This window comes from Pyrgilauda ruficollis, unplaced genomic scaffold (assembly GCF_017590135.1).
Source record: "Pyrgilauda ruficollis isolate IOZ18807 unplaced genomic scaffold, ASM1759013v1 scaffold77, whole genome shotgun sequence".
Taxonomy (NCBI): Eukaryota; Metazoa; Chordata; class Aves; order Passeriformes; family Passeridae; genus Pyrgilauda; species Pyrgilauda ruficollis.
This window is the reverse complement of record NW_024529599.1, coordinates 1,925,411-1,993,064: the sequence shown is the minus strand read 5'-3', so window position 1 is coordinate 1,993,064 and position 67,654 is coordinate 1,925,411. Positions and strand designations below refer to the sequence as shown.

The window sequence follows — 67,654 nt, the reverse complement described above, 5'->3', positions numbered from 1 at the left end:
GTCTGTCATGTTGGTGGGAGCCTGACACCTTTGAGATGACAAACTGCAAGTCAAAGTGACCTGAGGCTTGAGGCCAGTGGGACACACAAATCAAAGTCTGCAGTTTCCTGTCTTGCTGGTGCTTGGAGGAAGCAGCCCATGGAGAAGAGCAGGTCTCTGGACACCCTTGAACTCAGGGTTTTCTTTTTAGGTCTACAAGAAGTTCTTAAATCAACAGCCTTGGGATCTCCTCAGCCCTCCTGAGCCTCCTGCCCTCATCACTCAGTGTAAGCACTAAGTGGCTGCACAGAGATACACAATGTTCCCTTAACTCCTGAGCCTCCTGCCCTCATCACTCAGTGTAAGCACTAAGTGGCTGCACAAACAGAGATACACAATGTTGCCTTATCTTGGTGCCTCCTGGCACTCTGAGGACATGACACACCACGGTAACTGAGCCTTCATGAGCCAGGCATTAAGTACAGGACAAGAGTTTCTCTGATGTGCACTCTGGGCACCTGCAGATCCCCTGCCAAGGTGAGTCCCTGTCTGGAGGAGCATGGCACACTTCCCTCACCTCTGACAGCACTTTCGAGGCCTGTGAAGTCAGCAGGGTCCAGGACAGCTCTGGTACCAGGCAGGTTTATCATCTCCCGCAGCTCCTGGGAATTGTGGGCAGGAAAATGTTACCTCCAGCAGAAAGAGGACAGCCCCAAAGCCCTAGGAGCCAGGAAATGGGTGCAGGAAGGAGGATGGCTGGGATCCATACTCACCCCCAAACCACCGCTCCCCACCAGGGACAGGCAGTTTGGGGCTCAGCTCTGGGAAACAGCAGCACCTGCAGCCTCACCTTGATGGTGAAAGCAACTTGGAGAGGTCCCCTCCTCCCAACCAGCCAGACACGCTTCACCTTGCTGCAGGCAAGAGCTGCCAGGGAGCTGTCAGTGATGTCTGTCTTCTGCAAAACAGAGACAGCAGAGTGGGATGAGGGCAGATCTGGAGGGAGCTGGGGGGAAGGCACAGCCTCTGAAGGTGAAAAATCAGCAGAAAAGCTGGCTGTGCATGCAGAGAGCCCGGGAAACAAGTCATCTCCCTTTGCACAGAGCTATTTGCACAGCTGGTCCCTCATCACTGAATGTTCTTTCCGAGGCCATAACGCACCAGAGGTAACGAGCCAGCACCCCGTGACTGCCTCGGGGGATCCACCCAGCAGGTTCACCTTGGGGCTAACACAGCAAAGCCTTCAGCGAGCTCCATTCTGAGCTGCCTGCAGATGCTGCTGGGGAACTTCCCAGCTCAGGATGTACAGGCTCTGGATGAAACCTGCTGCAAACCACAGCTGAAATCACCACTGTCTGCCCCAGACAGCTCCAGCACAAGCACAAGCACGGCCAGGCCTCACCCTGGCACTGGCACCTCACAGAAACCCTGTGCTCTGTTTCAATCTGCTTATCTAGACTGCAAGATCTTTTCCAGAGAAAACACGATGGGAGAGACACAAGGTAACCAAGACAAACCATTCCAGACCAATATTGCTATCAGGGAACCACCTGCCCACCCTGGCACTCATACCAGTGCCATGTCTTTTGCAGCACTGCTCCCAGCTGGCTTAAGTCACTGGTTGGCACTGTCTCCAAGTTTGGGGGCTTTTAAAATTTAATTTAGATATTAATACAGGAAGTTGCTGCACAGCTGTAACAAACCTTGTGGCATTTCTCCCAGAGGGAAAGCCTTGCTGCCAACATCTGGGGCAGCAGCTGTATGGAGCAGCTGGTGCACACCAGCTCCCAGCTGTCTGTAGGGATGAGGTCCACCACTCTGCCCAGTGCCACCAGCTGAAACCAGGCTGCTGCCCTCAGCTCCAGCAGAAAAAGATACACACCAACAGAAGTTGCTGGTTTGGTGGCAGAAGAGAGAAAGTGACCCCTCTTTTGCTTCTGACAGGGATGATGCTCAATTGCCAACTTTCTGGATTCCAGCAGAGCAATCCAGAGCCCTCTGCAGCATCACCCATGTCATGGCCACAGCCCTGGATCACTCCCTACAGACTGTGAATCCATGGGTGCACCTGAGAGGCAGCAGCCTTCCCCGGGGAAAGGTCCCAAAGACAGAGGAATGTGAGGTTTTATCTGAGATGGGTGGGAGCCAGCAGCCACCCAGCAGGGAGGGAATTTGGGGCCTGGGCTGCCCTCATGGGGCAGAGCACCCATCACTCACCCTGAGGAGCTGCAGTGGGGACAGCAGGATGCGGGCAATGTCCAGTGCCACATTGCCATGACCCAGAATCAGCGCTGTCTCACAGCTCAGGTCAGGCTTCAGCTGTGGGGAGAGACCCAGCTGTGACTGAATCCATATGGCCTCCACTATGCCCAGCCCTTTAGACCCGCTCCTACCACCCAAATTCCTTTCCACCCTGCTTTGCCCCAAAAAGAGGTGATGCAGATTGGGAAACTCCACAGCAGCCTCCTCCCCGAGCAGACACAGCAACACAGCTGCTCCAGGCACCCCAGGTGATCCCTCTTCCCACCTTCCCTGCTCTCCTGGGAGCAGAAGCTGTTTTGGCCAAAAAGCCTCCTCAGGAAGCAGAGCATCACCCCTACATGTTCCCATCTAGGCCTGCCAAAATGTGCTGCCAACGTGCAGAGCCAGATAATCCACTCTCACTGATCTGCAAATTGTTCACATTTCCACCATCTAAGAAGGATTTAACATGGCTCCTGCTAATCTTTTCCAATTGCAGGCCTTTCAGGACTTAATCTGGAGCTGAATGCCTGCATTGGGATGGAAAGAAGGATGGGAGGAAGGGCAGGGAAGCATAGGGCCATACTCACATCCTGGTTCTCAGGCAGCCCGTTGTACCAGCCCACGAAGGCTCGGGCTGAGTAAACACCAGGGAGGTTCTCCCCTGGGATCCCCAGGACCCGGTTGTCTTCAGCACCATAACTCTGAGGAGGTAGCAGACACAGTCAGAGATGCCACTACGTGGAGGGTTTGACACCAAAACACAAATCTCCCCTTCCAGATGCTGCCAGGGTCACTGCATGGCTGTGATATCCCCTCCCAAGGGCTGAGATACTTGGTGGAAGGGCTAAACACAGCCCAAGCACAGGGGCTTCATCCACCTCATCATCCTGGGCTCCACAGCCAAATCTGACGTCCTTGGTCCAAGGCAGAGCGTGACAAGCTGAGGACTGAGCAGCAAGGACAAATCCATGGCAGGCTAAAATAAGCATTGGCCAGCACAGGGAGAGGTTTCACAGACCTGCACTTGATGCCAAACTCCAGCACATGCCCCTTGCAAGGGGCTTTGGACAAGCCTGGGAGCATCTGAGCTGTCCCAAGGCTGGGAAGAGTTTCCCATGGTAACAAAGCACCCAGAAGCACCTCACCCAAACACTCTTCCCAAGATCCCAGTGGAGAATAACCCTGCAGCCCTTTCCCAGGACCCCTGGGACACTGAGGTTTGGGTACCCACCAGCACCACGGCGTGGTAGGCCTGCTGCAGCTCCGGCAGGGTCACGTCCCGTCCCACGGTGACGTTCCCGTAGAAGGCGCAGCGCTCCGAGCGCGCCGTCTGCGTGAAGGTGTTGGTCACGTTCTGCAGGGATCACAGAGCTGGAGTTACACCCACAGCCAGGGCCAAGGCCTGCTGTTGACAGGAGATCCCTGTGCCTGTCCCCTGCAGCCTTGAGAGGCTTCACTGCCTCATCCCAATCAAGTTATTCTGAGACTCTTATCTACCAACAGCCAGAGATAACTCACAGGGAGATAAGCACAGCTGTGACTTGGCACTCTCTCCACCACCCTCTGTGAAAGGAAAATCCATATTTTTCACCCACCTGGGGAGGACAGGACCTTCCCCGTACATTCAGCCCCTCAGAATAACCCCCACTGCAGGGGAAAACTCCTTCCCAAAAGTGAGGTTTGCAGCCCACCTGGTCCCCTCTGCTGGCATCTCATCTCAACCCTTCCTGAAAGGCCCTTCCTCGAGAGAGGATGCAGGGCAGGATGGCATCCAGGCCTTTTTCTTCTGAGTGATCAGGGCTACACAGCAAAACCACCACTCCCAGCTCTGCAGCCACAGATGGACTCAGACTGGGGACAGGACAGACAGCACCATAACAGCTGCAGTATGTCCATTCCTCCTCTCTCACACAAAAGGATCCAGGCATTTTGGTCTTTGGATCTCCAGGGATTAGAGGAAACCATTGCAAGATATTGCTGTGTCTGGATCTCCTGTGTCCTACCCTTCCAACCACCTCCACTCCAGCTCAGATATTGCAGATACTCCTGGGTACCACTCACTGCCAGGCAAAGGAAAATGGCTGGGAAATCCTTGGTTTAACTTCTCCCTGCCCAGGAGAGCACCTACAGCCCAACTCCACGGCCCCCATGCGGAGATCTGTGTGTTCCCAGAACAGGTACTGACTGAGGGGCAAACAGCAGCAGCAATGAGCAGCCCAGGGACACAGAAACCCATGTGTGCTCCTTGGCCTTGCTCTAGGCCAGGCTGACCAGCACCGGGAGCAGCACTTCCCATCACAAGCCCCTGGTTCTGGCCCTCTGGACCTCTCTGGCCTGACAGCTCCGTGCCACAGAGAGCCTGGGACACCAGGAAGGACAGCGACCAGCTCAGCTGCACCCACCACTGTCACCACGCTCAACCACACAGGCAAGGGCAGGGAGCCAGCACCAACCTTCACCTCAGGGTGGTCTGGGGCCACTCCAAAACGGACGAGCCCGAAGGGAACGGGCAGCTTCTCGTAGATGTCCACCAGGGCCCCGCCGTGGTGCTGCGGGAGAAGGAATTCACAGCCGGGGTGAGGACAGAGGGGTCACGGGAGCCCAGCAACACTCGTCTGCAGCTGGGGCAAACACAGGGCACGAGGATGGGCTGCAGCAAGCCAGAAACTGCCTCTTCCAGACTTTTCCGTGAGCAGGATGATGCTGCAGCTGTTACTGCCAGCTCAGACCACAAGATGTAGCACAGAGTGACCCCAACCACCACGAGTCCATCTTGGGGGCTCCATCTCCCTACCCAGACCTCAGCTCCTTTTCCACACCAGCCTGGTGGGTATTCAGTACCTGGGGGGCTGATCAGAGAGCCCCCACGCCAGCTGGGAAGCAGCCAGTACAGCACCCTGCGTGCTGGGGGACCTGCCAGACACCTCCCAGTCCCCAGCAGATGCCCGTGCCCTGAGATGGCCTGGGCTGAGTCACCTCAGGGCCAGAGCCTCAGACAGAATCTTGGCTGCAAGGCTTTTGTTATCTTGTATTTTGAGTCGGCCTCTTCCCAAGATTAAGCAGCCCTGAAATTCGTCCCTGAGGCTTAGTAACAGCTATTTTCCAACACATTCCAGAGACAGAACAGCATGGTTTAATGATGGGGTTAAGCTGCTGTATCTCTGGAGGGTGCCAATAGCCCAGTTCTGTAGTCAGCTCTCATTCCCCAACAGACCTGACTGCCCAGAGCACTGAAATTTGCAGACACAAGGTAAAGCATCACCCATGTGCCTTAATTCTACTGGGGGAGGAGGGAGGTGACACAAACACGTTAAACACACAGTTAATGTCATTCCTGCTGGGTGACAACAGCTTTGAGTGAGGCAGATTCCTGCTGATTATCTGAGTCTAGAAAAATCACTCGGGATGAACTCACAGCAACCAACCTAAGTCCTGAATGGACGACCCAGGGGCAGGGCAGGGATGAAAGAAGCGCTACCGACCCCAGGCAAAGGGGCCCAGAAGGACCTGGTGGGGCCTGGGCAGCCCCAGGCAGCCCCCCAACAACACCGACCCGAATGGAGCAGGGCCGGGAGCCCAGTAAGCCACCCCAGAACCTGCTGCGAGCCGGGCAGGGCAGAGATGCCTCCCTCGGAGGGCAGGTCCCAGCGCGGTACCTTGAGGATGTGCTGAGCCGTGTAGAAGCCGGCGGGGCCGCTGCCCACCACGCAGAGCCGAGGCGCCGGGGCAGCCGAGGACAGCCACCGCCGCAGACCTGCAGGGGACAACGACAGGCAGGGCGTGAGGCCACACGAGCCGCCACACGAGCCGGCACCCGCCCGGGGCGGCACGGCCCCTCCCCGGAGCCCGGCACCCACCGAGCGCGGCTCGGGGCCCCGCGCCGGCCATGGCCGAGCGGAGCGGAGCGGGTCCGGCCTTTGGTACCGCACCCGGGAGGCGGGCACGCCGCGAGCTCAGGACAGCGGCCTTGGCGCTTAGGGCCGGGCCGGGGCCGGCGGGTGGCAACTGCTCCACAGCCCCAGAGCCGAGACCCCCGAAGCCGCGCACCGGGGTCCTGAGGGCTCCGCGCCTCTCACAGCCCCGGGGGTGGAGCACGGGCCTGCGGGGCGCGGTGCCCGCAGCCCCTCGGGCCCGCAGCCCCGGCTCTCACGGCTCTCCCGCTTATCCCTATCCCTATCCCGCTCCCGCTCCCGCTCCCGCTCCCCCCGGACACGCGTCTCCCCGGGCCGCGTTCCGCTGCCGCCGCCGGGCCCCGCCCCTCCTCCTCGCCGACCAATCGTGAGGCGTCACAGCGCATTGTTTAGCATAACCCCTCCTCCCACCGCGGTCGGGCCCCGCCCCTTCTCCTCACCGACCAATCGTGAGGCGTCACTGCCCCTTGTTTAGCATAATCCCGCCTCTCGCCACCACCTGGCTCCACCCCCGCACCGGCAGCCAATGGCAGCTCGCCGTTTCCACCGCGGCTGACCGGAAACGCGGTGTTACCATAGAGAGGCGGGGAAGGAAGAGCCGTCTGGCGGCCGTTCGCACCGCCGCTCTCTATGGTGAGACGTCCGCGGCGCGCTCCCGCAGCATCATCATCAATGCTGCTAATTGCTTGCGGCCCTGCATCGCCCAAAAAGCGACCAGCTGCCGAGGTCTGCCGGGGAAAGCGAACCTCAGACTGATTGTAACCGTGTGCTGCACAGCGACCCAGCTCTTGCCAGGAGAAAACCCCAGCGTCCTTCGCTAAAGAGTAAAATATCAGCTCCAGAGAGAGTGGATAAATGATGCTGACAGACATCCTGCCCCAGCGTCCCCATGGTCTCTGCTGTATTTCCTCCGTCATCCCCGTCACTCAGCACATGTTAAATGCTCTCAGCTCCCATGCAGGAGCAGCACATCCCTTCTTGGTCCAGCCCTGCACAACACACCAGACAGAAAAATCATCTCAGCGAGCCCAGCAGACATTTGGAAGTTGGCCAGAAGCCAGAGCACGCAGGCAAGTGCTTGATGGGGCTTTTTAAATGCAATTAAGACCATGAGGAGTTTACAGCCAGGAGCTGCTGGTAATATGGATCATAAAATTCACACACTTTTTCTCCTGGTCTTGGAGATGAGCTGATGGCTCTCTGCAAAGGCACGCTGGAAATGGAGCTGGCTCTGTGCCTCCTTCTGCACCCGCTCTGCCGGGGGCTGTGGCGAGCACCGGGAATTCCAGCGGCTCCAAACCCTCATCCTCAGGTCAGCAGCACTCACTGAGCCCTGCCCAGGGAGCCAAGGCTGAAGGTTCCCCACAGAGATCATCCACAAAAGCAGTCGGTTTAAATTTGGAGGGTTCCAAGCACATGAGTCAGAATCCTCCTTTTTTTTTTTTTTTTTTCCAGAATTCTCCCTTTCCCCCATTAACTTCTGTATCCAGCAGTTCTGGCAGGGAATAATCCATCCATTTCCCAAATCACAGGCTGTCTCCTGCTGGCTGAGGGACCTGCAAACACTCGCCTTCAGCTGGCATTGCTTTAAACAACATCCATAAAATCCAGCTGGGAAAAGAGCTGTTGCTCTGACCGGTGCCTGGGAACATTTTGGGGCTTGATCTCTTTGCAGCAGGAGAGGGCAAAAGAGCATTTTGTGCCCACAAACAGGAACATGTGAGGTTAAGATCACCCCACCTGAACCAAAAGCACCTCTAATGCCCCCTTGTCCCCTTGCTGGAGCTGGGAATGCCAGGAATTTGTCACCTTTATCTTATCTCTGATGCTCAGTTGAGAGATTAATTGGGGAAGGGGTGAGGTGCTCTGGGGAGGGTCTCAGCCCCCCCAGAGCATTCAGGCCCTTTGCTCTGGCCATACCCCTCCAGCTGCTGTCCCACCTACAGACCCAGCCCAAGCCCTGCTCAGAGGATGGGAATTTGCCCTCTGGGTGTGTCACAATGTCCTGGATCCATGACCCACAGGGGCCTGGAGAGGGTGGCAATGCCAGCAGAGCAGTGCATCAGCAGCCCCTGGAGCCCAGCCCAGGGTAAATCAATAATTCAACATTTCTGATGCCAAAGGGGTCAGGCTGGGTAGATCCAGGAGCACTGCTCCTGCTCCTGAGTCTGGATCTCTGCACAGGGATGCCATGGAGCCTGGCACGTGCCAGCTCCGGCCCCACAGCACAGGGAGCTTCTCCTCAGGAGCAGGGCACAGCATCCTTGAGCCTCCTAAATCCACAGTGTGGCACTGCAGGGGTCCAGCCCTGAGGGGAGGACAACTCAGAGAGCAAAACCCCAGGCTGAGGGCAAAGCCACACTGCTGCCAGCCTGGCCACCTGCCTCCTCTGCTGCCTCTCCCCAGCGTGGCCCTGGCGTGGGCTTTGCCATCGGTCTCGCAGGTCTGGGGCAGCAGAGCACCGGGCTGAACACACACAGCCTCCCACAGGCGCCTTGAAGAGGCCAGGTGAGCATCCCAGCCCTGGCAGCAGCACAGGCAGAGCTCACCCTCCCCAAACAAGGAAAGCTCCCACGCCCGGGACACCTGCTGCTCTGGCAGATGATTCCCTGATGAATTCCTGCCACAGCAATGCCCAGGGGCCACCTCTGGCACCCCAACACAGACACCCCCATGGGTGCCCCCACTCCTGCCCTGGGCACCACAGGATTCCAGTAAAACTTCCTCCAGCAAAAAACCCCAGTGATAAAGGAAATCCACCCCAAAGTGTTAAGGCCGAGCTTATCTTTGAAACAAATCTTTGTTCCTAGAAGGGACTGATTTAGCCCAAAGCACAAGCAGCAGTGACACAGCCCCCTTCCCACATCCACCCCTTCCCTGAGACCCCGAACAAACAGCTGCAGCTCCATCCTGCAGATCCTGGTGCTTCTCAGTTCTGCGTGTCCCGGACGTGGTGTCACATCCCCCATGGACGGGGTGGTTTCCTCTCCCCAAGTGTCAAAGCAGAGTGGATAAAAGTAAGCCCTGGCTGGGAATAACTGTGGGGAACCCCGATTTTTGTGTCCCTGGTGTTGCTCTCCCCCTGCCATGGCTCTGTGCACCATTTTCTAGCCAAAAGCAAGAGTTCAGGGAGGGATGTTTCTACACCATGACTTCATGGAGGTGCTGGTTCCTGCTAAAACCATCCCTCTGAATGTCCCTGCGGGAAACAGCCCCCCAGGTGCTGCAGCCCCCGTGGTCCTCACTGGATGCCCACCAGCTCCGTTATGGGGGGAGCATGGACCATCAGCTCCTCGTATCTCTGGAGGAACAGCCAGAGCCTGGAGCTGTAGGTGTCCTCGTTGTAGGGCAGCTTCTTCTGCTTCAGGTACTGGGAGACGATGGGCTTGATCTGCAAAGGCAAAGGTAAGGTCACTGCTGTGCAGGGTGCCCTGGTGTTTGTACAAATGTGCCCAGAAAACACACCCAAAGCTGGGCTGGAGCACGCAGCACCAGCTGCAGTATCTTTGCTGTGAACATTAAGAGGAAGGTGGTTTCCAGTTGCAGCATCGCAGGGAGTTCACCCTGGCAAAACGCCTTTGGAGGGCTCCAAATTAGGAGAGATGCCCTAATGAGGCTTCTAATGAGCGCCAGCCACGAATGCTCGTCATTCACACCCATCATTATTGGCCCACACAACTCGTTGATGGGACTGGGAGCTGCCACAGGCTTAATGACCTCCTTCCCTGTGACAGCTCTTTGGGGAGGTCGGTGCTGCCAGCCCCGTGGGCTCAAGAAAAGGAACTGAAGACAAGGGCCCAGCACTTGCTGTGGCCATCCTGGGCTGGAGGGCAGGGTATGCACCTGCCCTGGATCCCCTCCAGCCGGGGCACTGCTCAGAGCCCACGTTCTGAACACACCCCGCACCTCAGAGCGGCAAGCAGGGGCATGACCAGAGTGACAGCAGGTTTGCCTGGATGGTGTCTGAACCAAAAACCGGACTGCGCAATGCTGGGGATACTTTCCCAATGGAATAGCTGGGAGGATCCTGGACTGCTGGAAGGCTGGAATTGGGACCAGGAGAAGGAGAAGGGAGCAGAAACCCAGGAGAAACAGGAATGGGCTGGCAGGAGATGGGCTAGGGACTGTTGCAAAGCAGTGGGTGGTTTCCAACACGAGAGGAGCAGCACAGACAGGTCTGTCCGCGGGGGCGGGGGGCGCGGGAAGATTTCCCGTCCCTGTGTCACCTCCCGGTCACCCCGAGGAGTCGGCTCACCTTCAGGCACATGTTGTCAGAGAGGCTGGGGAAGAGGTGATGCTCCACGTGGCAGCTGATGAGCGAGTGGCCGAAGGACCAGTCGAGGAGGGGGTTGCGGGGCAGGTTGAGGACACCCAGGCTCATGAGGTGGATCCGCTTGGGTTTGCGGTCGGCCGCGAACATGGGGAGGCCAATGTGCTGCAGGAGAGGAGGGAGGGCACCCTGTGGCACCTGTCACCCCCACAGTCTCTTCCCAGCGGAGCCAATGGCAGCTCTGCCCGTGTGTGGGCACGAGGAGCCACATTTTGGGGTCTCTCTGTCAGCCCAAGAGCTGGGTTTGTCCCTAAAGTCATCCCAGCTTGTGTTTGTCCGTGGAGCCACCAAGGCTCTGTTCCCCCAAAACATCCACACTTGGAGCCACCAGCCTCTCCCCACCCTACAGCCTGGAACACCACCTGAAACACATCAGCCCTGCCAGTCCTGCCAGCCACTGCAGGAGACACCATCCTCACAGCCTTTGCACTCACCTGCCCTGACATTTTCCAAGGGCCACCACTTTCCACCCAGCACCACCAGCCTGATCCTCCTGGTGACAACATCAGCACAACTGCACCCACACGCCTTAAGGTGACACAAGCTCCAGCTAGAACCATCAGGGCACTGGGTGGTGGCTTGCCTGTCTCCAGCACTGTTGGGATACCTTGAAGCTTCAGGTCTCTACCTGGAATATGTTGACATGGATGTAGGGATGGGCCAGGAGGGAGCGGGTGACCAGCATGCAGAGCAGGGCAGACCACGGCGACTGGAAGCCCGAGACATGGAGCAGGAGCCAGTAATGGCAGTAAAACCCCAGAAACATGCAGCACAGGGTCCGGAGAGCTGCCTTCCACTCCACGTTCCTCAATAAATCTGCACAAGGAAGAGGAGGCAGCGCATGGGCGAGGTGTTGATGTTTCCATACCACCACTGCTGCTCCAGCAGTCAGTGTGCCAATAGCTCCACAGCCCAGCCCAGCCCATAAACTCACTTTCCCCATCCTCCAGGTTGCCCCAACCCTATAAAACTGCTGGGGTGTGGGTCTGAGAGACTCTCCAGAGCAGCAGATCCAGCTGTGCAACATCATTCAGGGGATTTGGACGCACCTTGGTTTCTTACAATTTGCCAAGTCATTGCTCGTGCATTTCGCGCTGCTCAGAGCTGGGTCAGTCAGCCTGGAGAGCTTTTCTTCCCCAGCCTCTTACTGCTTTCTGGGCTCTTCTCTCTGATCGTTTTCTGGCACCATTATTTCCCTGGAGCCACCACCTTTCCTGCCCAAGCTCTTTGTGTCTGGGCCCTGCAGTGCCCCAAACCTCCACCCCATACATGGCCACCAAACACCTCATGTGCATCTGATCAACCTGAGACCCATGTGTGAGACTGAACCCCATCATGGCCACAGATCTGAGTTAAAGGAGAACAGATTTGGGTGCTGCAGGCTTATGAGATGGCTTTTGCCAGAGATTTCAATATCCAGTACAAGAAAAGGTGAAGTATTTTCTCAGCATCAGCAGAAAGCAGATGCAGAAGATGTGGTCCCCAGGGCAAGTGCAGCATCTCCTGCCCGTCCTGCAGTGTCCCACCAGGGGCTGGTGTAGTTAATGTGATGCCTCCAACCAAAGCAGAACCCTTGGGTGGGGTGAGACCTGGGCAGTCACAAGCTTCCCACACCCAACACCCGGTCCCACGGCGCCCGGGACACGTACCAAGTGCCACCAGAGGGGTTAGGATGGGCACTGCGAGAGGAGCCATGAACATGTAGACGTAGCGGTTCAGGAAGGGAAGCTTCCACGTGCTGGAGTCCCCCAGTCCAATGATGTTGGTGTAGCCGTGGTGGATCTTCACGTGGTTGTACGTGGCCTGCTCAACTGTGAAAGCTGAGCAGAGCTGGGAGGGAAGAGAGTTGTGGTGCCAGGGTTGGGCACTGCCTGGCTTGGGCTTGTGTGGGAGGAACCTGAGGAGATGCTCTGGAACCACAATGAAGCACCATGGGGAGATGCTCTGCACCCCACAGATCCCAAACCAGTCTGGTAATGGACTTTTAACAGTTAAGCACTAGAAACCCTTCCCACCATTCCAAACATTGCCCACCACCACAAGGAGCTGATGGGGTGTTTTTGGGGGCTGCCCCACTCACCTCAATGAAGAAGATAGCCCACACTTTGCTCCAGGGCTTGGACTCAGTCAAGGCATTGTGGCTGGCCAGGTGGCTGCCCTTGACAGTCAGGGTGTGATGCACCACGCCAAGGGTGAGGACACCCGCCAGGAAAGGGATGGCCTGGGATGACCGCAGGCACAGGAACCCTGTGGAGAAACCAGCCGGGCAGGAGCTCGGCCATGCACACGTCCTGCAGCCCTCTGAGCCAGGCTGGAGGTGTTGCTACACCCAAACACGCCAGCCACTGCCCTAAACCTGTTCTTCAGTCGTAGTTACAGGTGTTTAAACCACACAAGTCAGAATTTGCCTCCTCATCGTCCTCATGACTGGACCAGCCACACTCACCCCTTGTGCTGAAGGTTTGGCCACTTCCAGTCTCGATGGCAATGAGTGCTGCAGGAGCCTGATCCCACCCCACAGTTCTGGGATGTGGGGTTCCACTGGTGCCACTACTCCGCCAGGATTTCAGCATCCCCAGGAGTTGAACAGCAAGAGAAGGTCCCAGCTTTCCAGCCATCCCACCAGAGACCCACGCTCAACTGTTTTCCCTTGCACCCACCACAGCCAGGGCCACTGCCACCAAACCACCGTGTCCCCTGGTGGGACACATCACCCATTGCCCTGCCCTGTGCACATCTGCCTGGGCACCATCCCCTCAGCCCAGGCTGTACCCCAGATGCCACTGGCCCCTCAGCCCAGGCTGCACCCCGGGTGTCATTGTCACCTGCTGTTAGGGGTCAGAGTGCATCAAGTCACGGGGTGAAGGAGTTACTGTGGCTTTGTTACAGCCTCAGTAGGTGCCAGCAGGCTCCCAGCATAAAGCAGCATGAGGAGCCAGTGGGACCCCAGGGAACCCTCCCGGCCATGGTTTGGGGGGGCTGAGCCAGGTTACCTGCTGGCAGCAGGAGGAAGCTGCAGGCAAGGATGCTGATGTCCACGCCGTGCCGTTCCCACCAGCTGCTGCTCTTCACCACCTTCTGCACCAGCTCCGAAAGCTCGGTCATCAGGGCTTCCTCGGGCTGCCATGCTCGCTCTGGGGCTCCCCCGGGGGTCACATCCCCGTCACCCAGTGCCGGCCCCGGCTCACAGCCCTCTGCCATCGCGTCTGTCCTGCTGGCAGCGGGTGCTGCCGTGCCCCGGAGCGAGGGGTCCCCCATCCCCCTGGGCCGGGGGACACCGCTGACCTCACCGTTGACCTGCCGTCCCCTCGGCCTCGTCCCATCCTCCATGGGCATCTCCCTGCCGAGCAGAGGCCACGCAGGGTGTCACCCGCAGGGCACCAACCCCAGCACCCCGAGCCACCGCGCACGGGCTCGCCGGCTCCTGCTGCCGCCGAAGGACACGGGAAGGGCAGGGATGGGAAAAAACAAACAACCCAAGGAGAACGCAGCCAGCAGAGACGGCCAGAGAGCCACCCAGCCATCCACCCCACCGCAGGGACACCGCAGCCCCCTACTCACGGCAGCCCCGGCGCGGGGGCTCTCCCGGCGCTGGCCGTTCCCGGGCAGCCCGCGCGGCTCCGGCTCCGCGGGAGCGGCGATCGGGAGGAGGAGGAGCAGGGCAGGACCGGGAGGAGGGCGAATGCAGATGAGCCGTGGCGATAATCCGCCTTCGTGGCCCATTTAGGGGAGCAGCCGCGGCAGCGGGGGCCGTGGGGAAGCGGCGGCGGCAGAGGAGGGAAGGAGTGGAAAAAAGATGGAGAGAGGCTATGGAAATGCTGGGGGCGAAGGAGCCAAGTGCCAGGAACAGCCCTGAGAAACCCAAGCAGAGAGATGAGGACAGGGATAGGGTTTCGCTTTTGCCAGGGAGAGGGAGAAAACGCCGCCTGTCCCACGTGGGAGCCGTTTTGGGGAGAAAATCGGCCTTTTCCACAGCGAGGAGGGGCTGCAGGAAGGAGGAGCCCCTGCCCGAGCTGCTGCTGCCACACCTCCGCTCTGCCGGGCTCCCACCAGCGACCAGGCCACCCCAAATCTGTCCCACGCAGCTCGGCACCCAGCTCTGACCCCCGCAGGGTCTCTCTTCTCTTCTGACCTGATTCTGCATGAATTTCCCCCATTTTCCATCACTGCCTCCTGACTCATCACCCCAGACACTGGCATCCAAAAGCTTTGGGGGTGCCCCTACACAGACCAGGGCCTCCAAAGCCCTAATTCTTTATGGAGGAAAACTAAAATCACATTGTTCCTCGCTGTAGCCCTGGATTTCTTCTTGCTTTGTTATTTCTCCTTGCCAAACCTCAAATCAGCTCAACTGATCCACCAAAACCTTAATGAACATTGACATCCATCAAATCCATATGGATTCGCAACAAATAAGGCTGGTTTGCTACACCCATCACTAGGATATCACAGCCCCAAACTGGGATGGGCTCAGCACCTCCAGTAACATCACATCATCACTGTGATTTGCAGGGAAGCAAACCTCACACCCAAGTTACACCAAGCCTCAGGGAATTGTCATCATCCTCTGAAAAAAAATTAAAATTAATAACAATTTTAAAAAATCCAAGCTGCTGCAAAAGGGGCAGAGCCGAGAGTGCATCAGAGACCTGCTGAGCTTTCATTTCCACTGTAAGAGCCTGCATTAGGAAAGACCATTTCTAGAGCCAGGGGCACTGAGGAATCCCGGTGGTGTGTGAAGCCCAGCCAGTGATTCACTCTGATGGGCGGAATGGCTTTTGCCACCTGCCCACAGCTGGGAGAGCACCCATGGGTGCTGCCAGGCCAGGGGAGGCAGGTGTCAGGCCCAAATGTGCATCGGGTGGGGCTGCTCCTGAGACACACGTACCCGCATTGTCACACCTCGGGTGTCACCACAAGGGACAGTGGCAGGAGGGTGACAGCCCTGCTCCCAGGGCGCCGTTTGGCAGAGGCAAGAGTGAGTTGTGCTGGAACTGCCATTGCACAATGGGGCAGAGCTGGTTATGTGGGGGCAGCTGAGGAGGAGGAGGGGTGGGGGTCAGCCACACATCCAAGAACAACATGATCCATGAGGATCCCACTGCAGCTGGCACAGGGAGAAGCAGGCGCATGGCGTCGTTCTGTTCCGTGCTGCCACTAGGACCAGAGACCACCTGGGAGAGGAGAACAAATCGAGGGTTGAAAACTACATGGGAGAGGCTGAAATTTGATTTCTGAGGAAAAGTGCTGAACCCAAAAGAGGTACAGGCAAGGCGAGTGTCACAATGCTGACAACAGACCAGAAAGTGTAAGAACTGCAGAGCCATAAGGACAGTCAGCAGATTCAGGATTGTAGCCCTAAATCTGCTGCCTTACAGAGCTCCATTTCCAAAAGAAACTTTTAAACATCTGATTTCCTACCACACACAGGCCAAGTCACACAATTCCCCTGACCCAGCTGAGAACATAGGGATCAAAGCAAACACTGACCTGGCCCTTGCACTGTGGACACAAACACCTCCAATTTAGCAGGGAAAACATGTGTAAGACTCAGAAATCCTTCAGCACACAGCAGGGCAGCTGAAGCGGATCAGCATAATCCCTGAAGCAGCGAGCTGGGGCCAGCAGCTGCTGACCCTGTGGCTGTCCCTTGCCCTGGGCACCACGAGGGTCCCACAGGCAGCCCCCACTGGCTCCCCAGGCATCTGCAATCCCGAGGGAGCCACGGGAATCAGACCCTGCCACTGTCCTCATCTGACCCACTCTGCCCCTAGGACTGAGCCCAGCCCCTAGAAAGGCCAAATCTGGCTCTCAGCAAGCTCCTCTCGTGTCCCTGATCCCCAAAGAGGAGAAAACAGCCATTTTAGCCTGGGACAAGGACACACATGTCAAGCCATCAGGACCCAGCAGCTGCAAGTGCTTCCTTGCCGAGCCCTCCCAGGGTCCCCCCCAGCCCGGGGGACAGGATCCGCTGCAGTGCTGGAAGTGCAGCTTCCAGCCCAAATCCAGGAGTATGGAAAGGTGCAGTATTTGCATCCCAGGTCGTGGAGAGGAGGTAGAGCTCCCTCAGCAGCCCTTCCCTCCCTACAGCCCACCTTGCACTCCCTCCTCCTCCTCCCCGGGGGAGGAAGGCTCAGGCTGGAGGCGCTGGCAGTGGGACAGCACCAGATGCCCTGGCTGCCTCAGCCAGACACTCCCCAAACCACCACTTCCCCTTTCCTTCCCCTGACATCGACCCATGGGTCTGCAGAGATTCACTTTTATAATACCCGGGTTTGGGCGGCACTTCCTCCCACCTCTTTCAGACCAAACGCTTTTGGGTAATTAACTTAATCAGGGATTAATTACCACCATCCCCTGCCCAGCAGGGAGACCTTAAGCACCGCCTCTTTTTGTCTTTTGGGGACTGGCAGAACTGTGGGGTCCTCACGAAGGAGAAATTCTCCGGATTCGTGCCTCGCTCCAGCCCTGTCCCCGAGCGAGGAGCTCCATCTGCAGGCAGAGCTGTGCCTCCATCACCCCGAAAGCATCTCCTGCCCCCCAAATTCGGGCCCCGGCACGCGGGTGTTTGGCAATGCCGAGTCCCACAGCTGCTGCCCAGGTACGAGTTCCGATCCCCGCTCACCCATCCACCCCAAGGCCAGCTGGGGCACCCCAAACCTTCCCTGCTGTGGGATGAGGAAAGGGAGCAGGACGGGCTGGGGAGCACGGGGCAGGCACCAGAGGGAGTCACAGCTCTGTGCAGCGTCTGTCCTTTGTTCAAAGTGCAGGAGGCTGAGCTGGTGGGTTCCTAAGGGACACTTAGCCCTGAGCTCGTGAGCTTCCAAAACGTGAGACCCAGCCTGATTTGTGTGCCAGGGAAACAAGCTCTCAGTGGACGCCAGAGCTGGCACAGCCGCCAAGACCTTGCCCGTGGGATGCAAATTCTCCTTCCAGGGACCAAAACCTTGGATGCTGGGGGGACAAAGCCACTGAGCCCCATCCCATGGGTTGCTAAGTCCTCTCCTAGGGATCGAGACCTTGTGTGCAGCCGCAGCCTCTCTGCGAGCTCCAGAGGTGCCAGGCTGGGACGGAGCTGGCGGGGGTGAGATGCCAGATCTGCCCAGGGCTGCTTTTCAGCCCACATCCTGCCAGCCCTATGAGACTTGGCAAGGTCATGCTTTTAACCTTAAATCAATACCCTTCCCGGGATATCTCACTGTTTGCACGGCACAAATGGCCACTTTAAGCCCCAGAAAACTTCCCGCTGGTGCTCAGCAGCTCCGGGAAGAGGCTGGATCCCAGCGCTGGCTAATCTGGCCGATCTGTTTGCATGGCAAGGGCCAGACGATGGCGAGACGGGGCGGGCAGAGCCCTGGGGCATGCACTGGCTGCGGGGGAGGCGTTGTGAACAATGTCTGGTCTTATCCAGGCTCTTTTGGTCTTATCCAGGCTCTGTGTTGGTCCAGTGCTGCCCTGCACTGCCCCGGCACCTCCGCATGGACGTGGCTGAATGGCAAAACCCCACAAAGGACATTGTCCAAACAGAAAGGAGTTGGAGGCTCTACACCCTCCATGTCATTCTCACCATCCTTTTCATTGCTGCTATATTTTTCTCTTCCATTTGACCCTAAGATGGGTGCTGGAGGGATTGTAGGTGAGGAATTGCTCAGCCAAACCTCAGTGATGTTCACCTGGGGTGACAACACCTGGGATTTACCTGCCAGCAGCAGCCAGGTATGGAGACATCAACCTAACTCCTCGCTCTGGCAAGCTTTAGGGGCTACATGGCAGTGTAGAGCCTGAACCCTCCTGGCTCTGGGGTTGGGACAGTGGTCCTCCAGGTCCTGGCTAGGCCAGAGTGCTGCTGTTTTACAGGGACAGACCATGAATAACCCTGCACTTGCAGGGTGGGGACAGACCCTTGGGACCGCCTGACAGAGTGGGAGATTCTTCCCAGCATGGAGTTAAACACAGGCCTGGTATCAGCTGTGCCATGGGCCCAAACACAAACACCTCCCCTCTTCCTTTCCTAGTAGCCACCTGCAAATACAAGAACCCCAAAGCTCAGGGATAAGCACCCTGAGATAAGGAGTAATTTCTTTACTTCCCAAGGCTGCATGAGACTCACAGCAGTGGCTGGTGAAGGGGGGTTTATTCAAAGCACATGGAAACCAAAGCCAACACAAAGTCCTGCCCCGAGCCCTTGGATATCTCAGCCCAGGGCTCCAAGCCACAGCAGCAAAACCCACCTTTCCCCATGAGCACCCCCAGAGCCCCTGGGGACTCGCTGCATAGTCACCACCAGCATATCCTGATACCAGTGGAGGAGCTGGAGCTGGGTCTGTGACTGGGAGACAAGCAGCCTAATGTATTAGTTTAGTAATTAACTCCTGTAAATTGTGCATAACAGAGCAATTAACTACTTTAGCCAGGCTTGGGAAGGGGGGAGCAGGAAAACCTGCGTGCTGTGGGAGTGAGGGCATGGAACAGATTCCCTAAGCCAGGCCTGAAAAACCTGGTGTTAGTCCTGGTTTATTTCCAGTGACCCCTTGGGGCCTCGCTGCACGTTCACCACCAGCATATCCTGATACCATACCTAGGCTGTGTTTTCAGTTTTATTCACTGCTTCATTCACTGTAGTTTTATTCACAACTGCTTTATTCACTGTATCAGCAGTGAATAAAGCAGTTGTCATCCACCCCTGCTTCAGCCCAGCTTAAAATCCAAAGCCCGGCTGGAGGTGTCAACTAATCACAGACTTCCTCCACTTAGCAGCTCAGGGCCACGGTAATCACTGGTTTGGATGCCTCTGCTCTTGCCCCGACCGAAACTGCTTGCCCCCACCCCTGTGTCCCTGGCGTCACCGCCTGGCCAGGTGTTACCCAACGCAGGAGCGCGGTGGAGGTGCCATGGGCTCCCTCCTTCTCCCCTGCCATAATGCTGAGCCTGCCACCAACAGTGCCACCAAGGGATGGTTGAGTCTTCTCTTCTGCCAGCCTGGCAGGTCTTCTGTAATGCTGAAGTTCCGTGGCGTCCTGTCCTGGCAAGGATCAGCCCTGAGGAGGGAACCAGCCACGGCTCCAGTTCCAGTCAGCAGCCAGCGATTGGAATGATGTTCCCGGACACAACTCTACACTTCCAGTCCTCAAAAATTAAATATGTTTCTCCTTGTAAACATGGCACTACCCAACCCCAGCCTTCCGAGTTCCCAGGTGTCCTTCTGGTCCCCAGCTGGAGCCACTGGGGCTGGCACACACCCGTCCCCGCAGGCAGGCACCGGCCCGGCAGCTCCCTATCAGACGCCCACACAACATTTTTACCACTCGGTGCAGGCAGTGTAACTCCAGGCTCCATCCTCTGCCCTCTCGAGGAAAGAGGGACATTTCCAGCCTCCTCAGTGTGCGGGAGGAGGATGTGGACCCCAGGATGGCATTAGCCGGCACTCGCCACCTTGGGCCGATCTGTGACTGAGCAAGGATGGTTTGCCAGGGTGGCTGAGTGTTACTACCCACAGCTGCTTTCGGGGGACAGTTCTCCCTGCCAGCTTCCACTGCTGGCTTCACGTGCCAGAAGGGAAAGGACCGGGAAGGGACTGCAGAGCTCAAGGCCGAGTGCCTCTTCCTTTCTCACCCAGGAGTTTTTGAACAGGCTCTGCTGGGGCTGTTGCATTTGCCCAGTTTAAGAAACCAGAGCTAAGGTGGGTACCGACCAGTAGCTATGTCTTTACTTTGTTCCTGCTCTTTGTGGCATCAGGATACCTTGAATTCATGGAAACCAGGAATCCTGCAAGACAGAAAGCTCCCTGCTCATCAAGAAGCCCAAGTACGGCTTTAACTGGCAAGAGGAGAGATTGCACGATGCAGCCCCTGCAGCTGAGACGGGCGCTGCCCTCCTCTGGGCATGTGCCCATGCTTTTCCCTGGCATGGCAGGTTGGTGCCACCCTGGGTGCAAACAGCAATTAGGTGCCATGCTCCCCGGGCAGGTGCCCGATCCCACGCTGCTCCGGCCGCAGGGAAGGCGAGGGCAGCCAGGGCCATGATGTAAGCGCCGTGCCCGGGAGGCAGCGCTGGAAGGGAGCGAGCCGCCCGCCCGGCCTGGGAATCCAGTGTGCTGCGTCACCCGTGCGCGCTGGAAAGTTGGTCGGGAGCCAAAGGGCTGCCCAAACCCAGCTGGACTCCAAGAATGCATCCCCACCTCGCCGGTCTCGCGTGGCTGTAACCTATTTTCCCACTTTTGGCTGCTGCAGAGAGATGATAGTTGAGCTGAGGGGATGAGGAGAGGGTCTGTCTCAGCTGCATCTTGCTGCCTGGCCTGGGGACCCATCCAACCAGCACCCAGCGTGTCCACTTGTCCATTACATCCTTCCCAGTCGGCACAGGCAGCCCACCAGAGCCCTGCTGAATTAGGCACTCACCAAGGGTAGTTTTTGTTTCTTCTCCCAAGCGAGTGCCCAATGCTCCCTGCCATCCAGAGGGATAACTCACATGCTGCCTGGCAGCTATTTCATCAGCACAGCCAGACCCATACAACCAGTTAGCTTGGAAAAACACGATTCTTCTAATGATACCTTTGGAGAAGTGGTGCTCTGGATCCCAGTCGACCAAGGGAATATCTAGAGGAGCCCTGAGGAGGTTGTGGGTCAGCTCTGGCTGGCACATGGCTTCAAACTCAGCCCTGCCAGCAGCACTGGGTGAAGAAGCTGCCTTCCATCCCCAGCGCCTTAAAAACGGCATTTTTCAGCCCACTAAGAAAACACAAGCACCAGGAAAGCTGTTAATCCTCCAACTGGTTTTCCCATGAAAGAAAAGTCTCCCTGGCCCCATTCCTCCTGCTTTTCCCCTCCCACTGTAAGCCATTGCAGGTAAATCCAATGTGCTGCTCCTTAATCCCAGCCTGGGGAAGCAGGAGCCACCCTGACCCAAGCAACCTCACCTCACTGGTGCATTTCATTATTGACTTCAGCCAGGTCCTGCTGGGATCAGGGTCAGCAGCAGCCAGAGCTCACTGGCAGGAGGGCAAAGTGGGGCACAGCAAAAGAGGGAGGTGGCCCACAAAAAAAAAAAAAAAAAAAAAAAAAAAAAAGGAATAGAAACCAGGTTAGGGCTAAACTGTGGGTGTAGAGGCTGTTGTAGCAGGTAGAGCTGCTGCTCTGCCAGCCCAGGGGACCAGAGGGCCTCTGAGCCATCCTCAGCATCCTCACCAGATTTCCAGGGTTTTCCATCCTCTGGTTCTGGGAGTTGCTGTGCTGGAGGACTCAGGGAGAGCAGGACTACAGGGATGAGGCTGGGCGCAAAATGAACAAGAGCTCAGACCTAAAGCCATTGCTTCATCCTGCAAGGGCTCTTCTGGTCCATCAGATGGCCACGTGGCTCCAGAGGGTCCTTGCTGCCCCAGAAGTGTCAGACCTAGGAAGTGACACATCAGGAATGGAGACTCAGAGATCAGTTCTGCAGAAAAAGTAGGGTTTGTTTTTACCTTTCTTCCCTACTGGGAAGAGAACAATCAACAATGAGCCAAGCTTGGCACAAGGCAAGATAAGGCTGGCCTCCTGCAGCGCCTGCGGTGGCACCGTGAGCGTCACGGGGCCCTTGGCACAGCCCAGAGGGCTCCTCTGAAACACACACAGGGCTCACAAGGTGCCACCAGCACCACCCTGGCACCTGCCAGCCCAGGAGGCCCAAGGGCAGCTGGATCCACTGGAAAACACAGAAGGCATCTTGTAGCCACATCCCTGGCTGGGTCATGGCCAGCTGGAGGCAGGCAGGGAGCTGATAGCAGAATTTACCAAGAGAAGCCAGAGGCAGTTCTGGGAATAACCCTGCTGCCCAGCCTGAGCCTGCTTCCAAGAAGGATGTTTTTTGCTAGCATGTGGCAAAGGTCATATCCTCAGAAAACTGGGAAATTCACTGTAAGAAAGGTGACTAAGACTCATGTTTTGTTGGAAAAAGAGGTGGAACCAGGCTCCTTGAAGTTCATGGGAAATCTCAGGTTCAGCCTGAACATGGATTGATGGCTTTTCCCAATCCCACTGGATAACTTGTCACCTAGGAATGCACTCCATCTGCTCCAGAGTGGGAGAAAACCTGCTGTCAGCCATAGAAAAAATATCCCTATAAGCTCTGCTTTCCCAAGCAGCAGGTCTCCCTTTCCCACAGTAAAAAGTCCTCCGGGCAACAAAATTACCTTTCCAAAAGACAAGTCCACAGTGATGTTGTGAGTGGGTTCCTGTGCCCATTCCCTGTCCCATGGGAGTGCAGGGCAGATTGCCCTCAGTCCCTTGGGAAGGCTCTGCTGGTGGCAGGGCTGGTGGGGATCAAGCGTGGGGAGGACATCTGAGGAGAGAGAGTCAGGGCTGCCAGCTCCCACGCCTGCTTTACATACATAGTATTTTTGGGAAAGAACAGTGTAAAAAGGTAATTCTTTTAGCCTTCAGTCCCATTTTAGCCTTATGCTGCTGTCAGGGCTGGCACAGTCCTTGGCATCACCTGTCCCTGGGGTGGTGAGAAAGCGAGCTTGTGGTACCCTTCAGAGAAGAAGACACCCATGCCATGTCACCTCCTCCAGCCCCTGGTGTCTGTGGGACGCCTGGGGAGGGCTGGGGACCTGCTCAATAGCCCCTGGCATGGAAAGCCATCCAGGAGGCATTGTCTGATCTTCCCTTGGGAAAGGCGCTTTGAGCACGTGGCAATCTCTGCCCGGCAGAGCGGAGCAGCCCCGGGCCAGGTGAGTAACACCTTCAGCGCCTGCCTCGAATACCGGGGGCTGATCTCTCACCTGGTGCCAGCAGGGAGGAGCCACGCTGCTCCTCTGGCACCAGGGAGCCTATCTTGGCACCTCCAAAATGCCTCCTGGGGAGGGTCAGGGAGCCCTCACTGCCACCCCGGGTTTTCGTGAGGGATGCCCAGCACAGGGCAGGGCTGTCCCTATTCCCACAGGTGTTATCCTGGAGGCAGAGCAAGGCTCTGGTCACAGACACGCCGATGCTGCTCCCAGCAGCCTGCCTGCCCTGCATTGTATAATCTCTTACGTCAGGCAGAGCTGGGCCAGCTCCTGTCCCAGCGCATCCTGGCCTGGCACTGCAGCCAGTCCTGGGACACAAAGCTCTGGGCTCCCACTCCCTGGGGATCCCTGCATCTTCTGAGTACCCTGGGGGCCTCCATCCTGCAGCCCTCCCTCAGGGATGCTGGCAGGGGCTGGCAGATCTCCACTGTGACCCAAGGATGCTCATCCTCCACCTCAGGACCTTTTGGGGCACATGAGGCAGCACTTGTCATTGTTTGTGAAAGCAACCGGTGGGGGGGGGGGGGGGGGGAGAGAAAAAAAAAGCTTGTTTTTATGCTTTTCCCAGGTGAGAGGAGAGGAGAAGGGGCAGGATGTGGTCAGAGCTGATCCCTGACCAGCAGTGGAGATGAGTCCAGCACATCCCATCACAGTCTGACAGGTGCCCATAAAGCCTCCACCTCCTCAGCCATCTATGGCTTGCTTTCCAAACCCGACTGTCCGGGTTTCGGGGTGCTGGAGGGATGCCAAAGCACCAGGACAGTGGGGTGAAGGCACTCCCGGGCACTAAAGCAGCCAGGACACCATGCCAAGAACAGCACCTGCTGCTCACCTCCCCTCCCCAGCCCCCGAAACGCGAGAAAAGCCCCTCGGGGGATGCTGTCTGTGCGTGTCAGCGAGTGCCCTCGGGGGCTGTGCAGCACCCGTGAAACCACAGCCGGGTCCCCTCCCTGGGCACGGGTGGCCGAGCCCCTGCACCGCCATCGAGCCCCCAGTGTCGCCCCTCGGGCATCCCTTGAGAGCGTCCCAGCGCCGCAGGCTTTGGTTTGGAGCCGGGCGCTGTTATGTAAAGGAGCAGGAGAGTGGCGGCGATCAGCTGGGCTTTGTAGGTCAGAAAATGGAAGTGCGGGGCAGTTCGGGACTGGGCTGGGTCAGCCCGTGAGTCAGTGGCAAAGGAGGGACCGGCTCGGCGGAGGCTTTATTAGCAGAGCAGGGGTGGAGCGAGGCTCGCAGCAGCCGAGCAGCCGCGCCGAGCGCCGGCACCGACGGAGCGGGGGCTGGTCCTCGCTCCCTGCCGCCCGATGCGGCCCCAGCCCCGCTCCTCCTCCTCCTCCTCTTCCTCCTCTTCCTCCTCCTCGCCGTGCCCCTGAGGGGCCGCCGAGCCGCTCGCCCCCCGCCGCAGCCCCAAACGCCCACGGCGCAGCCAGAAGGCGGTGATGGAGCAAGGTCAGTGAAACAGGTTTCTCCTCCCGGATCCCTGGAGCAGGCTGGGGAGCTGCGGACTTGTTGACAGCGGCTCTCGTTAGCTCGGTTATTGAGCGGGGCCGAGGGCTGCGCTCCCTGCTGCTCCGCAGGTAGCGGCTCCGGTGGGGTCACGGATGCCCTGTGCAGCTCCCCATCCCTCCCCAAGTGGGCAGCCGTGCTGCTCAGCCTTCCCCGGCCTCGTGGGACCCCAAGGGATCCCCCTGCCCCGGGAAGTCTGCTCCAAAACACTAGTGGGGTCGAGGTGCTGAGATAAGGGGTGTTGGTATGGGAGGTCTGCGGCGCCAGGGATGTAGAAAGGTTTGGGGGTGGCATCCCCGTCTGACTCCGGTGCTGTGACCTGCAGCCACCCCGGGTCAGCTGAGCCTCAGTGCCACACTCAGGGGTTGTTTGTGGCTGTGGAGAAGGACCAGGCTGTAAAAGTCAGCACCAGGCTGGCTTCCAGAATCCGCCTTCTGCCCTGTTCAGGCCTTTTGGCATTCTGGAATTGCCGCACATTCCTCTCTGCTGGTCACCAGCACTGCCCACAGCTGATGGCACTGCGCTCCAGAGAAGGGCATGTGTCAAGTCCGGCCATCCCAGACACGGGTGCATTTCCAAAACACAGCCAGAGAGCCCAGGGCAGTGCCTGGAGGGATGAGCATGGGCGAGGGTCCCAGGCTCTGCTTGGACATGGTCATGCCTGCCCAGTTTCGCTGTTTCCTGGGGTAGAGATAATGGATGGGAACACAGGGATGTTGTGGCAGACAGATCTGTCGCCGGCGCCTCCTGCGAGGGCAGAGCCTGTCCTTGGACCAGAGCAGCGTTGTGCTGAGCCTGCTGCTACCTCTGCCCAGGCAGCAGCCTCAACAGAGAGGAGATGGGACCCTTGGAAAGTCCATCCCTGCCTGCTTACTGTCTGGGTTTAGGTGTTTTCTGGGCTGGATGGCACACTGGCAGCCCTGCCCTTGCTGCTCCAGCCAGTGCAGTTCCATGAGGAACTGGGTGGCCCAGCCTTCACCCAGGTGTCTCCTTTGGTGATGGCTGCTCCTGGTCCCACAAGGACTTTCTGGGCTGGGTGCCTTGGTTGGCTGTGTAGAGTGCTGATGTGTTAGAGCTTGACACCCTGCAACAGGAATATGTAGTTGTTGTCAAAGTACTGTCTGAAACCTTAAAGCTTAGGGATCAGGAGCAGCAGGAAGGTTGTCTCCCACTCCAAGAAAGTGAGAGATAATGATGAAAGCTGGGGTCACCACAGTGCTCAGAGCCACCACAGAGCTCAGGTCCTGTGAGCAGGGATCCCTGGTGCCTGGGCAGGCAGTGCCACAGTATATGCAGTGACAGTCACTGGCCTGGCCCCACACCAGCCAAGGGTCCCACAGCCCCCTCAGTGCCTTTGACCCCCAGCAAAGTGTCCAGAGCAGGATGTATAGGCCATCCAGAGCATCAGTCCTGCAGTGCAGGTGTTTGCCCCAGGTACAGCATGGTCCCAGCTACCAGCACTGTTGGTATTGTCCCAGCTTCTGAGGGTTTCCCATCTGCTATTACCCCTGGGACTCATGTGTCCCTGCTGAGCTGATCCATCACCCCTGGGACCCATGTGTCCCTGCTGAGCTGATCCATCACCCCTGGGACCCCTGTGTCCCTGCTGAGCTGATCCATCACCCCTGGGACCCCTGTGTCCCTGCTGAGCTGATCCATCACCCCTGGGACCCCTGTGTCCCTGCTGAGCTGATCCATCACCCCTGGGACCCATGTGTCCCTGCTGAGCTGATCCATCACCCCTGGGACCCATGTGTCCCTGCTGAGCTGACCCTTTGTTCACACAGGGGATGTTGTGGTGCTGGGGCTGAGCCTGACTGCTCGGTGTTCTCACCTCAGCATGTGGAGTGGCACAGAGCCAGCTCCATCACTGGGCTCAAGTCAAGTCCTCCTAAAATAGTTCCCCAGTTTCAGTTTCCCTGGAGCAGTGTTTCTGTGAGCCCATCCTCACTGCTGTGGTGAGGTTTCAGGGCTGTGCCAGAGCCTGGGTGTCACAGGGGACCAGGGATGTCCAGCAGCTGGGGGTGATGGTGTCCTGGGTGATGACCTGGAACGATCAGGTGGTGCCTGTGCTCCAAGAATACTTTTTCCCAGCAGTACTGTCAGTGCCCATTGGGATGGATCCAAAGTGGGCCCAGGGCACTGGTGGTGCCTCACACCTTTCTCTGCCCTGGCTCCCCCCTGGGATGCTCAGTGCCATCTGCAAGTGTGTCCCTGTGCTCCTTCTTGGGAGCAAGCCAGGATGATGGGTACCAGGATAATGGGTACCTGGGAGTTCACTCCAGCCCTGAAAAACCTGGTGTCAGAATCCATGGCATTGCTTGATATTTTGCTAGTATTTATAAATTGCATTAATTAGAACATTTATGAATTGCAAATGTAGAAAATTGTTTTCCCTGTTAATTCTGAATTCAGAATAAATTCTGTAAATACTGAAGTCAGAATTTAAATAAAATGGCCCTCAACTTCTCCCACTTTCCCACTCAGCAACTGTCACTGGGAAGACATGCTGAGCTGTGTCCATGTCCCTGCCTTTTGGGGCACTTTGGTTTTGGGAATAGCCATGGAGACTCCCAAAAGCAGTTGCAAGGCCCCCATGAGGTGCTGCATCCGACCCAGGCCATATCAGTGCCACATCCATCCCTGTGCTGGGCTGCCAGCGAACACCATGCAAGGCTTGGCAAATCCAGAGCATGCAGGAGGTGCTCTGCAATAATCCCCTTGTCCCTTGCTCCATCCTGGCCATGCACCTTCCTGCAGCCATGCATTACTCAGCTGCTGGGCCAGGAAGTGAATCCCTGGTGGGATGGGCAGGAAATAGTTAAGCAAGTGGGGTGAAATGGCCCATGCTGGACTGGCAGGTCCTAGACCCCAGAGTCACCCTCCAGCGTGGGCACCGTGGCTGTCACCAACTCCAGGTGAGACTGGGGAAGAGGAGCACCAGGCAGGGCTGAGGGCAAGGTGCTCCAGCCCAAGTAAAATGCCTCCCCCTGGTCCTCTCTGCCTGTAGGACCTATCTAGTGTCCCGTGGGTTCTACATGGTGCCCTGTGGTTGATGTTCTTCCTCAGTTCCCACGTCAGTGCCACATGGCAAGGCCGAGCACACGTGCCATCCAAGGGCAGCAGCCAATAACCTGGTGCTGCCTGGAGAAGCAGCCAGGTCCCCACAGACCAGCAGTGGTACCCAGCAGCCAAGCAGAAATGCTGCAATGTGCCTGCAAACCGACATCTCCAACACCACCACTCTGTGACCTCAGTAATGCCCAAAAACCTCCCCTGCTCTCTCCCCACTCCAGACCATGGTCTGGAGCATCTGAGTGCTAGTGAGTGCCAACATACCCCCCTTGCAGCAGCTGCCTGGGGACAAAGGCAGGGCCTGGGAATCAGCATCACTTTCATGAGCAATGCTCCTTCAGTGGAGGAGCTTGGGCTGTCCAGCTCAAGGATGAAGTGTCCATGCCATACCTGGACCACTGGAGTGGCCCATTAGCCTTTCTCCACTCCCTACACACCACCTCCAACATTGTCAGGGACAAGGAAACACGTGTCCAAGCTAAACCCAGGGGACTGGTTTTGCTGGGAAGCCCCATTTAACACAGACACAGGATGGTTTGGGGTTTGTGGCTTGGGGCATTACAGGACAACCATCCCCAGGATCACTGGTTCCCTGATGGGGACACGCTGCCATCCGCTGCAGGACCTGCCCCGTGTCTGACTGCTCTGGTGCCACAGGCCGGGACAGTGTTTGCTCCTTGGCAGCAGCGGGTCGGGGAAACCTGCTGCCTGCCTGGGTTTCTGTTTGGGAGGGTATTTAAGGGTGTTCTCCAGGGTGTGCCAGCCCTGGCCTCCACCCTGCTTTCACAAGTGCCCTCTCCGAAAGGAGCTTGTTGTTCTCGGTTGTGGAGTGTAATGAGCACCGTGAGGTTCCCCCGTGGAAGCTCCAATGGGCAGAGCAGCCACAGGGCAAGCTGAGCTCTGAGAACCTGGGGACAGCCAGGTTCCTGTTTCATGCTCCATCTTGAGCCCAGTGGGATGCAGCAACCCAGCTGGACAGGGGGGGCTGGAATGCAGGAAACATCTCTTTGGCCAGGGCTTTGGATGTTGTCTCCTGCAAGGGCTGTGGCCCTGCACATTGTGGGTCAAACTTGGCTGGAAACCAGGGACCAAACCTGGAGACAAAGAACACGCATGAGATCCAAAGGCAGGTGCTTGGTCTGGAGTTTCTGGTGCCAATGACAGCCCCCCCATGCCCACAGACCACTCTCCTCACCCCACAGGGTGGGCTCTTGGGCTCTGCCACACTGCATTGATGCCACAGCTCAGTTTTGGTCTCTCCCTGCATCACAGAGGTGACCACATTGATCTCAGGGCTTGGTGATCCCAAGTGGCATTTCTGGCCTTGGTCTTAGCTATGCAGGGACACGTCCCATGGCACTTAGGTACTGTCATCTCACCAAACCTTTCACTGGCTCTTTGATGGAAAGACAAGCTGGGAGAAAGGATCTCTGCCCGCATCAGCTCAACATCAGCAACTGCTTGGGTGCTCCTAAGCAAAATGGCAAAAGTCAGGGAGTGTGCAGACCCCAGGTGCCTAGACCTCTGAAATACCCTCCACATCCCAGTGCCTGGCCTGCTGAAGTCTCCAGTGGGTGCCAAGCCAATAGATCCACTTCTCTTTGTCATCTGCTGGGATATACTGGTTCCCATTGCACGGGAGTGGCAATGGAGTGAGCCATGGCAAATCACTCCCCTCCTGCACCCGGCACAGACCCAAAGGCACAATCCATCCCCAGGGAAACTGGGGCTGGGGACTGGCTCATGGTGGGCAGCTGATGCTCTGGCAGTTACCCAGAGAAGGGGCAGAGGGCTTGGATGAGTTTCACATGTGCATGAGGAAGAGGGTGAAGTTAGTGATCGCAGCCTCACCTGAAAACTGGCCCGAGGGTGCAGGTCCTGCTGGCAGCAATGGATCCCAGTGGGCTGTGGGTCCCATCCTCCTCTCCCAGACCCGGTCCCGGCAGAGGGAGCTGTGACATCAGCCAAGCAACCGCTCTCCCTGCTGGGACACCAGCCCCAGGCTTTGGAAAGGGACCAAAGAAAACAGTGCTGGGGCTGGGGTAGTGCAGCCTTCTTGGAGAACTCACTGACTCAGCACATCCGATCGCTCACCCTTTTGCCTGTACATTGAGCCAAGAGTTATTCAGAACTTGTAATTTCAAATATAAATGCATTGTTACGTCTTAAAAAAAACGAGTCAGTTTACATCTGTGCAGAAAGATCTCAGACCCTCAGTGCAGTGACGGTGTTTAGGGGGTGCCAGAGCATCTCTGTGTACAGTGGCTTGAGGCTGGGACCCCACATTCTCCTGGTGGGGATTCAGCCACTGGGGAAGCAGCAGGGCAGAGAAACACCAGAGCATTTCTAACTTGCAAAGAGTAATTTTCCTCCCCTACACCCACACACCCAGGGCAAGCACAGACAGGGAGCAGCACAGCTGCTCACACCAAACAAATCCCCATCTTCCAACCAGCATAACCACGGCCTCTGCAGTTCCAAAGGGACTAAGTATGGTCCAAATCCCAGCCTGGCCTGGGATGAGCACACACAAGTCATTCCTCATCATTTGCATCCCTGAGATGAAGTGGATGAACAATGCCAGTAACGTGTGCAGCATTTTTCTGATCTGGCAGTCTGCATCAGAGCTGAACAGGCACTTTGTCAATACCCCATGTCACAGGCTGCTGACTCTCCCTCAACAGGATATGTCACTGCCCATCCTGCTGCTGCACCCCAGAAACTCCTGCAACCCAGGAGCCATTCATAGATCACACACGAAATGGCGCAGTGGAGCTGGGAGTGCACTGGTCAGTGGGATGGGTCTGTGGAAACACCTGACATTGTGGTTCAGAGTTGTGCTTGGAGCACTGATGCATCAGGGATGCTCAGAAGAGGCTCTGGGCTGCAGCCTGGTGCTGTGCTCAGTCCTGGGAAATTGCTGGGTTTCAGAGACAAGGTCTCTGTACACAAACTGCTGACACAGCTCAGTGCCCTGGAGAGATGGGACATAAACATTGTGTCTGTGAAACAACCATTTGACCACTGGAAGGCAGCTACCGACATGTTCGGAGCATCTTCTTCATTCTTGATTTTGCCCTCAAGACAGCACAGACCAGACTCACAAATTTGTTGGGCACCAGCTGGCCAAAGTCACAGCTGGCACATCTCAGACTGAGACCATGGCCATCAGAACTCTCTTCCAAAAACATAGCATCAGACAGGATGATGCTTCTCACCAAATGAGAACCAGGAGAGACAGCAGAATTCCCAAACCCTCTGCTCCTCAAGCCCAAACCCCAAAACAACCACTTGCTCAGGGAAGAATAGCTTGTAATTATTTATTTTGTGTCCCTTTGAAAATATCACGTTATCTCCTTCCATTCATGGCTTGGTGTGGTCTCACAGCCTGTGACAGCAGCGTCCCAGCCATCTGTGCAGCTCACTCCTTCCTCCAGTGAGTGGGAGACCATGGTCCCTTGAAGGCTGGCAGGTTGGAGCTGCCTGGTCCAGTCTCAGCTGTCATCCCTCCATGGCAGGAACTGCCCGGAAGCATTGCACAGACAGGGAGCAGAGTGAGGGAGCAGTCCCGTGGGACTGTTGGGGATGGCTGTAGCTTTCAGCTGCCCCAGAAAGGGAGTCTCTGGCTTGTGTTTTCTGGCAACTTAGAACTGGGTTTGTTTCTCGAGCATTAAAAAAAAAAAAAAAAAAAAAAAGATGCTGCTGCTATCTGCAAAGGAAAATAGAAAAATCTATCAGCACCATGAGGATCCAAGAAGAAGTTGTACTGAAAGGCTGTAAAAGCAGCACACAGATATCTGAAGGCTGGGAAGCCCAAACAACACAGTGAATTGGGGTGTCAGTGCATGTGGCCTCTCTGACAGGTACACAGTCCTTTAACCCTACCAACCAAACCCTGGAAACACCATAAAACAGCAACAACTCCAACCTAGATATGCAATCTCCAGAGGCCTGAGTAAGACCTCTAGCATTTGGGGAAGGATTCCCAAAGCCACCTGGCGCTGCCGTCAGCCTGCTCCCACCAGGAGTTGCGGTTGATTTCCTAACGTCTTCAAGAGGTGAAGAGTCAAGACAAGCCTGAGTGTGGTTGAAAATCTCAGCTACATGGACTGAGAAGCATCAGACCACAAAGCAGTCTGCATTCAAACGGGTTATGAAACAAAACAAGGGCTTCACGTCCTGCCCAGTTACATTAAGGTTGTTGAGTAATGAACTAACGCTATTGCCACCTCTCCAAACTCTCATCCTTTCCACACGAGCAGGAATTTGCCTACACACAGAAGTGCTGAGGTTACCTGGACTCCTACTCTTCCAAAGAAGGCTGAAAACAAGACCTTACGTTATCCATATCTCCCCCTGCTGAAGGGTTTAACCCCTCAGACACCCCATCTCCTACTTACAGTTCAGTGTCTACAATGACATCTGGCTTCTCCAGCGTTTGTCGTCTCCTCTGGATGGCATCCACAATCTTTTTCCTGGGGCCCAAAGGGATATTGATGCTCTTCAGGTCATTGTCTGAACACAGCATGAGGGCCTCCAAGTCAATCTTTTCCTTCTTCAGGATGGAGATGAATTCAAACATGTGCAGGGAAGCCAGAAAAGTTTCCAAGGGGCTTGTGTCTGGTTCATCATCGTCGTCTAAGCCCAGCTCCACCTCATCCCAGGGCAGCTCCTCCGCGTTCCTCTCCTGCAGGCTGTTGGCACTGCCAATGCTGTCGTTGAGACTTGGCGAGCGCTGCAGGCGGCTCCGTAGTCTGACGCCCATCCCGTCGGCGCCGTCCTCCCCCGGCGCGCCCCCGTCCTCCCGGCCGATCCCGAAGAGCCCGCTGCTCACGTAGTTGCGCCGGAACACCATGGTGCCCAGCCCGGGACGGTTGAACAAGGAGTCGTGTCCGGAGTCGGTGCTGACCTCCGAGTGGGCCGAGTCCATGTGCAAACCTGGGTCACTTATGGCACGGGAGACAGTGTCTTCATCCGTGAGGAACATGTCTCGGATATTGCGGCGAGTCCACTCCTTCGGGCTGGCGTACGTGCCCTGCTTCACAAACATGACGTCATTGCCCAGCTGCAGACCAGACAGAGAGCGCACGCTTTTCCTGCCATCCTCGTAGATCTTGAATGTCCCGTCCACCTGCTTCTTCTTCTCTAGTTTCTTTTGTATTTTCGTCTTCCCCTTGGCTGTGCCATGGATGGTGGCTTGTGAGTATGGCAGGGAAGTCACCATAGACATGTGCTGGAACTTCTTGCTTAAGGTGCTGCTTGAATAGCTGGAAAAGCTCATGGTGTCCGAATTATCTGACATCTCCTTTCTGTACCGTTTCTCCATCCTTTCGTGGTGCTTCTTCTGCAGCTTCACGCAGTCCTTAATCCTCCTCTCTGCATCCCGAAAGGCCTTGTCCTTCAGTTTGCTCACCAGCTTGGGGTTGAGGTTGCTCTGCTTGGCAGCAATCGAGTCCAGGTACCGCACACACTCCATGTGCCCCTTCATGGCTGCCATGTCCAGTGGGGTGTGGTAGTCATTGTCCAGGCACCAGATGTTGGCCCCAAAGGAGATGAGGAAGGAGAGGCAGTTCAGGTGGCCATTGGCTGCTGCCAGGTGGAGGGGGGTGTTCCCCCAGATGTCACATTTGTCTGGATCACCCCTAGGCAGCAAGAAAATCAGCTGTTTAGCATGCAGGGATTGATGACAGACTTCACTGAGATACTCCCAGCTATGCAGGGGCAAATCAGCACCATGAAGTGTTGACTCCTTGAAATACCAAGCTACGCTCCTATGGTTCCTGCAAATTAATTTTAAAGGGTTCTTCTGGAAGGGTGTGCTACTGACATGGAATCATGTGCCCCACCTGCAAGGCTGTGGCAATGTGACTTGAATTTAGGTCTCAAGAAAAATGTGTTCCCACATCAAACCAACTTCTGGAGAAAGGCAAGTCAGGTTCTGGATAGCCCAGAAGTGAGATACGGGTCTAATTCTATCTCAGACCTTAAGCTTGTTATAAAATTTCAAATCTCAAATATCCCATTAAATTCTAGTCAGAGTCTGTCTTCAGAACTTGGCTTCATTTGGACTCTGTGGGGGGGGCATGCCAAAATGCCTGTCTGTATGCCACATCCTGGGTTGGACACCTTGGGATCCCACCATGAGACATCCATCCTCAGCAATGGTTCTGCCATTGCTGTCATACCTTCCCACCCACCTGTTCCTTGGCACCTGGGGAAATCTGCAGCACAAAGAGGAATGTTGGCAGGAGAGGATAAGCTGATTTTGCTGTCATTGGCCTCGGCACTGGGGTTTTGTGGGGAATTTTGCTGTACCATGCTTGGTCTCCATAGCACAGCTGGAAGCACACTGGTATTAGCACATCCAGAGAATCCAGTTTCAGAGAAAGTGCAGATTAGGTTTCTGCACTCCTCAGGAGCCGGACACTGCCAGTAGCATCTCCATTCCCACTGTGCCAGCCCCTGCCCCAGCAAGCTGCTGGTGGGACACAACCACTCCTGCCTCCTGTGCCAGGACAAACACAAACCTGGGATTCAAGGGAAGTCTGTCCTCCTGACATTCCTCTGTATTTGTGCTCAGGTGAAACGAGAGAGAGTTCACACCCCTGCTGGCACCAGCCCTCTCCTGAGCTGTGTGCTAATGATATGCAGCCAGCAGCAGTATCTGTCAACAGGGCACTCTCCCTCCGTGCACATGGATATGGCAAAGGCTTTTATTAAGGCTGGGCAGCTCCACCACCCTCAAGAGCAACTCCTCGTGGGCAGCAGGGTTCTGGCAGAGCTCTGGCTCAGCACAGCTCCTGCCTGTTCCCACACCACCCTTTCAGTGAGTGCCAGAGGAACCCAGCACTGTTCCTCCTCCACACAGACCTCAGCTCCAATCCATGGTGACACCAAGAGTGCAGAAAGCAAATCACAGAATACAGAGAGTTGAAAGTGACCTATCAAGCATCATCAACTCCTTAATGCGTGTTTGAGACCTTCAGCAAGGGTTCTTAACTCCTTGCTGCTCTAGGGTCTGTGTTGACAAGAGCTGGGAGCAGCAGAACCCAGAACCCTCTCTCAGATCCCATGTGCTCTGAGCTATGGCTTGTCTGACTTCAAAGAGTCATAAAACCTCTCCAGGGAAAGAGCAGGAGACCACAGGAGCAGAGGGACTTCTCTGCCCTGATGCTTTGCACCTTTATCACTTTATGCTAATGCACAAACCCCAGAAACAGCCTCATCCAGCACATTCATCCCCACTTGGAGCAGTCCAAGGGGCAGCAGAGGCAGAGAGGAACTGCCCAGTCAGTGTAATGCCAAGTTTGCAATCTTCACACTTTAGAGAAGCAATAAAGCCTGTCCAGAGGTTAAGCTGGACATTATTTGTGCCCAGAGCATGAACTTCCTAACTCCACTCCCTGAAAGCTGCTGAGGTGCACTCAGCTTTCTCTGTGGGAGCACGAACAGCAACTCCATCATAAACGTTTTCACTAAATTTACAGAAACATAATAAGTACAACCTTGAGCTCATTGGCAAATTCGGCAGGTTTGAAACTCTGTAAAGCCAAAAAAAAACCCACAAACCCTTCAGGACTTCTGAGCCATAGCCTTTGACATCTCTTACAGAAGGAGAAAAATGTTTCAAAGATGGGTGATTAGGAGGGGGAAGGCAGGAGATCACAGGGCTGAGGAGCCATGAAGCCAAGAAAAAGAGAGAAGGGATCTGATAGTACTCTGGCAATGCCGAGTTTCCAGGAGCAGTAATTCCCCAGCCCTTGCTTCTACCCTCGTAGTGACATGTCCAGGCTGGGAAATGCATGGGGAGGATAAATATTTGATGAATTGCAAGAGAGGAGTAAATTATTCATGCTGGATTTAAAGAGCCAGTGAACCTGTTCTACATGGAACTGCTGGTGCTGGTGGAGAGCCTCCAGTGCATGAAGGGCTGCTGGTTTGTTTTTTGTGCTCTGAAAGGGCTCTTGTGTGCCTGGCATGTGTGGGCAGGTGAGCCAGGGCACCCCAGGGGTCCCAGCGTGTATGTGGACTCATGATGTGGACAGTGACTGAGCAGTGAACTCCCTGGAAACAGTCTTGCTCCCAAAACCAAGTGTGTGGATGCTCAATCCATCAGGTGCCTTTTGGAGCCTGTTCTCAGGTCTGCCTGGTTCAGGAGGCAGAGGGCAAAGCCAGGGAGGCCTTGGGGGTTTCATATGTGAAAGTCCACTTTCCTCAGAAAGCGAGGGGAAAGAACGTCAAAACCAACTTTCCCTGGTCATTTCCACTCTCTAGAAAGAAGAGTATTAGGACAAAATTAGGTATCTTAGGCCCTCTGCCCTATAAATGTCTGCCGCAGGCGCTAAAAATGCATCAGAAGGAAAGAAGAACGGTGACTTGCAAAGTAGAGATGTTTGATTCAACTCAGATAATAAACATGAGGCCCTCCCTCTGGCAGGTGTCTGGCTGAGCAAAACTTCACCTCCAGGGTGCTGCACATGAGGAGATGCTGACTGCAGGGTCCACTAAGTGGGAACATATTTTAATAACAGGTGTAAAGTGCAGCACTTCTCAGCTTCAAAGCGTTTTTGAGCACTTAGTCAACTCCTGTAATAATCATTATTAAAACACTGTTAATTGGGCCCCTTAGGTGGACATGTGCATCTCTTGAGTCACTGTGTTTGCACCATGACATGCATGCTCACTCCCTTCCTGCTGGTTTTTCCCCTCTGCTTCTCCCATAGGATCCCAATTAGCCAGGGAATCCAGTGGCACTTACATATGTTCTTCCCTGGCTGCATGTGTGAAGTTCCTCTGATAGCAAAGGGCTGGCTCACCCTTGGCTCATGGGTGTGTGTGAGAAACTGGGCCCTCAGATCAGGAGCCAACTGGGTGCAGAGTGTCTCTGCTCCCATAAAATGGTTTTGGATAGAGGAAGAGTGAAAAAAATAATTTATGGCTTGAGGAACAATCCTCACTACCTTCAGCATAGTCAGTCAGGGCAACGATCCAAGCAAAGCCTAGAAAAGAGCAGAAAAGATGAGGTTTGGGGCTCAGAGCAGAGCTTTGGTCCTGTACACCAAGTTTTTCCCAGGTGGTAGTAGCCCAAGGATTCAATTGTCCTCCAGGTTCAAATCCCCCAAAATCCAGCAGAGATGCTGCACATGAGTGTCCTGCCAGGGCTCTTTCCCTGTTATCCCAGCAGAAAGCCAGGCTGGCAGCTCCTGTGCAGGTGCTGTTTGTGCTGGGGCAGTGCCCAGGGCCACGTCTCCTGGCTCAGCAGCTCAGCGTGCCCAGGGCTCACCCTCAGTGCCAGCAGCCAGCTCAGGTGCCGGAAGCCACGGAGCTGCACCAGTGCCCCACCCTGCTCCTCACCTTCCCGGCAGGTCATCCCAGGGAAGGTCCCCACCAACACGGCCGGCCTGCCCCAGCTCCCACGTGGCCTGCAGCCCTGTGGCGTGCAGAGGGTGCACATCACCTTCACGTGCCTTTGCTGCAACCTCCGCTGCAGCCCTGCCCCAGCTGGGGTGAGGGGATGCCCTCGAGCAGCCTGGCTGATGTCAGGAGCCACTGTCAGCCCCAAACCATGGCTGAGCCACTTGTCCCCTCTGCCATCCAAAGTATCTGTGCCCCCTGTTTTTGTAAGAAGGGAAAATGAGGACCAGCTCTGCTGAGTGAGGACCTGCAGACACATCTCACTTCCACTCCAAGGAAGTCGTGGCTGATCCCAGCCAAGGCCCCCAGACCTGCCTATAACTGGAGCTGGACTGGTGCCTGCCCCTGCCACAGCAGCCTAACGAACCACACTGAAGAATTACTGTGTCTGAAAAGCTGCAATGCTAAATGCCAGCTTGCCTGCCTCTTCCCAGCCGTCATGTTAATTGAGTTTGTTTTCCTCGCTGGAGCCCAGCCAGGAGGAAGAAAAAGGCTTTTTGTGTGGCAAACAAGAAGGATGAGCCACTGCTGGTCCCTCCATCCCAAACCCTCTCTCTGTCTGTTGCAAAGGGCACACAGAGGCACAGGCGCATCCCCAGCTGATAAGGACAGCACAATATAAATTCTTTACCCCTTCCATGTCAGTTGGGGCAACAAGCTTCCCTCAAGGATGTGCCAAAGGATTTCTTTCCCCCTCCTTGTTCCACAGCCTGACACCACAATCTACTGAACACATGTGGATGAGGCTCCTTCACTGACGACAGAGCCTACATGTGTCCATCAGCCTGGCATGACCATCAGAGCCATGATTTTGGCCCCCAGGAGCCCCCTCCCACAGCCCTGCTTTCTCAGGGTTCTTCTGGCCACCCTCACTGGGGCCTTTCATGGCACTCAATGTCCCATCTTGTTTGGGCACTGGTGCCACTGCCCAGCACTGGCAAGGAGATTTTGGTGTTTCTTGCTGTCCCAGGACTCCACCATCCTCTGTGCTTTGAAATCCCTGTGCAACCCAGAAGGAGGCTCACCAGAGCCTGAAGATGCCTCCCACCCCATCCCTGCATGGAGCCAGCCCAGCCCCAAAGCCTTCACTCCCCCAGATGCTGCTCCATGTCACAGTCCCACACTCCCATCTTGTAGTGCAGGGCTCTCTGAACCAAAGGAGGAATATTTTGGCAGCAGAAGCCAGAGAGCAATGCTCTGACATTTTGGGATACTCAGGGGTCCTCCCTCTTGCCTCACAGTGGTTATAGTGCAGGTGTAGTAGTAACATATATAACACAGCATTAAGTTTCATCTCTGAACAAAGCTTAAATACTGTGGCACATCATTCTGGGCACTGGCAGAAAATTACAGGGTCTGCCCTCAGGCTCTCCTGGGTCTTACACAATTCCACCTCTCTGCCACCCTTGTCCCCAGGCTGGGGCTTTCCTGCCTTTGGCAGACACAAAGCCAGCTCCAAGAAGCAGGGCTGCCTCCATGCCAAGCACTTTGCTGGTCTCTCTGTGGCCCTGGGTAAGGATCTGACACATGGAGATGAATGCACAAATGCAAACACATCCTGCAGTCCCACAGCCACACACCTTGCTCCACCATCCATCATGTAAAGGGCACTGGGCTTTTGCCAGGCTATTTTCCTTGTCAGGAACAAATGTATATTAGGTTGTTAATTAAACAGCAGCCAAGCTGCACTCGAACACGATTTGAGCCCACAAGGACCTTTTAATCCCATGTGAGTTTATAAAAGCAGCCCTTGGGCTTTGTGGAGAGGCAGAAACTGCTGGCTTGGAGGTGCTGCAGGGTGCCCTGTGATGGAGATGAGCAATATGAGGAGATACACTGATATAAAGAGATTATAAAGTAAAGGCTTTGCCTTTCTGGAGGGGCGTTCATCCACTGCTTGGGCCTTCCAGGTTGACTTTCTGGCTATCAGAGTCTTTGAAACCATTTTTAACTTCAGGCTCTCCCCTCAGCATTCCTCCCATGTCTCTCTGCTAGCCCTGGCTAGCTATTCCTGTCTGACAGGAGCTCTGGACAGGTTTTTGCTGGGCACAGTCTTTCCTGGAGCACACTAGGAGTCACAGAGCCCCAGCCAGGGAAGCATCACAGGCTCTCAGCCCAGGACCCTCTCAGATGCTCCACTCCGAGGGAGCACCATCTTGCTCTTTCCCTTCTAGACTCAGAAATAATCTTTTCCTGAACACACTCCTACTGCATCAAAGCCACTCTGTACACAGCCTTCAGACCAGGATCTGAAAGGAAATTATTTACAATGAAAGGACAGCCGTGGATGGAGGAGCTCTGCGTGTGAGCACAGCTGAGGGACTGGCTGAATGTTTTGCACAAGCAAACCAGACTGTCAGGACATGGCAAGAGCCCAGGAACAGGTGCAGTGGAGATGTGGCTGGTCAGGTAAAGGAGCTGCTAACACAGCCCAGGATGGACAAAACATCCCTGCATGGGAGCTGACAGGCCCAGCAAGCCCAACATGGAGAAGTAAAGCCCTTTCAAGGAGGTGTGGTGTCCATCCAGGCTGCTGACCTCAGTACCATCCCGCAGTATTGGAAATACATAAAATCAGCACCACCAATCTCTCAACACAAGGCTGAAGCCACTCCAGCTTGGATGGCTTTAAAAGAGGTGCTCAGGAGAGCTACTGGAGCAGAAGGAAGCACTGGGCTGTGTCTTTGGGGGGTTAGTTAGAACTGTGGAGTCACAGACTGCTCCAGAGAGAGCTAGGAATGGCAGGTCTTGCTTTAGCACAGACCTTGTGTGGTTCCCCCAACACCAAGGTGTAAATCCCTCCAGTCTAAGTTCCCTTAATCCCACTCCCACCTCTCCACCACATCCACATTTAGGAAGCAAGAAACTCTTAAGATTTGGCAGCCCAGGGTGAGGTACAGAGAGACAGACCAGTGTGGAGCAGGCCCTGTGGGGGAGACTGGGCTTAAAGAAATCTGCTCTTGGAAAACCTGAATTTCCCAGGCTCCAAGTGTACAACAAGCTGCCCAGGGAGATACTGAGCCCTTGCTTTGGGTAAAACAGACAAGTGCCACGCACTGCCAGCTGGCACTGCACACATGCCTCCGCGAGCATTCTTGGGACAGAGGGAGCAGTTATTTTCTCTACCTCCTCACTTAAAAGGGCTTTTTTCATGTCAGCAACACAATGTGTTTATCTTTACAGGACCTGTAAAAGATCACAAAGCACTTGGAAGGGGGAACTCATCCCTGCCCAGGGTGCTGCAAGCAGGCTGGGGACAGGAGCACTTATAGGGTCAGAGGAGCTGGGAAAACACAGAGCAGTTATCAGGAGGGTTGGATTAGATTCAAAGCACCACAAAGAAAAGTAACAGCAGGGAGGACAGGAGTAGGGGTCTTGTAGAGAGAAGCCATAATTTTGTGGGGCACGCTGACCTGTGAGCAGAGCAGGGGGAAGAAGGGGGTCCCAGCTGCTCTGCTCCGCAGACCAGCACCGTGCCCTGGCCAGCACTCACCCTCTGCTGACGATGAGGCGCAGGGCGTCCAGGTTGCCGTGGTAGGCGGCCCAGAGGGTCGGGGTCATGCCATCCTCATCCGGCGAGTTCAGGTCCTTCTTGGTGGCTTCCTTCAGCAGGTCCAGGTAGCCGTCCCGGGCGGCTCGGTGGTACTGGTCGTTCATGGTGCCAAGGGGTCCCCGGGCCAGCACATGGGTGCCCGGGGGGTGCAGAGCATGGGCACGGCCGTGGGGCAGCTGCCAGGAGGGCCCCACCGGCCTCGCACAGCTCCGGGACACCTGAGAAGTCCCGGCCGCGGAGGCAGGAGCGTTCCAAGCGCAGCCAGCCAGGCTCCACAGCGCTTCCCCTGGGTCCTAAGCATCCTCCGGCCGCGGCGGCTCCTTGGAGCACGCACCAGCTCCACGGCACATTAAAAGCTCCAATTAAGCAGCGTCGCTCTGTTGGGCTCAGCACGGGGTCACACAGCTACAATTCACCAGGTTCACACGTCCCCAGAGCAGAGCAGGAGGCACACAGGCTGCTGGTTGTATCCTGCCCAATATGCCCCTGTTCCACAGCTACCCCATCTCAAGCAAGGGGCAGCCGTAGCCAGAGGAGGAAGAGGGGGTCAGTGGAGCACAAGCCCCCACGGCCTCCACTCACAGCCCTGTCAGAGCGGGGACCTGGATGGATAATCCTGCTCTGTGTGGAGTTGGCTAGGAGCAGTTTGGTGACTGATTTCAAAGTAATACCAGGGGTGTTCACAGCTCAGCTCTTCCTCACTAAAAAAATCCCCCCAAAACATTTATTTGTTTATTTATATCTCTCCCTAGTGTCACTAGGAAGACAGCAGCAGACCCAGACACCATCCCTATTCCGCATCTACCCTGCCTATACCCACAGAATTCTGCTTTCCAAGGAACTGCACAACAAACTGTGCAACGGGAATCTGATAAACCAATGAAACTATAAGGGCTGGAAACGTTCCCTTTCTCACCTCTTTTCCCTTTCTGGAGCATAAAAAAGCCCCCAAACCCTGTGTGTAACTCGGTACTTCCTGCGATGTGCAGTGCCTGCAGTGTCCGGCCTCTGGTGTCTTTTATGCTGACACAGAATTCCCGGCTGTGTGAGCCCCTCGGGGAGCTGGACAGCCCCAGGCAATTCTCCAGCACTGCGTTCCCGGTTCCCGGGCACCCTCTGCTGTCGGAAAGATGGAGCCAAGCCTGGATGTTGACCGAAGCACGAAGCTGTCCCAGTACATTACACCCAAGGGTAAATCGGTGGATTGTATCCCGTGGGACATGGTGACATGGAGGAGGAATTTCCTGCTACTCTCTTGTTCATTTTAGCTGTAATGTCCTGACTCTGGAGATCTCCAGGGCGGGATGCTGTGTGTCACCGTGGCCCTGGGACAGGCACAGGATTTGGAGAGGGTGAACAGAGCCATCGGATGGGTGAGAAATGGGAGGAGAGTGGAAAACTGGGGAAAGACTGTAAGACAGCATCAGGGGGGCTTGGAGGCAATGAGCAGAGAGGAAGTAAATGAGAAAGGCAGCTTATTTTTGTAAGGGTTAAAAAAAAAAAAAAATGCCCCAAGAGAGGAGGGCCCTAAAGCAGTGCCAGGTGCACCCACGCAAGCTGCAGTGATTAATCCCTGGGTGGCTGACACAGAGTCAGCATCCCGGCTGCCCGGGGACACCTGGAAGTGCATCAGAGCCAGAGTCTGCTCCCTGCGGGGTTTGCTCACCTCAGCAGGTTCATTTGCACCGGCTCAGCCTCCCTGGGCAAGTCCTGATGGCATGCAGTAGCCACTGAGGTTTTTGTTGCTGGGATCCTTGCAGCGCAGTAACGTCTGCAGTTCATTACCGACGTTATTTAATGATTCGTGTATTGTTACTAATTAAATTTGTTGCGCCGTACGGTGGCTGCCAGGGGGACTGGGAGCATTGCCCGAGGCAGTAAACACTCTTTCCTCTGTTGCTGGCTGGGAAGGACAAAAGAGGCACGGTAAACCAGCGCGTTTAGCCCGAGGGGCCTCTGAACCTCTGGCCTCTGCAAAACATCGTTATCAGCTCGGATTTACTTCTGGGCTTCCCCTGGGAAAGGCTGCAGACTGAGAAGAGATGAACCGCTCGCCCCAAGAGGAATCGCTGTGGCTCAGCAGAGGCCAGGCAGGGCAGAGCTGCACGGCAGGGACACACCGGGCTCTCCCTGGGCTCCCCTTCCCCATCCCACACAGTTCAATTTGCTGTCCTGCAGCGCGGCAAGAAGGACACAAGCGGCCAGGAATGGGGCTGAGAAAACACACAGCAAATGGCCCCAGATCTGTGCTTGCCCTGAAGGGGGAAAGCAGCAGAGACATCTCCAACAGAGGCATTTCAAGGACTAAAACTTGCCCCCATCCACCCAGAACTGCCGTGGGACCCCTACAGCTTCCCCACAAAACATAGCTGGGTGAAAGAGACCTTGAGCAGAAACTGTTCCCTTACCAGACAAACATTCAAATCATACCTGCCCTGTGGTTTGTGACATGGTTACTCCTTGGAAGGACAGGAGTTTAGGTCCTGAGGTCCAGAGAAAGGTGATCCCACCCTGAAAAGTCAAAGGCAGTGCGTCAGCAAAGGAGAACACAAATTCCAGTCCCTAAATCCTGCCCTTCTTTAGTGCTAAATCTTCCTCGTTGATGACAGCATGGGTGGGAAAGGATTGAGTTACCATGGCACTGAGCAGGTACAAATGCAAATTTCTTCCTTTTCCTCAAGAACCTTCGAGGCACGGAGTGGACTGATTTGAATAGCTCAGGGTGGGGCGCAGTGTTTGTTCTGCTCCAGTAAGCGGAAAGCCAAGCACAAGTTCATCACCTAAACCATCTCCTCTCAAGGGAAGAGACCTCATGCATGTAGGGAGATGGATTTGGTGGGGTGGCCTTGCTCTGTGGTGGCCATAACCCTGTGACCGAGCAGTCCATGCCATGCTTAGTGGTGTTGTCAGCTCAGGCTCTTGCTAGGTAAATAACCCTTATCTTCTCATCTCTTTCCAGCTTCCCCAAAATCAGCTATTGCACAAAATGGATCACATGAGTTTCTCTGAGAAGCCCACAAAGCCCTGCTGTCAGCTCCAGATATGGTATAAATTACAGAGACGTCCCAACACGTATAAATTCTTCAACTGACCAAGCTGCAGCAACAGGGAAACTTCTCAGCCTGGCAGGAGCAGAGATTTGGATCCCAGGCAGCAAAACAGGTTGGTGGAATGGCTTTGTTTGGATGGTTAATTCACTTTATTTCAGGCTTTTCACTGAGAATGAATGAAATGCCAAACTTGGCACAGGCAAGGGGCTTTAGAGGGCGTGACAACTCAGGTAGTTCACACCCTTCCTGCAGGAACTGCTACAAATTATGATGTGATAGTCCAAAGATTCCGGGGGATTTCTTACCTTTTGGTGGCCTGTTCTTCAGCAAGGAAGTATAACAATTTCTCAGAATATTTAGTGTTTGACATTTAGAATTTAAACCACACTGGATGTTTGCCCCAGGATATTTGATCCTGTGAGTGCTTTTTGGTGCTTTTCCAAATCTTGCATCAATAAACACGTAAATGTTGTGTGACCAATTAAATACACTTTGTTAAAATTACCTGGGATCTTCCTGAGCAAGAGCATCTTAAGTAAAAAAAGCCATCAGGGAACCAGGAAAGGAAAGTTTGAAAATGAGCTCACCTTCTTCTTGCACTCCCTGTCTCAGCCTTCCCTGTTCGTGTGATACATCCTGTGCTCCTCATCACGTGTCCTGCTTTGGCCCAGTCCTGGGCTGTTACAAATGCACCTCTCACTCATGGGCCTCTCTTCCTAGCAGTGCTGACCCTCAGGCAGAGCCTTGGCTGAACCATGACCGAGGAGCCCGTGCGGAAGGACAGCGAGCTCGGACACCCGCACTGCAGCATGGGCTGCGGACACAAGGACGACAAAGCCAGCCTGGCTTCGAGCCAGATAGCGTCTTTCGGCCACCAGCCCCCCTCCAGTCCTGCCTCCAAGGAAGTGTGGAAAAAGGGTGGCCGCATGTTCTCCATCCTGCTGGCCGTGCACTTGGCCCTGCTGGCCTGCACGCTGGTGAGCAGCGGGGCTTTCGAGAAGATCGCCGTGCACGACTACGACGTCTTCTTCCTGCTGACAGTCATGATGCTGGTCGTCATCATCTGGATCATCTTCTACCTCGCTGGCACCTCCCGCTGCCCGGGTGCCATCCTCGGCAAGGACTCCCACGCCGGGCCCATCTGGCTGAGAGGTGGGTGCTGGGGTTGGAGGGAGATACAGCATGGACAGTTCATGGGAGCATCAGTTATTACAAGGGAAGCAGCAAAGATCTGGGCACAGCCTCTTCCTGCTGCTGGACTGGGGCATGGCACCATGCCCTGCTTCAGGGCAGCTCCTGGGCCCTGCACTGGATTCACTGCCAGGTCTCCCTGAATCCACACCAGGACCTCTCCTGCTGCTTTTGCAAGAGCTGTTAGCCTCAGCATACCAGGCTGATTGAAAATCACTTCCATCCAAAATTATCGTATGATTTTGTTGCTGCCAAGAAAATTTGGGTGCAGGGAGAGGAAAAAGAGCAGTAGAAGCAAAACCTCTTCATGATAACATTTTCTCTTCTTCCTCTCCATCTGCATTAGCCCATGTGTGCACACATCTGTCCAACCACAGATATTTTTGTTCCCCAACAGGAGGCCTGATCCTATTTGCCATTTTCAGCCTTGTGATGGATGTGTTCAAAATAGGATATTACTCGAGCTTCTACAGCTGCCTGTCTGCAATCAAAATCATCTACCCCATTGTGCAGGCAATATTTGTGGTTGTCCAGGTGAGATGGTTGTGCTCTGTCTTGGGGAGCAGTAGAGAGACACAGACACCAGAGGAAGGAGCTCTGATCTCTTGGATTTAGTTCAACTGCCCCCATAGCAAATGAAAAGGCTTAACTCAGCCCCCACCCAGCCCACATCTTCTCTCTCCAACCACAACAGCTTCTATCTCTGGAAACTCAACTCACTCTAAGGCAGTGATTTAAACTTGTTACCATCCTGTGACATTTTTGTCACAAACTCTGAACAGCCCCCAGCCAGCCAGGCCTCCTTTCCCATGAAGAACAGAGGAGAAGAAGGACAATCAAGGCAGGGGCTACCTTGCAGTTTGAGGGCCCACACAGAGGACACCTTGCTCTGGGACAATGCCAAGAAGGGAAGAGATCAGAGAGGGACAATTGAGACAGAAAAGGATTGGCCATGGGCAAAGCAATGGCAGTGGGAGCAAAGAAAGAACATCCAGCAGAGGGCCAGCATCGTCAATGAGGCTGAGCCCAGGTGGACCCAAGCAAAAGAAGCTCCAGCTTGCTCTCTGCTCTGCAGGGAGATCCCTCCTTCAGAGGGGTGTCCTTTGCTTTCTTGTTTTGCTGGGAATAACAACTCCTTTTCTTTTCCCTGCAGACATATTTCCTGTGGGTCTCTGCCAAAGATTGCATCCACGTGCACCTGAACGTTACCAGGTGAGCACTGCTGCTCCTTGAATCCCACTGGCCCAGCAGACCTGGGCCCCCACAAGCATTCTGTACTATCTCACACAGCTAAGATGTAACCAGGGGATAATTCCTTCATGCTGTCCAAAATGAAACCTGCTCAATCTCCAGTTAAACTTAGATCTCAACTCAAGCAGCTGTGGTTAATGACCTGTAGATCTATCAGGGTTGGGATTCGGTTAAAGAATACAAGCATTACTCAAAGCAGATAGTATTAAATAAATAAGTATCATTAAATAATGATTCATAGTTGACTTTTTCTTCCCTGGGGAAGATAACTATGCAGTGGGCAAGCCTCAGGCTAAAATAACATCTTGTCCACTTTTGCAAGATTGGATCTACTGGAGACCACTTCAGATCTTTTAATTTATTCACTATTGAGAAGCTCTTTCAAAAGCAACAATGGGAATCAAGCCTTGCTAATTCTTACAAGCATGGACAAAAAATAGGAAGAGAGTGAGGGCAGCAAAGAAAGGATCAAGATTTCTAGCCTGGGCCACTGGAGTCCTCGCACCAGTTCAGGCAGTGCCACAGTCCCTGGGAGCACACCTAAACCATGCATGAGAGAAACATGGCCTAGAGCCATTGCTTCAATGTCACTAACCTTCTCCTCCTCCTCCTCCTCCTCCTCCTGCAGATGTGGCTTGATGCTAACGCTGACTACAAACCTGGCTGTGTGGATGTCAGCAGTGACAGATGAGTCTGTCCACAAGGCACATTCAAAGCTGAAGAAAAACATGACAGAGGAAATCTTCAGGTGGCTCCTGAAAGGTAATCTGCCTCTTTGTGAAGCCATCTGGTCCAGGGAGAGATCCCATCAGGTAGAAATTGCTCCCCAGCAAGTCAGATTTCATCCCTTTTCATAAGGTCTGTTTAGAGCTAGAGGTACCTTTGTCAGGGCTGGTTTGTTAAAAGCTAAGTATGGATGTTCATTTCCTAACCTCTGTCAGAGAGGAGTCAGAGAGGTGGAAGACTGTACAAATGGGATGGGATTGAAGAAGGGAAGGAAAAAGAAAGGTTTAACCTGACAGCTAACGTTTTAGGGAAGAACCTGGGCACAAGAAAGCTGAGGGTGAAGTGTCCTTGTTTGCAAAGTGGTCACATATTCTTTTGTTCTTTGTTTTGATTTTCACTGACTCCAAACATCCAGTTCTTCAGGGAGAAGTGTTGCTCCTTGTTTTAATACCATGGCACCTGTCTGGTTTTGTCTTGTTTCAGTGGGAATGAGAAGCAGCTCAGTTGAAGAATGCAATTGCAACAGCCAAATCTGCCAGATCTTCAAAAATGGCTACTTTTGGCTGTACCCCTTTAACATTGAGTACAGTCTCTTTGCCTCTGCCATGGTCTATGTCATGTGGAAGAATGTTGGACGCTTCATAGACCACCACTCCCACCACATTCAGCGCCTGAAGTTCAGGCTCTTCCGAAGGACCTTCTTTGTAGGCATCATGCTGGGCCTCATCATCCTTGTGAGTGGTTTGGGAGTCCTCATCCTGTACGAGGTGCAGGTAAATTCCAGCACTGAATCCAGCAAGAAGAGCCAAGCACTCACCATGTACTATATCTTCAACATTGTTTGTCTGAGCCTGATGTCTCTTGTCTGCATTGGTGGCTCCGTCATCTACCGGTTTGACAAGAGGGACATGGACCGGCACAAGAACCCCACGAGGACCCTGGACGTGGCCCTGCTAATGGGGGCAGCCTTGGGGCAGTATGCCATTTCCTACTACTCCATTGTGGCCATCGTGGCCAGCACGCCAAGAGACACCATCAGCGCACTCAACCTCACCTACGCCCTCCTGATGATCGCCCAGCACACCTTCCAGAATGTCTTCATCATCGAGGGCCTCCACCGGCAGCCCCCCAAGGAGGACTACAAGCACGAGTCTCACCAGAAGGACCTCTACGGGCTCACCTTTGTCAACATCAACGCAGTGTCCCTGCGGGTGCCCGACACTGGCAGCACCTTGGCCGCCGGCGCGGCACCTGGCGCGGAAGCCACGCGTGCTTCTGACCTCGTGAGGTCCCTCGCTGCCCCCAAGAAGATGAACTGGAGGAGGAAGTTCTTGAGGGAGATCTCCATGTTCCTGCTGCTGAGCAATATCATAGTGAGTACATGCAGGGAGAAGAGTTTGTGGGGAAGGAGAGGGCTACAAGCACAAGGGAGAAGGGTCTGTGAAGGAAAGGGTGTGGCCTATGGAAAAACAGTCTGTGCCTCTGCTGTACAGAAAGTACATTAGTTATATTTATAAATGCAGAATTCTGATTCCCTTATCACCTAAAAAAAAAGTGACTGTCCTGAAGTTAAGACATTTCAAGTTACATCAACAGACCTGTCACTTATCACCAGAATATCAGACACAAGAGGTGGATGCAAGAGAATAATCAGTTTCAGTGTTTTTATTGTGTATTAGTGGATGTGTGGGATAAGTTATGTTAATAAATTACATTAAACCATTCCCTTCACCCCCCAGAGAAGGGGTGTTAAGTGACAAATATCTGGGGTGAAGTCTGGGTTTTCTTGAGACATGGCAGCACTTCTCTTCCCGAAACCCATAGCCTAGGAGGTTGCTCCTTTCCTGGGAAGCTGTGACTGCAGGCCCCTGATGAAGCACACACCTTTCTCACTGCAGTGCTGTTCTCCCACTTCCTCCCACAGCTCTGGATCATGCCAGCGTTCGGTGCCCGGCCCCAGTTTGACAATGACACAGAACTGAACTTCTATGGCGATTCCATGTGGCCGGCCATCGTGGACATTTGCCTGCCCTTTGGGATCTTCTACCGAATGCACGCTGTGGCCAGCTTGCTGGAGGTCTACATCATGTCCTAAAGAGCCCCCTTGCAAGGAAGATGAGATCCTCCTCAAGCAATCCACCTTCCTCCTACCCCAGGGCTGGGAAGCTGCCCAGATGTCCCCAGGGGTCTCCAACACTGCCTGAATCATGTCCCCTTGCAGTGTTGGGGCATTTATGAACTGTCAGTGAAGATGATCCAAACACAGTCCAGATTTTATTTTTGCTACTTGTGTGTGGATGTGCCTGTGTGTGTCTGAAGTTCTTAAAGCTTAAAAGAGAACAGATAAAAGAAAAGAAAGTTATCTAGGGTGGGAACATGGTGATTGCCCTTGGTTCAGGCAGAGACTCACCTTCCTTGTAAAGCCTGTTCACTCCATGCCACTGATGGACTCTCCAGAGTGTTCGCAGCCCCTCAGGCACTCAGAGCCTCCCTGCACAGAGAGCTGGAGAGTGCAAGGGGCTGACAAAGGCCTGGAAGGACAGAAAGGGAAACCACTTCACCTCCTCGTATGGCCAGTCGGAAATCACTCCCCTGCAGAGATGTGAAAAACAAACTGGTGACCACCAAAGGCTTTGGGAAACATTTTAATCTTTCCTCTCTGTATTGCCCATATTTATGGGCCCTCTCAACACTTCCCTGTGCCAGCCCGTGCCTTCCTCTCCAGGAAGCTTCACTGCAGCCTCCTCTTCCCAAGGAGTGTGTGGTCCTGGGCTAGCCCTGATATGGGATTGCTCTAGCACACTTTTTTCTCAGCTTTCCTGAATCAGGGTTCAAGAATCATAAATATGATGTGGGCAATACAGTCTGGGGGATAATAAAGAGATTTTTCTTTTTTCTTTTTTCTTTTTTCTTTTTTTCTTTTTTTTTTTTAAATACATAATGATTTTTTTAAAATATATATGAACATTTTTGTATGCAAAGTTATTTATTGATTTTCATTGTAACTGAACTCCTGAAGGGACCCTGTAACACAGAAATCAATGCAATGCTGTGGCCAATTTGATCTCCAGCACCCTGAAGGGATGCTGGTGCTGCATCCTCAAGCCTGTGCATGCTTTGAGGCTTAGAGCACAGCCCTGCACCCAGACCCTTGGCCCTGACTCAGGTTTCTAGGTGCCTGCAGTCTCCATGAATCACTGAATGACTGAGGAGACTTTCAGAGCAGGAGTCCTGGGCTGCAGGAGTAGAAACAGGCCCCTCTGCTGTACCCAGCATCCAAGCAGAGCCTCAGAAAGCCCTCTCTGCCAGGACAGGAGGGTGCATGTCAAACTGGCACAGCTGAGCTCTGTTTGCATCCTGAAAAATCAGGGTTTAACCATCCTAATAAAGGCTTTATTGTTCCATCAGGGTTTATCGTTCCAATAAAAAACACTGCAGAGGTGGCAGAAACCATCAAGCCTTTTCCTATGGACGTTTGCGCATCAGCCAAAAAAAAAATAATAAATGGAAATCATGGGACTTGAAATGGAGTGATGCAATTTTCCACCCTACAGCCCAGGCTGACGTGTTTCCAGCCACTTTCCCCTCCAAGTCCAGATCACCAAACCAGCAAGGACCAGTGCCTCTGGCTGGTCTGACACCAGCCTTTCTCTGCACTGGGTAGAACATGGGGGAAACCCCAACTTCCCCTGCGCTCAGGGGGCTGCACTGATCCAGCATCTCCACTGGGGCCAACCCTTCCCCTCACCAGCCTGGGAGTCTTCCCAAGCCCAACTGACCCTGCAAAGGCCTGGTTCTATTTTTACCGTTGATTTGGTAAAGATAAAATCTTCCTCTAGAAACCTCACCTTTCCTAAAACAAAAGCCTCATTATTTTGTGGCTCCTGCAGTTGAAATTAAGTCAGAAAAGAGACGCAAACAGTGCAGACGTCAGTCCTACTTAGAGCTCCACACATTGTTTGAGCCCAAGCTGCTGAGCACACACAGGGGCAGAAAACACTTTTAATCACCCAATCTGTTCCCAGGGGCACACTAGGTTTCCTCCTATGTGCTCTTGCTGGTTCCTGCTCCCAGGTTCCCAGGAAGGGGTGCACTGGGTCAAGCAGGGCACACTTTGAGCTGCTCTTCTCTTCTGGACAGCTGTTGTAGGGGCACTTCTGGAGCCAACAGATTCAGGATGGATGTCAGTAGAACCCCCCAACAACTCAAGCAGCTCTGATACAGGCAATAATCCCAAATCAATTTTTCCAGGGTGGTGGGTCAGCTGGAACCACAACATCCAACCACAGTCCTGCTGAGATAAACCAAAACACTTTGGGGATGGTAGAGGCTCCGCAAAGATCCCCGGCTAACCTGAGGTATCTCCAGGCTGCAAACACAGGGATGATAGGGGCTTCCAACCAAGGGCTGAATTCTTCTTCTGCCCTCCAGCCACAAACATGTAAACTTGGGAGAAGCAGTAGATTGGGAAAGAGCTAGTGAACCCCAGCTATATATAAAAAAAAGGGGTATATCAATATAGGGGGGTATATATACAGCCAGAGGGAAAGTGAGCACAAATGCAAAAAAGAAAAAAAAGAAGAAGCCTAAAAATCCAAACCCTAAGAAAACTCTGCTGTAAACCCTCTTGTGTGCTCAAGGATAGTGGAAGGTATCAGCTCATAGTCAGTTGCTGTGCAAAGGGGTGTGCTCCAAGGCTGATGGAGAATCATCCAAATGTTCTGGGCAACTCCTTGGCACATTCAGTCTCCCAGGTGTGTCACCCAAACCCAGGCACAGCCCTGGAGCAGGCACTGCCACATCCTAAGTGCACAAATCCATGCCTTTCCTTGGGATTCCTCTCTGGCAGGTGATGCAGCTGACTGCTGCTGGCTGCTCCATCACTGCCCCTTTCCCCTCAGGGCTGGACACAGCTCCTCACAGCCCAGTGAAGGAGCAGGACGCATCTTCTTGATGGAGGGTGTGGTGGAAGGGGAGGATACCACAAACACAGAGCACACAAGTTATGGAAGGGATCGTGCTTGGCCCTTTGTACATGCATCCTCGTGTCAGATCCCTGAAAAGCACGGCTGGTAGCTCCATCTTCTGTGCCTGGAAGGAGGGAAACTGAGGCACGGGAGTTGGCTGAGCAGAGAGCCTGTCAGAGCAGAGAACAAAGCTGGGCCCCAAGGCCACCAGCAGCATCTTGCTAACTGCTCCTGCCAGAGCATCCTTATGGAGCAGGGATACCATTCCCATTAAGGGATGGGGAGCCAGGACAGAGATGTGCCTCAGGGTGACTGTTTAAATGGCAGCCACTGCAAATGAGGAGCTACAGGAAAGCAATGGGCTGCCCTGGGGCACACTAGGTCCTCCCAGGGGCCTCCAGATTCGCCCACTTTGGTATAAAATCCACTTTGGCCTCCCAGGGATTTGAGCCCCTGCTGCGCTGCAGAGGTTTGGTGGAACCCCGAACCCCGCAAATAAAAATCACTCCCCAGGGGCTGGCAGGGTTAAGAGCTCAGCACTGTTTGAGCTGAGGAGCTCTAGTGCCAAGATCTGAGACACTGTGTGAGAGTCAAAAAGGTCTCAATTCAGACCCTGGCCTGAGGAACATGGTGCCAGAGCCAGCAAGGGCAAGCAGCAAGAGAGGGAAGAGAGGAAGAGCAGATCAGAAATCATTGCTCAGAAAAGAGCAGAGAAGGCCATAGCCAGGGTCAGGCCTGAGGTATCATCCCACCCCCACCTGGGTTTTGCATCCCCTCCTCAGCTTCTTAATCATCTGTTATTTGAGGGCGAGATTTGCTTTATTAGGGAGAAAAAACCAAAACAAAACACCATTTATCTGGGCGGTTTGCTCTGAGGTGTGTCCGAGACGGGAGGAATCCAAGTTAATTATTATCTGTCAGTGTAGTAGATGGAAAGTGGATGGACTGAGAAGGTCACAAGGCTGGAGATGAGAGATGGGATTGCAGCACAAGGTGCCTGTGAGCAGTATCGGCTCCAGCAGTGTGCTGAGAGCCAAGTCAGGAGGTGGTGGCAGAGGAGGCATTTCCCAGTGGTCCTTAGCAGTGAGGAGGAACTTGGTGCTGGCAGGAGCTCAAAAGCACCTGTATCAAGAGGCAGCAGGGAAGACAGAGACACACTCAGAAGTGGAGGCAGGCCATACCCCCAGAACCCATCAGAGGGCATGGAGGGACAGAGCTGGGCAGTGCAGCACAGCTCACCCTCACCCATGCTGGATGAAGCTGCTCTTTGCAGTCACCCCAGAAGTCTCTCCCTCCCAGCCCCAAGGAGACGTCACTGCCGTGGTTATCAGTGCCAAAGGAAGGGCGTGGGCCGGCCGGGGAGATGTGAAGGAGCCTCGCGTTCCTCAGGTGGCCTTTGGGCAAACACAGCAGCTGGGCACGGAGCTCCTTCCTCCTGGGCCCTGTTTACAGACCTGCTGGGCCTGGCCTGGCTGTTATCACTGCTGAGTGCACAGATAGCACCATTAATAAGCACACTGCTGATAGCAGGGGGGCAAACATCGCTCCTAACGTTTACCAGCTTTCTCCCAACCTGCGAGTAAAGGCAGCTTCTCCAGGGCAGTGATCCTGTGATCGATCCAGTGAGTTGGACTCACCTTCTCCTTTCCTGCACGCTTGCTTACTTAATGGTTTAGTTAAACTTGTGTCAATACATTCCAGTAAAACAGCTGCTCTTCTTCAAATTAAGGACCAAATAAGGAGGATTAACCCATCTCCCAGGGCTTTAAAACTCCTCTGGGTTGAATTTCAGCTTCAAAGCCAAGATAGGGCGAGTCAGGCTAGGAAGGATGCCTCATCTTTGCAACACAGATGCCCAGTCCCATTGACAAAACTACCGAAGCACAGCAGGCACCAGCATTTTATTTCAGACCCATCTTTGAAGGAAAAACCTCCAATTTCAGCCAAACTTTAGGATACATTCAGACTCATGGCCTCCATTTCCTACTTCTGTATGGCTACCTCAATTTAGGATCATGGCACTGAAAAAGAGCAGATTTGTTAATGACTTGCACAGAAGTAGTTGGCTTTGGCCAACAGAGGCCCACCAAATGGCTCTTGCGATATCCCAGTTTCCTGCTGATCTCTGGAACAGAGTCTGGAAAAGAGTCAGGCCCCTGAAAGAGCTGAATTGCACTCAGGGGATCTCAAAACATGAAAGCAAGGACATCCAAGTAGGCTGTCCAGACAGGCTGGAGATGCTGATGCTTTCGGGGAAGGCAGAACAAATCTAGCCATGGGTATTCATGAACACCTGCCCAGACTGGAGCACCTGGGCTCCACCACAGCAGTGCAAGGGCTTGGTCAGACATTAAACATGACCTTTTGCAGGCAGACATCAAACAATGGCTGCACCAGCACGCAACGGGTGTTCTCACCCAGCAGAAATGGGGCCCTTTCAGCCTTGTTTTCCACCCCTTTCGTCACATCCCCACACATGATAACCTGTGCTCCCCCAACCACTCCTACCCCTAATCAGCTTCTTGGGAATTATTTCATGGCTCTGAACTCCCAGCTCACGTGTTTGCCAGCTGCAAGGACCTCAGGGCTCGGGGGTTCATCCTGGGACACACAAATAAGTCCTCTCCTTCCAAGGAGAGGTCCATCCTCTTCTGATGGACCTTCTAAACTCACCAACTCAGAAATGCTGAATCCCTCCTGCCAGCCACAAAACCTGAGGCATCAGCTCACCACAGAGTCCCAAGCGAGAATCAGTTTGTCCTGCAAAAGGAGAGAGATCAAGAACAGCACTGCTTGGACCTAAAGCATCCCTGACCACACTTGGCCAAGACTGTGGGGATGGCGCCTGTGGGTCGCACTCTGAAATCAGCATTAGTAGGTTGTAGTTATCACCCTCAAAAGCAGCATCTTTCTGCCAAAAAAGCATCAAACTGGTGTCATTCCTGCACTAGTGCAGGGGTGGACTGCGAGCTTTACCTTTTTGGTAAGATGTATGCCTTGGATAAAAGCAAAAAGAAATCATACATGTGAGAAAAAAAAATATTAGGATCTACCTAAAAACAAGGGAGTGGGGAACTCAAGTGGATTTTGGCCAAGGCAGTGTGGGTAAGCACTCCCAACACAAGCCTGTGCCAGGAGATTAGCTCTACACCTGCCTGAGCCATGGCACAAATTAGTCACCACCGTTTGTGGTTTTACCAGTTGGCAGATCCTACGCCGACCCTGTTGGTGTGAGGCAACCCAGCAGGTGCATAAAGGAGCTGTGCCCCATTGGCTGCCTCTGGCAGACCTGAGAGCTTCCCACTGAGTAATTAATGAAATGACAATAATAGACACAAAGTAAACAAGGTGGAAAGAAAATAAATCAATGGGCTGGGAGCAGAGGCTGCATTTAGCGAGGAGCAGCCCTGACGGCTCCTGTCTGCACCTTGGGCTGTTGGAGTCTCCTGGGCATCCTGGTGGCATTCCAGCCACCGCTTTGGGATCGGCTGCACCCGAGGCTGTGCCGGCTCCTCAGGCAGCAGAGGCTGCAGGCAGGTAAGGGCTGCGTCTGGCTGCTCCCCACAGCACAGCTACGGGGTCAAGGGCTTGGGTCCCTCTGTGTGCAGTCCTGTCTGGGCACTTGGGTACCTCCCGGTGCAGTCTGAATGGGCTTCCTGATGTTTTATGGCCTTTAAGCTCCCTTTGGAGCAGAAGAGTTATGGCCCTAGAAGAGAGGAGGGAGTTTGCTCCTCTGCTACCAAGTTAGGAGAATTTTGGAGAAAAATGGGGAAATTTTAGGATCAATCCCCACCAACAGATGTGCCAAGGAACTCAGGGCTTGGGGGTTCGTCCTGGGACACGCAAATTAATCTTCTCCTTCCATGGAGAGGTCCGTCCTCTCCTAATGGACCCTCTAAACTCACCAATTTAGAGAGAAATGCTGAATCCCTGCTGCCAGCCACAAAACCCAGGGGATCAGGTCACCTCAGAGTCCCAGGGGCAAGGGCAGGTAGAGCACCTCTGTGCACATGCAAAAGGGAAACACTAAATTTCAATCCCTCCTCAAACAATTTCTCCCTAAGACTACCTATCACAGAATGTTTAAGGTTCCCCCTTCTCTCAAACATATCTCAGGGGTTTTCTTTTCCACTCCAGCCACCCTTCATGAAGTGACTGCCAGAACCTGGGCTAACTGTTAGAATTCCAGTGCCACACCAGGAGTGGGGAACTGCCTCGGGATGGGGATTTACCAGAGGCAGAACCTTTAGAGCCACTTGCTCTGTGGTGCCAGACACAAGCCATGACACGGACCAGGCAGAGGAGGAAGGAGGAGGCTCTCCATCTCCAGGTTCCACAAGGAATGATTTATTCCAGGAGAAGGGAGCAGGACAAAAAGCCCCTCGCTCTATCGTGCAAGGGGTTTTGTTCAGATACAAGTCAGGGGGTGGATACAAACAGCTAACTAATAGGGAATCCTCAGGGAGGAGTGAGGGGATTACATCCAGGGGCCAGTTGGGGTAGGAGGGTGGAGAGGATGGGCCACATGGGCCAATGGAGGCTTCGAGGAGTAGAGGAATTCCAAAGGGATTGGCCCCAGGTTTAAGTGGCAGAGAAGGTTCGAGAATAAGGGGCTGGGTTGCCTTGACAGGCAGGGAAAGAGCTGGAACAAGGGTGGGGAATGGCATGAGGGACTGCTTTGAGGGACGGTGAAACCCAGGGGTGAACCAACCCGGGGAGAACAGGGGGGTACAACAGAACGAAACACTTAACAAGGAATCGATAAAATAAATTCAAACGGCAGCACTTCACTACAACCAGAGCCACACCCTGGAATAAAAGCATCTTTCTATGTACCAAATCTCTAGAGAGGCTGATGTTGCCTGATTGCTTTATGTCACGAAGATTTCCCTCTCAAGAGTAGTACAGTCCCACCAAGACTGTCGTCCTGGGCCCATCCCTCCAGTTTCTCTGCGTCAGTGTCCTCACGGCCTAGTGCTACAAGAGGAAAAGGAAAGAAAAACAGGTACTAATTGTTTCCCAGTTTCATCCCACCTGGGTGGGACTGTGGTTCTTCCCCTAGCAGTTTATTCCAAGCTTTACAGACCCTTTATTCTCTCCGACTCTGACAAAATTTGTGTGACCATTCAAGGGGCCTGTAACTCTCAGAGCCCAAAAACAAAAGGAAGAGGCTGGATCCATCAACTGAAAATCAAACATGAATTTCAGAGCAGGTCTAAGCTTGCTCTTCATTTCCACCTAATCCTTATGGCAACAAAGGGTAAGGGGAAAACCTGAACCCAGGGCTGGAGAAGCTGTGAAAGGTGAGGGTGGGAAGGGTTTGAGCACCTCTGGTCCCAGCAGCTCCTGGTACTGGTGGGGCAGGTAGAGATATCAGACACCCACTTTAATCTGTGTCTCTGGACAGGTTTTGGCAGAAGGGCCTTTCCCCAGTGCCCTGCAATGACTCTGTCCACTGGGAAATTTTTAATGCCTAGCCTGGGATAAAAACCAATCTCCTTTTCCCCTTCATCCAGCTTCTGGAGAAGCAAGGAAAAGCTGCAAAGCAAGGAAGGGAGGTCACCACACAGTGAAGTGGCATTCACAGCAGAGCATACAACCTCCCATCTCAGCACACCCCCCCCTTTAAACCTCCCCTCTTTTCAATGCAGCAAGTGATCCCCAGGCAGATGAGCCATGTCTGACAAGAAAGTCTCCAGGTCCTGCCATCACTGCAAGAGCAGGTCAGCATCAGTCCCAACAGACAGCTCCAAGATCCACTATGAGGAGTTGTGGCTGTACCGTCACTGCTCTTCGCTGCACCAGAGGGACCAGCAAGCTCAGAAGGCTGGGCGGCTCTTCTCAGGGCTGCTGGCCGTGAACGTGGTGTTTCTGGGCAGTGCCTTCATCAGCAGCATGATCTTCAACAAGGTGGCCATCACTCTGGCAGATGTCTGGATCCTGCTCTCCATCCTCAAGGTCTTGTGCCTGTTCTGGATTATTTACTACCTGAGGGGCACCAGCCGGCAGCCACACGCGGTGCTCTACCGGGACTCCCACGCCGGAGCCATCTGGGTTAGGGGTAAGTTCTGCTTTTATTTCTTCTCTCATGCCTTCTTGCAAAGACTTGGAAGACAAAGAAATTCTTCCCCTGTTACTAGAAGAGCTAGAAGCCATAGGATATGCAGTTAGGGCATTGGGAACCTCCCAGTTCCTGTCAGGCTGAAGGGAACCAGAGCAGCGAGGAAAGCCTGAAACTCAGCTTCCCTTAGCCTCCAGTCAAACTTCACTCTCTGGTCCCTCCACAAAGAGAAATCCAGGCATAACCCCTTTCCAGGACAGCAACTGAGCACCGTGGGAAGACCACAGGAAAGGTTTTAGGCAGGAGCACTTTGAAAAGTGAGAGGAGAATCACTGTGTTTATCCTCCAAGAGCACCAGTGGCTCTATGTCAGCATCATCCTCATTTAACATTACCGCAGCCTTGTTGCCACGGAAGGATTCTTACCCATTGAGTCACATCTCAGTGACACCCAGGCTTTCCTGGGAGATTTTCCCTTCAGTGTTTGTGCCACTTTGAGAAATTACCCTTCTCACAGCAGCCCTGCCTCTGGTCTATCATGGAGTTTTTAATTAGGCACTGTCTTGTTAACTAAGCATGGAGAATCAGTTGAAGGAAGCTGCAAGGTACTTGAGTACCTAAAGCTGCAGAGACATGTCCAAGGCAAAAAGGAGAAAGAATCAAAGGGTCCCAACTCCTGCAGATGGGGCTGCTACAAGCCTTAGCAGACCTGTGGTCATCTCAGCTTTCCTCCACAAGGCAGAAAGCATGACCCACCATTAACTTACCCGTCATTCCAGATTGTACAGAAAAGCCCAAAAACCCCATCCTCACCTTGCATCCAAGCACAAGAAAATACCTTGCATTTTCCTAACACCTTTAACCAGTCAAAGCACACAGTTTCAGGAATAAGGCTTCTTCTTCTAAAGAAGGTAATAAGAATAAGAATAAAGAAGATAATTAGAATAATAATAAGGCTTCTTGTCCTCTTCTTCTAAAATCATGAGAATTCCAGGAGAAAGACTGCCAGCTCCACACAAATCCAAGAAGCACAAGACCTCCTATCCCAGACAAGCTCAGATGCTCCACAGACATATCTGGGTTTTTTTACTGGTCCTTTGCTCTTTGTGCAGGGTCAGTGCTGCTGTTTGGCAGTTGCAGCATCCTCCTGAATGTGTTTCAGATTGGCTACAGCGCAATCCTTGTCCACTGCAAATCCAAGGTGGAAATTGTGTTCCCCGTCATTGGAATCCTTTTTATTTGCACCCAGGTACGGCACATTACCCTTCTGTAAGTTTGTTCATTCTCTCTGTCCCATTCCTGGGAGGCCCAGGGCTGGGGGGAAGCTGGGAGAAGTGGGAAAGTGAATGAATATGGGATATTCTCCTGAGCACTGAAAGCATTAAAGCATCACACACCACTTCAAATGCTACCTGCACTGTGTGCCACATGGAGAGACAGGGGAGAAAGATTCAAAAAGTACCCTAGAAATACCTGACATACCATAGGATCCAGAGGAATTTGCTTTGAAGCAAAGTAAGGAGAGAGGAGAGGAAATTTCACATTTTGCCAGAGATGTCTTTGCACCAGTCTGTGCCTCAGCCCCTCTGTGTATTTGCCAATCCATCCGCCCAACAAAATCCTTTGCACACAAAGATATCTCACACCATTTTCACCTTGGTATTCAACACCAGCCTTCTTCTTTACAGACCCAAAGCCATATTTGAAAAGTAAACTAATTCCCACCTCAGCAGCAAATCCTCACATGAATGGGGCAGAGGAACACGGAGCTCCAGGATGTGCATTCAGTGCAGTCACACATAAATGCTGCCCTTACCCAAGGGTGCCAGCACCTGCCTCAGCACTGGGGTGCAGGTGCACACATGTCCCTGCACCCTCACACAGAGGCAGGTTTGCTCCTGCTTGGACCTGTACCTTGTTGTCTACCTGTTCCTTTCCACCATGCGTGCAGCCAGCTGCCAGCTTCACCCTGCTCACGGTGTTATTGTTCTCCACTTGCAGGCTTACTTTCTGTGGTATCACTGTAAGGACTGCATTCAAGTCCAGCACAACTTTACCAGGTAAAAAACGAGGACAAAAAATTCCTTCTACTGCTCTAAACAAACTTTTCCTTTCTGCCTGTGATGTCCTGCTAGAAATGCGTTCCTCTGATCCTACACAGACCCTGTATTTTGGGTGACACAAGAACCAAACTATGCATTGTTCAGACCAATCCTCCCTCCACTGAACTGAGCTCACCAGCTCCCTTCAGTTTTCCTTTGTGCTTTGGAATGCTGCAAAGCTTCTTCCTTCCTCCCAAGCACCGTCCTGCTGCCTGTCTCAGGGACCAGCTCGCAGACTGGAGGAAGGGGGAGGGGGGTCCCCCTATTCCTGTTACTGGGAGATGTCTCAGCTTAGACCAGTTTCACCAGGCACTGCCTGCCCTGCTCCTTTGTAAATGGCAAGTGGGAATATGCTCAGGTGTGTTTATGCAAAGCCACACCCCATGGGCCTCAGGTAGAGCAGGCACAAACACCCCGTGTATGCTCACATCTGTGCACGGGCCAGCGAGGGGGCAAGGCCACACTGGCTGTGAACCATCTCCAAACATTGTACAAAGTCCTTTGTCTCCTCCCAGGTGTGGGCTGATGCTCACCATAGCCACCAACCTTCTTGTCTGGCTCCTGGCCGTGACCAACGACACCCTGCACGTGGAGATCGAGTCTCAGCTGCGCGAGGTGGAGCAGCGATTCTCAGGCAAGGCTCCTTCCACATCCCCATTGGTGTTAGGCTGACACAGGTGACCTCTAGGACAACAACATTTCACAGACCCACAGAATCACAGAATATACTGAGTTGGAAGGGACCCACAAGGATCAGCAAGTCCAGTTCATGGCGCTGTACAAGACTGTCCCCAAGTTGTCCACCATGTGCCCCAGAGTAATGTCTAAATGCATCCTGAACTCTGTCAGGCTTGGTGCTGGTGCACTTCTCTGGGGAGCCTCTGGGTCTCAGTGATTCAGGTATCTCCAGTTCTCCCAAATGCTGCAACTTCCCTATTATTGGAGGTTGTCTTGAGGAAATGGGCTGCAAGGGGAGAAGATCTTCACCTGGAGGGAGGGAATCTGCTATGAAACCCTGAAACTGAGGGCTAGGAAAGGAAAAGCCCACCACAAATTAGCATTTTTGCTCACTTTTTCCTATTAACTGAAAGCACAAGATTGCCAGACTAGAAGGGGCTTATGTAATTGCTGTGGTCTTCTTTCTGAGGATATAGAGGAAGAAAGGGGAATCTAATATTCCAGGGGGAGAAACAGAGAAAGCTTTGTTGTGAAGGAAGAGGAGTCTCTCATCCAGCACCTAAGGTGTTGACCATAGGTAGGAAAAGACATTAGCTAAGCTGTGTTATTCTGAATCCTCATATCCTTTAGGATTGACCAGTAGCCTTATAACTTCCTTCTGATCCGTGTTTCTGAGGCACAGATGCACATGTTGTGCCTGCACCCAAGAAACTCCCAAAGACAGCTGTGACATCCAGGTCATCTCCCTCTTAATTGTTACCTTCCTCTTCTCATGCTCCAGGCAACAAAACTGCCTTGTGCATATGCCCAAACACGACCATCTGCGAAATCTTCCAGAAGGGCTACATCCTGCTCTACCCCTTCAACACCGAGTACTGCCTGGTCTGCTGCTCCGTGCTCTACGTCATGTGGAAGAATGTGGGGAGACGCATCAGCCACCACCACATCCCAAACACCAAGCCCAAATTCAAGCTCCAGGGTGTGGTCTTTGGGCCAGTGCTGGGCACCAGTGCTATAATCATTGGGGCTTGTATCTTCATGATGTACCAGATCCAGGTCACCAGCTTGGCCCCCAGCCAGCAGGTCTTAGTGATCTATTATTCCTACTACATTGTGCTCCTGCCCCTGATGAGTGTGGGTGCCGTGATCGGGACAATCATCCACGCCTTGGAAAAAAAGGAGCTGGACACGCTGAAGAACCCAACGCGCAGCCTGGACGTGGTCCTGCTGATGGCGGCGGCCCTCGGCCAAATCGGCATATCCTACTTCTCCATTGTGGCCCTGCTGGCCACCAACCCCAGCGACCTGCTGAACAGCCTCGCCCTGTCCTACTCTGTCTTCCTCATCGTACAGAACATCACCCAAAATATTTTTGTCATTGATGGTCTGCACCGGCGGCACGGTGTAGCAGCAGCTGAGGACAAACATGCCGGACGCTCCGGGCAGTACGCGGTGGCTGCAGAGCTGCCTGGGGAAGAGGACACCACGATGAGCAGCAAACAGGAGCACAGCCAGACACCTCCTAGCAAGGAGGAAGACATTAAAGAAGAGCAGTGTTGTGAAGCCGACAGCCAGAGACGAATGAGTGTGCTGGAGCTGGGACAGGAGATCCGGAAAGCTTCCCTGTCCTACATTCATACCTACTCTCACCTGAGCTGGAAGAGAAGAGTATTGAGGGAGATCTCATTCTTCTTAGCTTTGTGCAACATCATAGTAAGTATTGTGCTCTCTGCTCTGTCACAGCTCCAGCTGAGCCACAGTGACCTGTGACACAGACTTGATCTCTTTGTCTTTCTCCTGTATTCCAAACAGAAAACCTTTACCCACCAAGTCTCAACCTACTGGTGAGGCGAGTCAAAACCGGTTTTGCTGATAATACCCCACCTTCATAATTAGAAAGTCTCTCTTTTACCCTTAGAGGCAAGTATTACTGTGTTTCATGGATGCAGGGAGGAGACAGCTAATAAATCCTTACTGGCCAAGATTTTAGCCTCTGGAAAAAAACCCACTAGGCTCATTAAGGGTGTTTTATGAGAAATGTGAAAGAAAATGTCAGGCACTAGCATTAAGTCTCTGTAAACATGAGTCTCCAGGCTTGAAACTCACCCAATAAAGTACACTGTGGTCTGGGATCTTGAATCAACACTGCAGCCTTAATCCAGTGAAAACCCATTGCCCAGGGAAACAATGAAACCCCGCAGAAAGAGAAGCAGGCTGGGGCAGAATGGGGCTGTCTTTAGGTTTCCAGGGATTCAACAGGATTTGAATTACAGCAAGGAGTCAACAGCATAACTGTGGTATTTTCCTTCTCCTCCCTGGCAAGGAGACTATTGTGGTACTCCTGAAATATTCCTACAGCTCTTGAGCCAGTGCTGAGATTAGGGTGCAAGTAGGGGACAGTTTGTCATCCTCTGACTTGTGTTTCTTTCCCTCACATCTCTCCAGCTGTGGGTCATGCCCACATTTGGGACTCACCCCACCTTCAAGAATGGAATGGAAAGGTCATTTTACGGCTACTCCACCTGGTTTGTGATCGTGAACTTCGGACTCCCCTTGTGTGTGTTCTACCGCATGCACTCCATCGGGGGGCTCCTGGAGGTCTATGTGACAGCCTGAGCCAAGCTGGACCCCACCCCAGCGGCTGGGGAGGATCAGTGATGCTGAACAAAGATGCAGTAAGCAGCAGATATGCACATGAAAGCTTTTAAGACTTTTTCCCTCCAGCTTCTGCTTGGATTTCTTGTACAACATCACCATGAATTTCAGAAGCGGTTCTTTAGTATTATCCTTTTCCACCATAGAGAATAGACTCAAAGCCCATAAACAAACTCTCACTGCTCTCAGGAATCACACATGCAGTCAGCAGTCTGTCAGTGGATGCTGTTTGGCAGCAAATGGGACTTTAACAACTCCTATTGAGATCTTCCAGACAAAAGAATGCAAGGGCAGCCTTCAGCAAAAGCATTGAAGGCTGGTCTGCACCAATTCAGAAAATCAAAAGCAACCAAAAAATAAAAGCTATAACATGACCTTGCCTTACTGAGAATAAACACTACTTCCTACAGGCACTCCCAGAACCTCAGGTGGGAATCACTAGGGAAGCACTGTGGGTGATCTTTACACCCACAGATGATGTTATCACTGGTGTGGACTCGCCATGGTCCCATCCTTGTACACAGGGCTAGTTCAAGAGCAAGCCACTGCCACATCCACTGTGAATCTTTGCCCACCCCAACACGTTGGCCCTTGCTGCTGCCTTGCACACCCACAAACCTTTCTCGAGGTGACCATGCACAAAGGAAGGTGGCTGCCCTGAGGTGCCTGATCAAAGACCCATTAGGATGTGTTCCATAGGGATGCTTGCTTTGAAAGCATGTGGGAGAGCAAGGGGCTTGTGACTGTGGGTCCCAAATCCAGAGCCTGATGAACCGAAATAAAGAGGTTGAATTCTCACGAATGTCTTGTGAAATTTCTGGGTCTGCTCAGCACTCAATGAGCTCAAGGTCAACTCACTTAAATTGCTCTTACATTCAGAGGTTGTATGGGCCTCTGAGTAACCTGGCCTAGAGGAAGGAATTCCTGCCCATGGCAGATGAGCTTTATGGTCTCTTCCAACCCAAAACATTCTGGGATTCTATGAGATTTAAGAGCAGGCCTGCTTTATAACCAGTCAAAATCTGTCATGACCCTTACCCAAGCATGGCACAAAAGGCATTCTCATTATTGCTTCTATTCCTTTGTAAATGAATCCCAGGATCAGTGTGGGTTAGGATTAGAGCCTATTTATGGGATTTTTTTTGGGATTCCCTAGTAAAGCAAACTCTCCCAAGAGTAACAGTGAGGATTCAGCATTCAGGCAGTGATAGCACCTTTCTGTAAAACTCTAAGTGAGACTGATTGCATGAGCATGAACTTTGCCCAATAAGTGTTTGTATTTGGGCCCATGTCAACAGAAATATGTCATGAGAAATAACAGCTGGATAAATTAGGCTCTAATAAAGTTAATTATTATTCCCATGTCAGTGTTTGTACCATGGGATCCACAGGACGTACATGCTAAGGTCTGACCTCAAACCTTCGTAGTGATTGACAGCCTGGGTACAAGGAGAGATGGCACTTCGTGGGCAAACATGACTTGGATTTTATCCAGTGTAATGGATAAAACACTGGTTTAAGTTACTGAGCTTTCACAGAGCAGGTGACTTTGGAATGAACACTGAATACCTGACTGAAGACATGATCAGCATGGACAGGAATGAAGCCCACCAGCTCCAACTCTCACCTACAGCCACCACAGATCAGATAAGCAGTCAAGGCCCTCCATGTCCTTTCCTAACAACCCCCAGGGCCAGGGTGCCTGTTTTTCAGGTCTCAACTGCACAAAGGCTTTAGCACATGGTTCACTAACACAGGACACTTGATCCTCTTTGATCTTTGATGATGCTATAAACACAGAAATGGCCAAACCCACACAATTCAGGCTCATTTCCAAGAGTCAAATCTTCATTTTTGATTATTAAAAAAATTACCACTGCAGAGGAAGCCAGCCCATGGTCCCCTAGTGGCACAAATCACCTCCACATAAGACAAGATTATAAACCTCCCTCTGGAGAAGGGGGAAAAAAAGTACCCAAGTTCATGTTTCAGTTAATCTTTATCTTTCTGTCCATAAGTAAGCAAAGAGTTTACAGTGCAAGTTGATTTCCACAGAACAAGGATCAGACTCCAAACACCAAGAAACAAACAAAAAGGCTTCCAGAGGAACTCACAAAGAAACAAAGCAGAAAAGAGAGGACGGAAGAGATCATGAGAACCAGCAGATCCATGGGAGGGAAGAGGCAAAGCACATGGGACACGGGAGGCCCCGTTCCAGCTGTGAGGTGCAAGTGCCATACAATCAGAGTGTGGCCCCACCAAATCACATTCTTATACATGAGATTCTCCAAGTGAAACAGAGCCCTCACCCTGTTTACACGTGAACAGAGGTGGGGTCAGGATGGGAGAAGTGCTGGGTGGCAAAGTGGGTTGGAGATGGGAGGCAGGTGGGGGAATAACCTCTCTCTATTTCACATATTTCTTATCCTTCAGAAAACCGTTCCAATTTTATTTCACTTTCTACTGGCCTGGGACTCCATTCTCTCTCAGTGCCCAGTGGAGGAAACCACCTGACTAGAGGCCAGTGGGAGCCAGCAGCACACTGGAGCAGCTCTCTGGGAGAGGATGGTCATGCTGTTACCACTGCAGCTGCAAAGCTTAGGCCAGGGTTACAAGTCACAGAGTGTGTGTCACACTGTCCCTGTACTTAACGTGACAGGCCTGTTTCCATGCAGTGATGCCACTGGGTCTAACCTGTGGCAAACAGCTCATGGCCAGCAATCCTCCCAAGAACCTGAATAAAAGAGCACTGAGGATTATGCTTTGATGGAAAGGTCTCAGTTCATGACAGGACCCCTCACATTTCATTGCCTAAAGACCATGTGAGTCTAAGACAGCAGCCCCTCCCAGCAGAACATGAAATTTGATTCAAACTCCAGGGTGTCTCCACTCACCAACGTGTAACCCCACGATGCTGAACCAAGCCAGCAACAGCAGATCTCCCACCAGTTTCCATTCTGGCTTCCCAAAATGTACACGTGCTTGGGACCCAATACATTCAAGATCCAATAACTTGGTCAATAAGCAAAATGCCCTGAAGAATTCAACTTTGCCTCAGCACTCTCCACTCCCTACTGACATGGAGATGCTTTTCCTCCTACAACTTCCAAATTCCTCCTAGAACTTCCCTGAGTGCCTCCCTCAAACCCTTGCCTTAACAGTAGTGTGCAAAAGACCCTTCTGCTCCCTGCATTGCATCAGCCTGCCAGGCAAAGATGGAAGGATATGGTTCCTTTCAAACCCAGGTGACGGTGTCCTTTCAGCCAGTGGGAGAAGACTTAAAAGAGTGAAGTCAGGTTTCTTCTCCTTGCTCTCACTGAGCCAGTCCCTTCCTTCCTCTGTGTTCACATGGAGTAAACTTAAAAGTAAGACAGGCTCCTTTGCAACAGTCCACCAGGCTGCTGGGCCTGGAAGCCAAGGAAAAACTTCTGAGCCACACCAACAAAACTTCTCAAGCAGCTTTCCAGGAAAGGACTAGACAGATTCAGAACTGAGACACAAAGTTCTCCTTCAACATCTTCTCCTTTCATTTAGGTGGGAAAGACTTCCCTATATGCAACTGAGACACCAGGGAGAGACCTGCAGCCAGAAGGGATGCCCTGGAAACTTTATGGAGCTACATGGAAGTAACTGCAATTTCCAAACCCTGTCTCCTGCAGCAATAGCAGCTTCTCCCTTTGCATCCAATTTACAGCTAGTCTTTTTCAATTAAATGCTGACTCTGACCAGGGCAAGGACAGGGTCAGATTGGTTTCCAAACCACATCCAGAAGCAAAAGAGTAACAGAGGAGCTAAGAACAGTCTGATTTCTAGTGCAACCACAACCGTGGACAATCCCTTAGATATCTTTAACTCAAGGTTCATGGTGAAGGGGGAGGGAAGAGAAGTGAGCTGGGGGGAGGGATGCCCAAGCAGGTCCCGATTAAAGCTTTAAATGACAGGGAGGTAAATGAAGTGATTGTCCTTTTGGTCTCTCAGCTGGATGTGAAATGCAGGAATAGCTGTGATGAAGCAGCACGCCACAGTCCTTAGATCCAGTGTATTTCTCTCAGTAGAGGTAAGTGTTCTCTTCAGACCCGTTGAATTTCAAACAGCTTAACATCTGTGTCATACCAGATCGGGGGATCCACATTCCTGAGAGAGAAAGACAAGAACCACTTTACTCCCTGTGGCCAGTTACACAGAATTCAAATCTCACAGCC

At 53.5% G+C, this 67,654-nt stretch overlaps 6 protein-coding genes across 7 annotated transcripts in view; 2 read left to right on the top strand and 4 right to left on the bottom strand.

The window, feature by feature from the left end:
* Positions 1–6,467, bottom strand: part of FDXR (ferredoxin reductase) — a 9,944-nt gene extending 3,477 nt beyond the window's left edge. The window contains exons 1-8 of the mRNA XM_041486617.1: positions 6,081–6,467; positions 5,880–5,977; positions 4,677–4,772; positions 3,455–3,577; positions 2,811–2,924; positions 2,197–2,298; positions 830–937; positions 557–641 (exon numbers count right to left, since the gene is read on the bottom strand). Of these exons, the coding sequence (XP_041342551.1) occupies positions 557–641; positions 830–937; positions 2,197–2,298; positions 2,811–2,924; positions 3,455–3,577; positions 4,677–4,772; positions 5,880–5,977; positions 6,081–6,111 (757 nt within the window). The 5' untranslated portion in view covers positions 6,112–6,467. The remainder of the gene's footprint in view (positions 1–556; positions 642–829; positions 938–2,196; positions 2,299–2,810; positions 2,925–3,454; positions 3,578–4,676; positions 4,773–5,879; positions 5,978–6,080) is intronic.
* A 2,436-nt stretch (positions 6,468–8,903) lies between these two features.
* FADS6 (fatty acid desaturase 6) lies at positions 8,904–14,119 on the bottom strand. The gene is made up of 7 exons (XM_041486695.1): positions 14,026–14,119; positions 13,458–13,804; positions 12,545–12,711; positions 12,114–12,294; positions 11,093–11,280; positions 10,390–10,569; positions 8,904–9,525 (listed from the first exon to the last, which is right to left on the bottom strand). Exons 2-7 carry the CDS (start codon positions 13,798–13,800, stop codon positions 9,376–9,378), a joined length of 1,209 nt encoding a protein of 402 aa, XP_041342629.1. The 5' UTR covers positions 13,801–13,804; positions 14,026–14,119; the 3' UTR covers positions 8,904–9,375.
* Positions 14,120–31,144: 17,025 nt separating this feature from the next.
* Positions 31,145–41,467, bottom strand: USH1G (USH1 protein network component sans). Of its 2 annotated transcripts, XM_041486591.1 has the most exons (3): positions 40,713–41,467; positions 32,206–33,447; positions 31,145–31,514 (listed from the first exon to the last, which is right to left on the bottom strand). In XM_041486591.1, the coding sequence occupies exons 1-3, from the start codon at positions 40,874–40,876 to the stop codon at positions 31,511–31,513; spliced, it is 1,410 nt and encodes a 469-aa protein (XP_041342525.1). In that variant the 5' UTR covers positions 40,877–41,467; the 3' UTR covers positions 31,145–31,510. The 2 variants fall into 2 exon arrangements, with proteins under 2 accessions (XP_041342525.1, XP_041342526.1); XM_041486592.1 differs by lacking the exon at positions 31,145–31,514 and having other exon boundaries at positions 32,202–33,447.
* A 3,110-nt stretch (positions 41,468–44,577) lies between these two features.
* OTOP2 (otopetrin 2) lies at positions 44,578–49,085 on the top strand. Its single transcript, XM_041486628.1, has 6 exons — positions 44,578–44,974; positions 45,411–45,547; positions 46,167–46,225; positions 46,893–47,026; positions 47,474–48,363; positions 48,915–49,085. The coding sequence occupies exons 1-6, from the start codon at positions 44,578–44,580 to the stop codon at positions 49,083–49,085; spliced, it is 1,788 nt and encodes a 595-aa protein (XP_041342562.1).
* An 8,548-nt stretch (positions 49,086–57,633) lies between these two features.
* On the top strand, positions 57,634–63,413 carry OTOP3 (otopetrin 3). Its single transcript, XM_041486613.1, has 6 exons — positions 57,634–58,018; positions 59,130–59,266; positions 60,019–60,077; positions 60,635–60,753; positions 61,579–62,510; positions 63,243–63,413. The coding sequence occupies exons 1-6, from the start codon at positions 57,634–57,636 to the stop codon at positions 63,411–63,413; spliced, it is 1,803 nt and encodes a 600-aa protein (XP_041342547.1).
* Positions 63,414–65,432: 2,019 nt separating this feature from the next.
* The window catches only part of HID1 (HID1 domain containing), a 26,597-nt gene continuing 24,375 nt past the window's right edge, over positions 65,433–67,654 (bottom strand). The window contains exon 19 of the mRNA XM_041486627.1: positions 65,433–67,586. Coding sequence (XP_041342561.1) covers positions 67,523–67,586 — 64 coding nt within the window. The 3' untranslated portion in view covers positions 65,433–67,522. The remainder of the gene's footprint in view (positions 67,587–67,654) is intronic.

What these genes read in the sequence shown, in the direction of transcription:
- OTOP3 (XM_041486613.1), top strand. Translation starts at nt 57,634, where the DNA reads ATGTCTGACAAGAAAGTCTCCAGGTCCTGCCATCACTGCAAGAGCAGG. An exon ending in GTCCAGCACAACTTTACCAG is followed by an intron (nt 60,078 to 60,634) that starts GTAAAAAACGAG and finishes GTCTCCTCCCAG; the next exon opens with GTGTGGGCTGATGCTCACCA. An exon ending in TAGCTTTGTGCAACATCATA is followed by an intron (nt 62,511 to 63,242) that starts GTAAGTATTGTG and finishes ACATCTCTCCAG; the next exon opens with CTGTGGGTCATGCCCACATT.
- FADS6 (XM_041486695.1), bottom strand. Translation starts at nt 13,800, where the DNA reads ATGCCCATGGAGGATGGGACGAGGCCGAGGGGACGGCAGGTCAACGGT. An exon ending in AACCCCTCTGGTGGCACTTG is followed by an intron (nt 11,281 to 12,113) that starts GTACGTGTCCCG and finishes TTCCTTGTGCAG; the next exon opens with ATTTATTGAGGAACGTGGAG. An exon ending in TCCATGTCAACATATTCCAG is followed by an intron (nt 10,570 to 11,092) that starts GTAGAGACCTGA and finishes CCTCTCCTGCAG; the next exon opens with CACATTGGCCTCCCCATGTT.
- OTOP2 (XM_041486628.1), top strand. Translation starts at nt 44,578, where the DNA reads ATGACCGAGGAGCCCGTGCGGAAGGACAGCGAGCTCGGACACCCGCAC. An exon ending in CGGGCCCATCTGGCTGAGAG is followed by an intron (nt 44,975 to 45,410) that starts GTGGGTGCTGGG and finishes GTTCCCCAACAG; the next exon opens with GAGGCCTGATCCTATTTGCC. An exon ending in GTGCACCTGAACGTTACCAG is followed by an intron (nt 46,226 to 46,892) that starts GTGAGCACTGCT and finishes CTCCTCCTGCAG; the next exon opens with ATGTGGCTTGATGCTAACGC.
- USH1G (XM_041486591.1), bottom strand. Translation starts at nt 40,876, where the DNA reads ATGAACGACCAGTACCACCGAGCCGCCCGGGACGGCTACCTGGACCTG. An exon ending in CGCCTCATCGTCAGCAGAGG is followed by an intron (nt 33,448 to 40,712) that starts GTGAGTGCTGGC and finishes CTTGCTGCCTAG; the next exon opens with GGGTGATCCAGACAAATGTG.